Genomic DNA, 72089 nt, shown 5'->3' on the forward strand with positions numbered 1-72089 from the left:
GAGGAAAATGCGATCCAGTTGTAACTTGCAATTCATTCCAAAGCAAAATAGTTGAATCAGTTTGTAACAAGACTATTATCTCTTTAAATTCAGTATTTCTTTTTATTTTCACGAAGAATAACATATTTAGAGTTCATTATATTTACTTTACTTTTTTTAAATTAAGGATGGTGGACCAAAGATGGCCGATATTTGCACTTGTGCGTCATAATGACGTCATTAATTGCTGTTGCTGATAACACATTGCTTTTAAACGTTTTGTGGTGAAAAGGATAATATTGTTGGTCAAGACGGTTTCTGCCAAGAATATCAAATGACGGCACAGTGCGTCATGATGTCACCAAAGGTCTCTGTAATTGATACAGTTGATGACGACGTTATCCTGTAAATATTAATGTTGTTGGCCATAGAGCAAAAATCCCTATTTCCGGATATCTCAGAAAACCGTTTTTGTCTGCCAGACTTTGCAACTAGCACTTATCTGAAATTTATCCTGGAGCAATATGACATAACAAGTCCTGTATTCGAAACGTGATATACGCATAGCAGCAGTATTATATTGATTTTGGTTACATAACAAAAAACTAAGCTATATAACAATTTGAATCTCTTCACTCAGATTAATCTCAACATTTGATGTCACCCCATTGCCAGTGGTGACATTTAAACATTTAAACTTTTCTCGTAGGAAGAATCAGACACAAGCTAATGTCATCACATTTTAGGCTATCATCGTTTTCTCACGTCATCGTTATGTTTTGTGCTAACTATTATTATCATCATTTTTTTTTTCTCACAGTAGGGGATCACACTGCTCCATCCAAAAAGTCTAATCCTCCTAGCTTAGAACTAAGTAAACACTAGCACAGTATTTCCCTCGTGAATTTCCCATCTACTGACTCTATTCAGCTACCTGCTTAACAACAAACATGGTTGCTTAAAATATCCAAACATAGGGGCGTGAGTTCCAGTGGTTGAAATATTGACTTTAATAATGGAAAAAGTCAAAGCAACATGATTCTTACTATTTAGAACTTTTGAATCTTGGTAACAATCGTTATCAAGGCCGGGAGCTAGGACTTGAAGAAATGAGCTTACGACTTCATACTTGATCCGATGATATTCTGCTTTCTTTATTAATAGTATTAACTCGCTGAACATGGCCCTCTATACCTCAAGAATTGATATTTAATATTAACAGTTTCGCTTTTGTTTGTCTTTTTTTCCTTTAGATTTCCGCCCAGCAAAGCAAATGAATACATTTTTTTAAATTACTATTTACAGATCTTAATACAGGATTACTATCCATAACAAATATTAATCATTTAATTACAAGTTAGCAGAGCTAAAAACGAGTTCTAAAAGACTGTGGTTTGACTCTGGTAATATAACTTCGTCATTTTGTTGTTGTTGTTTATCACTATATGCGATCAAATGTCTCGACCCAAGATTATGATCTTCCAGCTTTCCTCTACAAGCAGCTTACAACTATCTTATTCCTGTCAACTTTCCAAAAATATTAAGAAGTAAAAAAGTATATATTTATCCACATCCTGGGGCGTCAACCCCTGAAATACTTGTCTCTTGAATGTAAGTACAGAAATAACGGAACAAATTATTTGACCTACTGATTTAGAATTTCTTCATATCAGCAGTACAAAAACGGCTAATTATATGATCTGCGATAAATGAGTTGATATACTAACGCTAACAGTTCTTGAGGTAAAAGTATCTATCATTGTTCCATAGTAAATCCGTTTATTGCCCTCCTGATAATGACACAGGTAGCTGAGTTTTATAGGTATGGTTTTACAGCGCAAGAACGATATCAATGAAGCAAGTGTTCCTTCTCTCTCTTTTTTTTTCTCCAATGCAGCCCTGGCTTGCAGATTAAGTCCATGCCTGTAAAAAAGCTCCAACTTTACAGTATTTTTAACTTGTCGTCAATAAAGTAAATGAATATGCACCGCAGGATCATGGTGACATTATGAAGTGGCACTTCACCATTTTTGAGATGAGTGATACCAGAATGAAAAATCCCAAAGTTACAATCACCAAGCAATATTCCAACATAAATTCTTGTATTGAATAGGTCCTGATGTGGAGGCATCTGCGTAAATCTCGAGAAGGAGGAGAATTCCCCGTGTGCGATGATAGGGATGGCAATGACCCGTCCATTTTACAAAACTTGGGAAGACTTGCGGCCTGCTTGGCGCTTCTGCACGATTAGTAGTGCTTGCTTCTACTGATTATGGAGATAAGTTAACATGGTCAAATCAACTTATAGCAAGAAAGAGAAGAAAAACAAAAACAGGAAATACAGGAACCACAGACTTTAGATAACCAAATTAAGGGAAAACAGGCATGTTCGAGGCCGCAAGTAGGCTGGGGTCACGGAACGGATTAATACCAGTTTACAATTTTTGGATAGAAACAAGACTGGTTGTTGAACCTGTATTACTGGTCCAAGAACGGATGAGAAAATAGCCTAGACAAGAGAATAATAAACACTTGAACTATATTCAGGTTTTATAACGACCTTCCTTTGGACTCAGTTTTGAAGTTATCTTCTTGCACAAATATCCCCCTCCTTTTTAAATCGCCACTCTTAATTATTTGAATGAGTACCTCAAAAATGTCCTGAAGTAGTAGCCAAATTAAATTGTATCCTGTAAAAAAAGCAACAACTAAAAAAACACAGACAATAAAAACAAAAACAAAAACAAGGAGAGAAAGTGTAGAAGTGTTTACTTTTATGAATCTATGATAGAAGTGCAAACTCACAGCAAGGTCATGGGCCAAATCACTTCTAATTGTTCTATCTGTAGAAGAGCCTTCCGAAACACGTCATGTTACTTGCGCTATAAGCGCACATTATCATGAGCATAAATAATACATGAGAATGTTTGCATCACACAACGTACTTGGCTGCTATATGCACTATCTATGAATGTTTTGAAAATGTCGCGTGAATGATCCATACTTTCTCGAATGCTCAATGATAACCTTTGACTTTAATGAATATCCCATAACGTATTTATCTCGTATATTCAATAGCTGTTTCCGGGTGAGGCATAAATGTTATGTCAGCAAAACATACGCGGTATTAAATGCTGTAAAAACGAGAAACATCTGTAGATGCAGTACTTTAGTATATTTATAATTAACTTACCACTAGAAAATAGCCTGGAAGTTCCGTACTGCACGCTCCTTGGTTTGGCACGCAAGTACGACAGAAAGGACTACATGAGATGAAGCCATTAACAGTGCTAAGGCTCGTTGAAGCTCCTGAAAAGGATTGTGTGATTATTTTAGACTTGCTCAAAGAAGAACAGTGTCCTTACTGGGTTATTATCCAAAGTTTCCCATGTGATACTGTCAAACGCTGCCAAATCAGTAAACTGGATAAAAAGATTAGAGCATGTATTTGGTGGAGAATTGCACCAAATGAATAGGAGAAGATTACACAGTTTATCACGTCTAATTTTGTGATCCGGCTGTCAAGAAATAAAGTTGCCAATGTATGCAAGAAGGTGCTGTGCATTTTGTCCGATGATTTGTCTCCATTCAACAGGGAGTGCATCAACGATGTTCATTAAACTAAAATGCTCTATTGGAGGTAGATTTGTATTTTGCAAGTGAATTTATGAAATATCATATATTTGAACTGCGGAGAAAGATATGAAGACATGACATCGCAGTGATATACAACTTAAGCAGTCGTGAAATTAAAGCCTGAAAAAAAAAAAATTCAGGCCTGAACGAATCGAATCCTGTTCAGGCCTGAATTTTTGTTTCCGGCTTTATCACAACTGCTTAAGTTGTGTGTAACTGCGATGATCAATCATGTCTTCATATCTTTCTCCGCATTTCAAATGTATGCTATTTCATATATTCACTTGCATTGTTCACCATCTATGAGTATATTACAAACTCTCAACGTGACCAGCTCGTAGAGCGCTGCACCGGTATCGCAGAGGTCATGGGTTCGAATCCCGTTCAGGCCTGAATTTTTTCAGGCTTTAATTTCACAACTGCTTGAGTTGTATGAAACTGCTGCGATTATCAATCATGTCTTCATAGATTTGTATTTAACGCATTAACAGCCGCCTTTAGGAGGATTCCAGCATCAGAAAGGAGGTCTCCAATCGATATAATTGCTTTCAAAAACAAACCTTTTTTTTAAGCGAGAGCTTTTTCACAGAGATATTTTTATTCAGCTTCAAATAATCTGATGGACAACATCAGCTCATACGATAATATTGAAGATTGGTTTAGCATGGACCAAGAGTCCAGACAGAGAGCTGGCTAGGAGATTGGCCAATCACGCCTGCACGTGGCATGGACCATTCCAGTAGGGTGCCATGTCAACACAGAAGCCTCAAACAATGTCAAACAACTGAGTAAAATACCCAGAAACACAGTCAACATCAAGCTTATTTAACACTGAAAACTCAAATTCTAGCTAGTTGGGGGTGTCAGTAAAAGACACCCTCCCCTCCCCCCTGCTTTTGACAGCTGGCCCGCAGCAAGCCACCAGCAGATAGGCCAGTCATTGGGCCATGTGCCCAGCCTAGCCTGGGCTTCGCCCGAATCCAGGCGAAACCCTAGCGGGCATGTTTTTGCGAATTCGCTTAGATATATTTCACCAGATTGAGACTGCTGATAGAGGTTATTGAATATGCAAGCTAATTGATAATATTTTTGGAATAATAATATAATTTGAAGTACTAGTTTCATTAGATGTGGGAATTGTGAACGCTTTTGTTTTTCAAGCAATTTGAGTGTGATTTCAACACTCACACATTCGGACACTGCGGTTTTTTTTTTTCCGAGCAAGAAGGTCACCGGTCCCCAAGTCCGAAGGTGCCTGTACGCCTGTGACTTGATATTTGTATTACACACATAGAAGATGAGGGTTCTGGCGCAGCAGTATACAACAAGGAAGCAAACAGGCAAAAAACGCTCCCACCCTCAACTTCCCGGTGCTTGCGAGGGAAGCATCTTCTATGTGTGTGTCACGCAAACAGTATGACAATAAAATCGCGCGAGCGGCGCAGCGAAGCTGTAACGCCTGTAATCAATCGCCACACAAATTCTTTTTCTTGAAGAAATGCCCGCACTGATTATATTCAAAAGTGCGCCAGAAATATTTTCGTATTCAACAAGTATATGCACAGTACATACGCCGACATGGCTGCCGCAAGATATTCGTCCGATGTTCTGCAAATGTTCTACGGCCCAATACCGAGGGAGGAAAAAATAAACCTCCCCGAACTGTTAAAACCAGATTTTACCGCAGTATATGACGGGTTTCAAATATCCCAAGACAATTTCCAAGAATGGCTTCGTGTGTGGAGAATGGATGTATCCTAAAGGAATCCAAACAATAAAGATATTTTAAAGTTTGCAAGAGAAAACAAAGAAAAGATCACTGATCTGGTTGGACAAGAAACCCAAAGGTTAAATAGCGTTAAAGTAAGTTTCGGGTTACAAGTAAAGTTCTCAATAGAAAGAAACGGTGAAACGCAATTCATGGAGCATTATTTCAAAGACGATGAACCGCACGTTTTCAAAAGGAATGATGAGGAACAGATAAAACAAAAATTCGATGAATTCATTGAAAACGCAAAAGGAGAAATAGAACACTGGTCCGAGAAGGGATCAGGATGGGTGGTTGAAAGGATACAAATCGCGTATGTGAATGTTGCACGCTATCAGCCACTTCGTGGAGGGACCTATTTGCCTCTTCCAGCCAAACTGGCGAAAAAGAAGGCAATAATAAACGCGAAAAACAGGGATAACGAATGTTTGAAGTGGGCACTCAGAGCCGCTTTATTCCCTCCAAAAGACGGGAAAGACCCGCAAAGACCAAACAAATATCCGGTTAACGACGGTATTAACTACGGAGGCATCGATTTCCCTACACCGGTAAAACAGATAGAAAAGCTCGAGGCACAAAACCCAAAACTCGCAATAAACGTATTTGGCTGGGAAAACGATTGTGTGATTGTGCACCAGATAAGCCAAAAACAAGCGAATGGACCGCGGATAAACCTGATGTTAATCGAGTCAGGGGAAATTCAGCACTATTGTTACGTGAAAAGAGAAAGCGCTTTGCTTTTCGATCAGAGTAAGAACAGAAACGCAAAGCACTTTTGTATGATGTGCTTGACCGGTTTCTCAAGAACAGACTTGCTCGTGAATCACAAAAAATATTGCAACGGTGTGAATGGCAAGCCGACAAGGATCGAGATGCCAGAAGAGGGGAAAAACATCCTTTCCTTCCAAAACTACAAAAAGTAGATGAAGGTGCACTACGTTATTTACTCGGACTTTGAGGCTATTGTCAGAAAGATTCTGGGCTGTGAGCGTGAGAGAACGCACACAAGCTATACAGGGAAGACCGAATGGCACGAGGCATGCGGTTACTCTTACGTTGTTGTGAGAAGCGACGGTAAAGTGGTAGGTTCAAATACTTAAAGAGGCGAAAACGCGGTGGGGAAGTTTTTAAGTGACGTTCTGCGGGAAGAGGAGAAAATAAGAGAGAGTTTGGACGCCCCGAAACCGATTGTTATGACGTGGAAGGACTGGGAAAATTTCAAAAAAGCAACTGATTGCCACATTTGCAACAAAGCTCTGATAAAAGACGAATTCATGGATTCTTTGCCCGTCTGGAACGTTGAAGAAGCTGGTGAAGGTGAAAAATGGTGTTATTGGGGGCAAGGCCACAAAAAATGTTTTTACGATGCACAGAAAGAGAAGGAGAATGGGGCGTTCAAAGGCTGAAAAGACTGGAAGACGAAAAAGACCAGTTGGAAGCAAAATCACAGAAAAACTGTAAGTACTGTGAAAAACCTTTACTTCAGAAAAACTTCAGAGACGCGGTAAAGGACCATTGCCACATAACTGGCAGGTTTCGCGGAGCCGCGCACAGCGAATGTAACAAGAAGTTGCGAATTAACCCCAGGACGGACCCAATACCAGTTGTATTCCACAACCTGAGGGGCTACGACGCACACCACTTGATGCAAGCGATGTCGAAGCTGGAGAAAGAGGTGAAATGCGTCGCCAACAACATGGAGAAATACATCGCATTTTCGGTCGGAGGCCTGCGTTTCATCGACAGCTTGAACTTTTTGCAAGGAAGCCTCGATTCACTTGTAAGTGCAAAACCGAAGGAGTCATTGAAAATAACATCAACGATTTCGAAAGGCAGCGACCTGCTTTACAAAAAAGGGATCTACCCTTACGAGTACATGGACTCATGGGAGAGATTCGGCGAGACGAGGCTTCCTGACAAAGAGAAGTTTTACAGCAAGCTGAACGACGAGCACATAACAGACGAAGAGTACGCGCACGCGCAGGCTGTCTGGGAGGCTTTTGAATGCAAAACTCTGGGAGATTACCACGATCTTAACGTGAAAACGGACGTCGCGCTGCTGGAGGATGTTTTTGAGAACTTCCGAAACCTATGCCTTGAGCAGTATGGGTTGGATCCGGCCCATTATTTCACGTCGCCAGGCCTCTCCTGGGACGCGCTCCTGAAAAAGATGGGGGTCGAGCTTGAGCTCTTCACAGACTACGAAATGCATCTCTTCGTGGAAAGGGGGATGCGGGGCGGAATCTCCATGGTAAGCAATAGGTACGCCAAAGCGAACAACCCGCAAGTACTGAGCTACGATCCCAGCAAGCCCAAAAAATACCTCATGTATCTCGACGAAAACAACCTTTACGGATGGGCAATGTGCAACGCCCTTCCGATAAGAGGTTTTAAGTGGGCACGCGTCATGCCCACAGAGGAGGAGATTCTTAGGATAAAAGAAAACGCAAAGATGGGGTGCATTCTCGAGGTCGATCTCGAATACCCGCCAGAACTTCACGAGGAGCACAACAGCTATCCCCTGGCGCCGGAGAAAAAGGCTGTAAAAACGGAGTGGATGTCGGACTACCAAAAGGGGTTGATGAAAGACCTGGATCTGAAACCTCCGGACAGCAAGAAGCTACTGCTAACGCTTCACGACAAAAACAACTACGTCGTGCATTACAGAAACTTGCAGTTTTATCTGAAGCAGGGCATGAAACTGAAGCGTGTGCACAGGGTGCTGGAGTTCGAACAAGAACGTTGGATGGAGCCTTACATCCGGATGAACACAGAGTTCAGGAAGAAAGCGAGCAGCGACTTCGAAAAGAACTTTTACAAGCTCGTGAACAACTCCGTTTTCGGCAAAACCATGGAAAACCTGCGTAACCGCGTTGACATAAAAATAGTGCGCAGCAATGAGACGGACAAAATAAGGAAATTGATCGCCAGCCCTTTGTACTCAAGGCATGTTTCATTTTCAAACGACATGGCGGGAATCGACATGCGAAAAAGCAAGCTGCTTCTCAACAAGCCGGTCTACACGGGGATTACGATCCTCGACAACAGCAAGATCCTGATGTACGACTTCTTTTACAACGAGCTTAAAAATCAGTACGGCTCGAAGTGTGAGCTTTTGTACACAGACACCGACAGCCTTCTGATTCTGATCGAAACAGAAGACGTCTACTAAGACATGAAAAACAACAAGGACCTTTACGACACGAGCGACTACCCGAAGGATCATCCACTTCACTCAAACGTCAACAAAAAGGTCTTAGGCAAAATGAAAGACGAATGTGCAGGAACCCCTATCGCAGAGTATGTTGGTCTGAGACCGAAAATGTACTCCATCTTGAAAGCGGACGAAAAAAATATCAAAAAAGCGAAGGGCGTGAAAAAGAGCGTTGTCAAGAAACAAATAACGCATGAACAGTACAAGGAAACGCTTTTCGGTGCGAAGCAGCAATGGCATGGAATGAACATTCTTCGAAGCGAGGGACACGAGATCTACGGCATGCATCTTAACAAAATTTCGCTTTCGCCATTTGATTCAAAGCGATGGATAGGTGACGATGGTATCCATACAAAAGCTTACGGGTACACCAACATGGATATATTGTCAACATTAACAGATGATGAACTTCGAGGGTTGGAAGCTGAAGTTTCAAAGTTGCTCTGAGGGTAATTGTGTGTTTGGAGGGACAACCAGCAGCTCTTCACGAACAAAGCCGCGCTTGGGGCCGTCGCGCAGATAGTAGAGAACGGGTTGATCCGGTTTGGAAAAAGATCTTTCAATGCCGAAAACTTTCAAAGACCAGATTGGATCCGTGGCTCTTTTCACGCCCCCTTCAAGCTCGCCGGGCTGGTAGAGATAACGAACTTGGACAAGAGAGGGGAGTATTTTTTCGTTTTTTTCCATCAGGCCTCGAATAAGGTGTCGACGGCCTCGCATAAACAGATTTTTCTTTGATGGCGACGGCGGGTTTCTTGCCGATAAGGCTTGTGACCTCGTTGTTCAGAGCCGAAACAACTTCTGGAAGTCTTTTCACCCAGGCAGTGGACCGCTTGCCCTCAGGGAGTCGCATTTCAACGGCGTACTGGTGGCCGAACAAGCGCTCCGCCAGGGTGCGGTTGAAACGTTCGACAATGGCCTGGTCACGGTGAATGTCAACGCGCCCGCGCCGGATGAAGGTTTTGTGGTTGTCCATCTCTTTTGTGACAGTGCCCATGAACTCGCGCCCAGGATCAACCTGCAGCATTTCAGGCTAGTTGAGAGGCCCGCGCTTGTAAATCTTCTGAAAGGCCTGGGAGACCTTATCAGAATTTTTCGAAGTCAGGGGTTCGGCCTCTTTGTAGCGGCTGGCCACGTCGACAACGGTCAGCACGTATTTGAAAACTTTGCGGCCACGAGGGAGCTTGTCGTGCGGCAGAAAAAGAAGGTCCGCCTGATGGACCTTGTTGGGTGTGGGAACGTCGAATTTCGGGCGAGGAATTCGCCTCGGCGCGGGGAAGAATATCTGCCAGAGCGCTTGCCTGTTCAGCCACTTTTTTGTGGTGTCTTCAGGTACCTTTGCTGCCTCGGCTAATTTTTTGATCGCGGCGATACCTTTCCAGTAGCCCCCGGGGCCGCAGTATATCTTTGCGAGTTTGGCGTCCATATAAGTAAGGCGTAAAAAAGTTTAAAGGAACCGGAAGGCTGCGTAGCCCAGAGCGAGAACGCCGGCGCCTACGAACATGAGTTCACCGTTTTTTTGCTGCTCGCTTGGCTGATAGAAATCTGAGAACTTGGGCTCCTTGGGGGGTACAATTCGTTCGTCAGGATGCGCCTGGTTGTAGAGTTTGAAGGCATAGTCCGTGTTGGTGAAGTTCTGCTTGGCCTGCTCCTTTTCTTGGGCGTTGGTCGCGATCCAGTCGAGAAGTTGTGTTCGGTCGCGCGTGTATTTAGCGTAAGCCGCTTGATAATCTTCGAGAGCTTTGTCGTGGCGCTTTTTTTCTTCAAGCGCAGCTTTGTCGCCCCCGCCGAGCGCCCTTGCCAGATAATTGCCTCCGATAAAAGCCGTGGCGTTCAACACAGCCCCGCCAATCATGATAGCGATGCTCGCCATGGTTATATATTATCGGAAGCTTTTCTCAAATCATAACTCATTCCTGTTTTCCTTGAATAGTACCAAGTTGTTCGCAATCCAGTTGAGAAGGCCTTCGGGTTCGTTCTTGAATTTTTCTTCGACGTTTTGATACGCCTCGGCGGCTCGCACTTGACAATCTTTCAAAAACTCCGCATCTTCTTTTTTATTCACGTTTGCCTCGATCCAGGCGTGGTTGAGAACTGTATTCTCGAAAAGCTCAAGAAACTTCTTGAGTGCTTCGTCGTAGCTCTTTTCGTTTTCTCTCGCGGATCTCGAAACAGCCTCGTGAACGTCGATACTTGCAATACTTGCCATGGCGCAATATAATAGACTTGTATTTCTTCAAACGCTGTCGGGGAGGATTTTCTGGTCCCCGAGGTACTTTTTGAGCGTAATGCTGCCCGCCATGACGGCAGTGAACTTAGCGTAATTCATCGGGCTGCTGCTGGGATCAGAAGTGAAATTCTCATTCAAAACCTTTTTTGCGGTCCAGCCGATGCCCGCGGCTAATTCCGTGAGAGTTGCGGCCTCAATGACGGTCTTGACAAGCTTGTTGTCGGACATGATAGTGGCTAATATAAGTAAAACAAAAGTTCAAAACAAATTTATCTGTCTTTGCCGCTTGCTCTTATTTGGCTGCCTTTCTGGGAATTCCAGGCAAAAACTTTGTTTTGGTGATTCCGCACACAGCACACTTCACTTTTAGCAGTCGCCGGTTGCTTTTTGTAGCAACAGTTTTTGCTGTTCCTCGGACGTTCGGCGTCACTCGCCCGTCTTTCACCCAGTAGACTTCCATCTGAGTATATTTTCAAAAAGCTTTTCTCCAGACTGTGTTAATTTAATCTGTCTTTCCCTCTCCTAATACTCTTCTTCTTATTCTTCTTATTTCTTCTTCTCCTACGCCCATTCTTATTAATTCTTGTTCCATTCCTTCTAGCATTCTTTTTGCAATTTCTCTTTTTCTTGTTCCATCTTCTTCTCCCCCATTATTGACAAAGACTTCCTCTTCTTCTCCGGCATTATTGTCAAAAAAGGCTTCATCTAAAGCTCTGAATGTTCCGCGAAAAGCCTTTATGCCAAGGTCGAGCAGCAAATACGTGACACCAAAAGTGGTGGTGAAAGTGATAATCTTCTGTGAAGTGTTAATTTCTGGCATCGTGGTACTTATTACACGCAAAAGTTCAAATCATTTTTTTTAATCCTTTCGTCCGTGTCGCACGAGAAGGTTCTGGCTCAACACGCGCGGGCTCAGGCGTGGGCTCAGGCGCGGACTCCGGCGTTTTTTTGTCGAATGCGGCATTGGCCATAGCCTTGAGCTCTTCCCGTTTGTAATAAATCCCGAGCAGTGAAACGCCTATGCCACCAATAGCAATCCATTGGTTGGCGCTGAGGCCGCTGTTCTTTGGACTTTCGCCTTCTGTAGTCGGGGCGGGCTCAGGGGGCTCTGTGGCGGCTCTCGCCTTATTTTCCCCGAGAGCCCTATAAGCCTCGGCATCTTTCTTCTGTTGTTCCCGCGCCTGCCGCGTTCTTTCAGAAACCATTTTGCAAGCAGCCACACGCTTAGGATTTTTCACGCGCTGCGTGGCTGGATTTGGGGTTGTCGCTTGCTGTGTGATATCGCCGGCAGGTGCTGCCTGGGTCTCGACCTGAGGTGCGCTCTCGGATTGTTCGGTTGACATTCTGAAGAGAACCGTATTCTAAGCAAATGAAAAAAGTTTAATTGTTTACAATTTGTCAGCAAGCCCTATTCTCATAAATTTTGAGATGGCCCACACTGTTTCTTACAACCTTTGAATGTAGGCTTCAATTTGTTTTTCGTATTCCTCTTTATTGTTTAGTTCATCCAATCTCAAAAGTGTTTCAATAATTTTCTCAATGTTTTTTTCGAGATTTTTCTCAGCTTCTCGTTTTTGATTTTTATTTCTCGAGATTTCGTAAAGAATTTGGTTTAAAAGTATTTTCTGAAAGTATGGCTCTGTTTTTAACAACGTTTTTGAATTGATAAACCCTTCTTTATGTTCATCAATTTTTGCACATATTTCTGCAATTCTTTTCTCTTGCTTTTCATTTTCTTTCAAATTATCTTCCAATATTGATATTTGTTCTGCGAGTAATGTACTCTCTCCCAACACGGCAGCCATGCTCGTAATACACAGCGGCGCCCAATGTCTTACAGTTGTTAACGAATGCTGGCCAGTTATTCTGAAGTTGCTGAGCCGGGTACTTCATCAACGTCCTCAAGCGGATAGCCGTGTTCATCACGAGAAGGGTGGCTCTGCTCCGGCAACTGTGGACTGAAATCAACATGTTTAGTGGTGATGAACACCGCGTTGGCCGCAACAAGAAACCGGCCGCACTTCAAAGCAAGGTTGCCGGCCAGATTGGAGAGCTCTCTATTCAAGATGTAGTCGTTTCTGAGCTCTTTCTGATAAGCGTCGGTGTCTTTGATTTTGACGGTCATTCCGACCACTTTGGTTGCAAGAAAAATAAAGCTGTCGATCAGGCTTTCCGTTGTCTTTGAGCCCACGTACGTCTCGTAGCGTTTGGTGTATTTCTCGACCTCTTTGTCGCTCAGGCGCTTTACCTGCTCGTGGGTTAGCTGCACTCCGATGGCCTCTTGGGCTTTGCCTGTGGACACCAGCACAGCCAGCCCGGGGGCGGTTGGAACAAGGCCACCTGCTGTACCACTCGACGGCTCGGGCTCGGTTTGAAGAAGGTTCATAACTTCTGCTGACGCGACATCTTCTCCAGCCATTGCTGTATACAACTTCATTTTTTTATTCAAATAACTTAACCCCGTATGGGTGGCGAAGCGAGAAAACGAGATAAGAGAACTTTCGCTCTTTCAGCTTTGAAACCGGACCTTTGTACTCATCCGGGGAGAGCTCGCCGGCGTAATTATCGAAGATGGCTTTCGTGGTCCTGGCCGAGGGGGTGTAAAAGAGGACGATCGCCGCCACGTTCTCCCGGAAGGAAGATGTTATGCCGGTCATCTTCTGTGTCAGCGCCCAAACGCTGATGCCCATATGTCGGGCAGAAAAGGCGAGATTCACCAGCTCGCCTGTGCGCCCTTTCACATCTTTGGAGGCCGCGCAGTCGTCGAGGATTATGAGCGTGTTGATGCCCTCGGAAAGCCATCTCATGAGCTTCAACCACTTTTCCACGTCGTGCTGCTCGCAGACTATCACATCCATTCTTGGATCGTTTTCGCTAAGCTGGTGGTAGGTCTTGTTGTGCGCGAACGTCGGGCAGATGAGAACGATGTAGTCCAACTTTCCGCGGAAAGGGCGGTAGAGCTGGTCCACCACGAACCTCGATTTGCCTGAATTAGTCCGCCCCACGATGAGAGCGTTGAAGGGTATCTTGCTCGGGTCCATGTTCATATTCCCTGTACAGATTCCAGCTGTCTGTCCATAATGTTGAACTGTGTGTCGGCGATGACGAATACGTGGCAGTTCGCGTTGCCTGAGCCTTCAGCTTTCCTCTCGATTTCCAGCTGGACACCGTCTGTACTTTTCACAATGCGCTTGCCACTTCCGTGCATTTCTTGGTCCGCCATGGTGCGCATATCAATCAGAAGCCCGAAATTATCTCCGGTGTAAAACTTTGTCGCATTCATGTGCTCGGTTTTATTTTTTCCTTCACAAAGAAGCGTTGGGCCTCTTCCCACATGTCCTTACCTTCGACGCCGTTGTTGTAAATCATGTTGGGCGAGCCGTTGATCGTGACGCTGACTTTCGTCAGATCCGGGAAGACGTATATATTTTTCTGAATCTCTTGCGCCATCGGCATACGGCTCTATGAAAAGTAGCAGGATGGCTTTTAGCGACCTCTTTTGGGCGTCGACTTTGATGTTCTTCCTCGTGTCGGTGTCTTTTTTGAAGATCTCCACTTTGGCACGCATCACGTGGTCACAGGCGAACTCTTTTCCGCTGGAGTAAACGCTATACGCCTCGTCTGCCAGAGTCTTGCTGCGGATCATTTCGTACTCGAGCTGGATGTTGGTTAGCTTGTATTTCAGCTCGGAGCCGCCCTTGACCACAAGTTCAGCTCCAGAAAGGGTTACTTCGAACGTGAGGTCGTTGTAAAAGGCCGGGGGGTAGAAAACGCCGTGATCGGTTAGGATCTGATGGTCTAGCCTGATCCGGTACTTGCTCCCGTACACCTCATTCAGCTTGTTTTCAACGTCGACGCCCGTGGTTTTCTCGTCTCCCGCGCCTGAGCGGATCTTGCATAAGTTCTCGCTCTGAATCCCTTCGAGAAGCCTGTTGTCTCGTTCTTCCTGCGAAAGGAAAAGGTCATCAAAGATTTTGTAAATGCCGTAGCCAACCGTGTCTTGCAGGGTAGTGCCTCCAAACTTTACGTGAAGCCTGTCACCGAGCGCTCGCGTGACGTTCTGGACAAGGAAGTTGTTGGCATGCCCTCCAGAAAGGTCGATGTTAAAGACAAGCGCTAGCGAGCCCGGCACCAGAACCTCGTTCACGTTCAGCTTGGGCACTGAAACATACAGCGTATCGCCGGGTTCGGCTTCAGTGCGGGAAAAGGTGATTCGCTTGACCGCGCGCTCGGCCTGCATGGCGCGTAATGTTTTTTTGCTGTACGTTGCGCGAAGGTTCTCTGGAACTGACATTGTATAATACGCCGGCGATTATTTTCTAATTTGAAAAATAATAGGCTTGCAATATATCGCTATGTCGGCGGAAGGCGGTGGCGAATTTGGCTACAAAGACCCGGACCTTGACAATCGGCTTGACCACGATTATTCTGATGACGGACAAGAGGTTAACAGAACCCAACCTTTTGACCCAGGCGCGGCATCAACTCCCTACCAACCTGGCGCCCCCTACCACGGGGGTGAACAAACGGAAATGCCTATAATGCGGCACGAGCAGTCCGGCCTGCCTGACACTTCTTATGCCGAGACATCATTTGGGGGAGAAGATATCCCTTTGCTTGAACCGGATCCGGAACGGGAATTTATCATAGACCGGTTAAAAAACCAATTTTCCAAATTTAAAGAGAGTAGTTTTGCAATTATGAAAGGCACCAAACCAAAAACCAAGGGTCAAATTATTGCAGTAGGTACGGGTGGAGGTGAGTACCCGATTATGAAAAAAGACGGGACAGACTTCATGAAAATTTTTTTAGAAAGGTTTAAAGACAAACTTGGGCCTAGAACTAAAGTTGTCATTGAAGAAGACCGGGATACTATCAGAGAAATGAAACAGACTGGCAGAAGCTGAAAACCAACTACAACAGGCGGAAACACTATCTTCGCGAAGAGAGGAAGAAAAGAAAGAAGTGGAAGCTCTGAGACGAAAAATCGAGCAAAAAGACGCTCAGATTGATGCCCTTAAGGATGAACAAGGTTCGAATTTTGAAAGTGAAGCAGAGCTGCGCAGGCTGAAACAACTGAAAAAGAACTATCAAACCGATCTTGAGAACAAGAAAAAAGCTTTGGACTCGCTCACAAAACAAGCAAAAAACAGAGAAAAGGAACAAGCCAAGGTTGACAGACTCAGGGCCAGCCTCGCAGCAAAAGAAAGTGAAACGAACGCCATGGAAGAAAGGTACAACCAAACAAAACCGTTGGACGCCCTGAAAGAGCAGGAAAGCGAGCTGCAGCGCCAAAACGAGGAAGACCAGGCGATCATCCAAGACGAGAATGCCTCGCCCTCCGAAAAAGAAGCCGCAGAAGGCAGAGTGGCGGAAAGAAACGAAGAGATCGCGGGTTTGCAAACTCATATCGCGGAAAGGGAAAGGGGGCGGCCTCTCTTGGAAAGGGTCAAAGGGATCTTCAAAAAATATGGCGTGACATTGACCGCTATTCTTATCGCCGCCGCGACCACAATCGGCGCTGTAATCGGGGTCCTCACCAGAGGTATGAAAGCCACCGGCAAAGCTTTGGGAAATGGCCTCAAAGATATTGCCGCGCCGCGAAACTTGGTTCTCTGCTGCCCGGGCTGATTTGCTCGATTGTGAGCTTCCTTTTCAAAGCCGCCGGCCAAGTCGTCGGGTTTCTGGCCGAGCACACCTGGCTGCTCATTCTTGCCGCGGTGGCCTTTTTGTTCGAACAATATTTTAAGAAGCAGCGTTAAGTTACCGCCAAGCCATGAACAGCAACGCCGACAATCCGACTACACCGACAATTACCGCCGTTTTGTTAATTTCGTGTTACGGTGTTTTATCTGGAGCCGTGGGCTCTATTTTTTGCGCCGTTGGCTGCGCTTGCTGAGTTTCGGACGAAGATGGTTTCCTTGATTCGGCTGTTGCGGCTTTGTGTATCGGATTGGACGGGTGGCTGTTGGGTGGGTTAATTTTTGACGGGCCGCCTGCCACGAGTTTGAGCCCAGCTTTTTTTGTCCCCGGGTTTACCTCGTTGTTGACCCCCAGTTTCATCCCGGAGACCGCCTGTTTCAGCTTGTTGTTGTAACCGATCGTGCTTGCGGTGTTTATTATCATTTGCGCGGGCATGAGCCAGGCCATGGGGGCAACAGCGAGATTGAGCCTCACCTTCGCTTGATCCACCGCGAGCTGGTACCTTTGCGCGCTCGCGGCCAAGTTGGGCTGTCTGATCGCGTCTTCCATCAGCACCAGGAACTCGCTTTGGGCTTCTTTCGCCCTGCCACCAGAACCAAGAATGCTGCTGCGGACGTTCACCTGCGCGCCCAGGACGCTGTAAACGAAAGCCTCGATTGACTGGTTGATTCTCGACAAGCCCGCCTGCGTTAAACCGTTCGCGGTGTTGGGTGCAAACCAGTCGAACTGCCGATCTCCAAAAATATCGGACCGTATAAACTCGATAAGGTCCCCTTTAATCAGTTTTCCACCATCGTCGCTAAACTTGTTCCACCCAGGATACTTATAATCTGTTTTTGTTGGCGATTCCCCCTAAGGCTTAACATACAACACCCCCAAACCACTATTTGCACCCGAAGTAAACCTAAAGTCGCTTGAGGGGTCTATGCCGAACTCGCCGCATATCCTTTTGTATGAAGCGACGTCATAATAATTATTCAATTGGTCGACGTCGGGTCTCCGGGCAAAGCGCTTATGCTCTGAACACCTCCTAGCTGGAACAAAATTCGCCTGACCGTGAAATCTGCGGGGGGAGATTCATCCCGCTGTCAAAGATTTCACGAGAAACTCCGCACCCCTGTGTCGCGCAGAAAACCGCGAAGTTGAACTGTTGCGGCCAATATTTCATGTCAGGCCCTCCTAACCAGTGTTTGATTCGGTTCCAGACGTGTGTTTGAGTTTGGTGTCTTGAAATATTTCTCTGAATTTCGTTGTGAAATATTGGTCAGGCGTGACGTATATTTGGATTTCGGCGTCGAATATTTTCTTCAAGCTTGACGCTTTGCCGTCGAAAGGTACCGCAGGGATTTGCAGGGAAACTTTTGAATCAAGTGGCGACAGTTGATACGGAAAACCCCCGCTGTCTCCCAAACCTAGCGCTTCTTTCATTTCGGCGCTTCAATATTTTCTGTCTGAGCCGAAGACGCTTTGAAACGAGTCTTCGCTTTCTTTGAAAAACACCTCCGCGGTCACGTTATTTTTCTCGTCGTTATTTTTTTCCTTGCGAAACGAACCGGCTTTTGTCCGCTTTGGGGTAGCGGTTTAAAAAGTTTGTCCACGCCTTTTTCTTCGCCGCCTCCGCTTTTTTTAACGCAGGACCATTCCACAAATTCGCCATATTATTTGAACACAATTTTATTTGTTGAATATAAAATGGTTGTTCTCACTATTGTCACGCAACATAACGGAGAGACTATCAATTTTGAAAAGCCGATACCGAAAGTGCATTTCATGAAACTCATTTCTTGCAGTTTGTACAACAGCTGGTACAACTTGACAAGAGAAGGTTCGGCCACCTTGGGGGATAAAGTCAAATCAGAAGGAAAAATAAAGATGGGGCATCATAGTTTAGAAAGATTGGCAAAAGAAATAGACGGTCTGTTCGAAAAATATCAATATAAAGAGCTGAAAACAGCAATAAACCAACCTCCTGGCCAACTTGTAATCAGAAATTATGGGTCTGGGGCGAAACCCATTGAATTTGATCGCGATTTGGCAAATACTATTGGTATTGGGCGAAAGTTTCCGGCTAATAGCTTCGCTTTCGTACAAAAGATTGGCTCTCCTGCAACATATTTCATTCATTGCGACTTGATCGACAAACCAAAGAATCTGTTCAATGGCAAAAGGTCAGATGTCTTGGCCTCGTTTGATGTGAAAGGCAACCCTTTTGAAAAGGTAAGCTACCAGGGTTCTCCGCAACAGGTTTTGCGAGACTGCTTTACAGGCCAGTTCATAAATAGCATCACCACTAGCGTCAAAGATGAAAATGGTGAACTCTTTGATTTCAAGGGCCTGCCGCTTCTTTTTGAATTAGAGTTAAATTAAATTTCTATATATACGCAATGTCTTCGGCGAATCTGTTGCCTCCAAGCGCTCCGCCTGACGAGCGTCTATATCCAGTGGTGGTGGAGCCTTCTCAAAATTTCCGCTTGCAGAAGGTCAACGAGATTTCCAACACTTTGGCCGGTGAGGTTCACCAATATCGCCTCGTTGCTAAAAAATACAAACGCGCGAGGAAGTTCGTTAATTGGGGTGCTGCCGGCTCTAGTGTTCTCTCGGCAGCGTTTTCCAGCGCGAGTTTTGGCTCCGCTCTGTCTGTGGTTGGCCTGCCGGCAGCCATTCCTCTTGGCGGCGCTGGTGGATGCTTCGCTCTTGTTTCGTCGGGGCTGATAATCGCCAGCAAAAAACTCGATTCGAAAATAAAGAAACATCAAGAGATTACCACGCTCGCCGTTGCCAAGCGGGATACCGTCAACAGACTGCTCTCCAACGCTTTGAACAACAACGAGGTGTCTTCGCATGAGTTTGACACCATCCTTTCAGAGTTTCAGCAGGACAACTTTCGGAAAGATCAGGTCCGAGCAAGGATGCTTCGCCAACCGTCGAAGAGAGGGCTTACCGAGGTTGATGTCAATAAAATGGAGAAAGACATCCGCGGCAGAGTTGAAGCGGAAATGATAAAAAAAATCACGAAGCCCCCCGCTTCGAACTAAGTTTTAGAAACAGACGGTTTTGTTTGCATGTTATAAAAACATGATTGCCTGCTTCCACTTGGTTGCGTTTCTTGTGAGTGAATATTTCGCCCCTGAGTGGCAAAAAGAGTCTCGTGATATTACTCGCGAGGCGGATGCTGAAGTTTTTCGCTAAAGCAATCTGCCGTCGGAAAGGAACGACTCGTGATAATCATAACCATACCAGGAACATGGTTTTAAAAAACCCTTGTACTCAGGGGTGGCTTCAATGAGAGGTATTACCTCGCAGCTCAGCTCCATTTCATGAACAGTTCCCTCATCTAAACAGTGGAAACATTTCCCCTCGAAAGGACAGTCGGGATATTCGAAGCATATTATCATTGGGGAAATCTGCTGCTTGAGTTCACAGAATGGCAGTTTTAAAATGTTCCCGTGTACCTCGCCCCACCCCATTTCCTTTTTTTCCTTGAATTTTTTCGCAATGAACTCCTTGAGAATCATCTCACGAAGCTCTGGAGGGAGGTTTTGAATGGCCTCTGAAAGTGGAACATCGGACGAATATCTTGCGGCAGCCATGTCGGCGTATACACTATTCATACACTTGTTCAATACGAAAATATTTCTGGCGCACTTTTGAATATAATCAGTGCGGGCATTTCTTCAAGAAAAAAAATTTGTGTGGCGATTGATTACAGGCGTTACAGCTTCGCTGCGCCGCTCGCGCGATTTTATTGTCATACTGTTTGCGTGACACACACATAGAAGATGAGGGTTCTGGTCGCAGCACAACAAGGAAGCAAACAGGCAAAAAACGCTCCCACCCTCAACTTCCCTCGCAAGCACCGGGAAGTTGAGGGTGGGAGCGTTTTTTGCCTGTTTGCTTCCTTGTTGTATACTGCTGCGCCAGAACCCTCATCTTCTATGTGTGTGTATTGGCTGTTGAAAAACTCTATATTGAAGTGGACGAATAGAATATTTGTTGATCTTCTTCACATGAAGAAGGCCTATAAAGATCTAGACAGAAGAGTATTTGAAATATTAAAACAGGTCGCCTCAAACACGCTGGCGCTATTTTTTTTTTTTTTTTTTTTTAATCCGTCAAATCTACGTACCTTATCAATTCGCTTGAAGCAACCGTATCCACGCAAAGAAGCCCAAACCTTTGGCTCGTAAAGTTTTACAAACTTATCACACCTCATAAACGATGTTGTCAACGTCATGTCACCGACCAATCAAACACAAGCTTGGAACTACCAAGGGAAGTTCCAATTACTTGAAGGTAACCTATTGAATTGAAATTTGAGGGAAATTAATTACTGATTTGCATCGTGATCCGAATCCAAAATCCCATCCTTTGTGTTGAGTCGTGGAGAAGTGTAAGATCTCTGAGAAACGTAATGAATAATATAAGTTGTATATGTTATTGCAGAGTATTTCAGAAGTTATTGAATGATCCTGAACTCTCCTACAATTTCAAAAACAAAACGCTGACCGTTTTTTGCAATGTTTGTATGTAAAAACTAAGCACGATTGATAACAAACCTAAGATGTGGTTACTAGTTTGATTTAAATCTACCAAGCCAATTAGAGATTATGATTGATTGATTGACTGATTATGTCCCTGAAACAGGCAGATCTTATATTACGACGATAAGACTTCGCTTATACTACATGAAATTATGTAATTAAAAAAACTCTGTCAACACGAAGCCATTATTGTTTTTGTTTTTTTTATTTTTTTGGTGGAGAGCAAGTGAAGGCGAAGTGCACTGCCAACACGTGCAAACCGAGGAGAGGGACGCCCACATCACTAGAAGTTGCCCCAAAACGAAACCATGTGTTAAGGCCGTGGAGTTTTTGTCAGGCGAGATTAGCCTTATAACCTTTCCTTGTGGGATATTTTTAAGTCATTTGTTGTAATTCGGCACCTCTTAGAAACAGATGTAAAAGCTATCGAGCCTAGAGTAATTTTGTTGATTCCACTATAGACCAACCTATATCCCTCCAGGCGATATTTCGAATAGCTGTAGCTACTTTTAATCAAGGACCAAGAACATTCAACGTTGCTGAAATACTTTTAGTTTCCACTGTCTGCACTGTTAGATCATGAATTTATCTTTTTTTCTCTGGGCTACAGGATAAACTTACTGATTTTTACCAGCCATGTGAAAAGCAGTTTAGTCGTGAAATTATAGTAACCGCATTTCGGGGGCCATGTTGCGAGTTTCTCTTAGAATGATAGTAATAATAATACTAACTTTATTCAGTTGATAAAAAATTCAAAAGCCACAATTGATAAATACGGAAGCCCCAAAGGGACATCCACTTCTTAAAAATGGTATCTTTTTTTTGTAAATGGGAGTTTGGTTTTCGAAAATGAGAGTTTGTTTTTCGAAAATGGGAGTTAGTTTTACGAAAATGGGGGTTTGATTTTCGAAAATGGGAGTTTGGTTTTCGAAAATGGGAGTTTGTTTTTCGAAAATGGGAGTTTGTTTTACGAAAAAGGAAGTTTGTTTTTCGAAAATGGGAGTTCGTTTTTTCGAAAATGGGAGTTTGCTTTACGAAAATGGGAGTTTGTTTTACGGAAATGGGAGTTTGTTTTACGAAAATGGGAGTTTGGTTTACGACAATGTGAGTTTGTTTTTTCGAAAATGGGAGTTTGTTTTACGAAAATGAGAATGATGATAAAAATGATTGACAGGCCAAACACGACTCCTATTGGTCAAGATAGAGCTAGCCAATGGCGTAATGTACTTTTCGATCCTGATTTGTTTGCGCGTGAATAGCTACATTTGAATCATGTGGTGCCAGAACGATCAAAGGAGGATTAGACATAAACATCGAGCTTGAGAAACATAAGCTCGATCAGATAGCTGCAAAAAACATTAAAATGTCTCAAGATAAACGTATAGCTTTCTAGAAGTAAAGCTACAGCGTCTCCGAAGAAAAACGTACGAGGGCAAATATGATATCCGTGACAACAATCTCTACTGACTACTGTACTTGCAAACAGTTTTAATCACAGCCAGGCCAGGCGTCACAATATAGAATGCAAGTAAGCAACATGTTCACGGTAAATTTCGTATTTTGGTCCTTAAAAGCAAATACTTGGAGATTTAACAACATAGCTTGCAATATAAATAAGCCAAAACAATGTATAAACACATGGCAAATTACAGAGGTGTCAAACTCGACGAAGTGACATGCAGATAACAGCGGAAATCATGCCGACCTATGACCTATAAAAATTTGCCATAGCACGATCTAACGGCTCAACTCTACTTAAATAATAATAATAATAATAATAATAATAATAATAATAATAATAATAATAATATTTAGTGAGGGAATCCAACTCGCCAAAGGCGGTTTTCAGTGGAGCCCTCCTAAACAAAAATCACCTAAAAATGACATAAATAAGAATTACTCCTTATAACACAGCATGAAGTGCCCTTCATAAACACGAGGGAAGCGACCAAAACAAAGCCGGGTCGAGTGGCCGAACAGAGAACGGCAAATGTACAAGTATCACGAACCGTAGAAGTCGTGAAGGCCAGTCAACCCTATTTTACACTGAAATGTCGTCAAAGACACACAAAACAACGAGGTCGAGCTTCAAACAAATAAGGATTGAAAACTTTACATTACGCCATTGTCTAGCTCTATCTTGACCAATAGGAGTGGTGTTTGGCCTGTCAATCATTTTCATCATCAAAAAAACCCTCCCATTTTCGAGAAAACAAACTCCCATTTTCGAAAAACAAACTCCCATTTTCGCAAAACAAACTCCCATTTTCGCAAAACAAACCCCCATTTTCGCAAAACAAACTCCCATTTTCGTAAAACAAACTCCCATTTTCGTAGAACAAACTCCCATTTTTAAAAAAAACTAACGCCCATTTTCGTAAAACAAAACTCTCATTTCCGAAAAACAAACTCCCATTTTTAAAAAAACAAACTCCCATTTTCCTAAAACAAACTCCCATTTTCGAAAAAACAAACTCCCATTTTCGAAAAACAAACTCCCATTTTCGAAAAAGCAAATTCTTAATCTCGAAAAACGAACTCCTATTTTTCATAAGTGGATGTCCCTTTGGGGCTTCCGTAGATAAAAGATGAAATAATTAAAAGTTTAGAAAAGGTTACATAATAAGAGATGGAGAGGCGAACTTGTGGCTAGGTTATGTGTAACCCATATATAAGCAAGATGTTTAGCTGGCCGATTGACTTTCTCCTCTTAGACGATAGAGCGGTTTTCAACTGAGTGTCGTGAAATTTGGCATGATCGACTTTGTCAAACGCCTTACTCATATCGAGATAAATAACGTCCGTCTGCCTCCCAGCGTCGAGCTGCGCCCCTATGCAGTCAAGAACGCTGGTTAGTTGAGTAACGCAGGACCAGCCAGCTAAGAAGCCATGTTGGAAGAGGCTTATCTTGTTATTTGCCCAAAGTGCAATACCGCTAAGACCTTAACGCACCCACCGCATTGCTGCTTTTAAGCTCCCTATACTAGATTTAGATTTATATATATTGTATAATTTTGTCTCTTAATTATATCTAAGGGGGCCGCTGTAGTTGGCTAAGCTGTAGCGACTCCCCTGGCCATTTTGTTTTGCTTTGCTGTTTGTTTTGTTGTTGTTGTTTTTTTTTTGCTTCCTCTTCTTTTTCTTTTTCGTTATATGTAATAGAAGGCCGAAGCTTAATAAATAAATAAATAAATAAATAAATAAATAAATAAACCAAAACCAAAACCAGTTACTTACCAATTAGACTACTCAGCTCATCTAAAACCGTAGTCAAACTAAAACCAAAACCAAACCCAAAGTAATTGTCTGATTACATCCGACACTCAATTGAAAACCGCTCTACAACGTAATAAACCGCACACACGATTGCACTTGCCAAAAATAGTTGGTTGACATCCCAAGAGCTGACCATTTTAAAAAGCACTTAGACACGTGTTGCCTTTTCACGGGAATCGAGGCAAAGACATTACAAAAATGCCAGAAGTACTTGGTGTGTTCACTGGTTGTATTCAAGGTTACTCGATAAACTTTCTAGTGTGACTCTTTCTTAATAGAAAGGTTAACGCTGACGAAATGAAGGACATAAATTATATAAGTTATTGTAGAGTATTACATAAGTTATCGAATACAATAATTTATGAGAAAGGATGTATCTCTGCTCCATTTTCAACTCTTCGTGTAACAAGAAAACACTCTTACTAGACTGATTGATAAAAAAGTCAGGATGTGATGCCCAGTTTAACTGAAATCTTTTAAACCAAATTAGATTGGTTGAATGGCTGATCGCGTCGGAGACACAGGCAGATATTATAGATAACCGTGAAAATGACCGCGCTTTTGATGTCATATTGCAACTCCTTATTAACCGAAGCAATGAAGGTTAACCCTAATGCTAACGGAATTGAAAATCAAGATAACAATATCTTTACTTGATGATATGATTAATTCTATAATTCCATACGAAAAAGTCCCTCTTTAAAATAATTCTATCATTACATTTGTTAGTCGATACCCCAAGGTGATTTTCATGCGAACAGCGAAAACATGTGGCTTCGGCTAGACATCAAAGGGTTGCTGTTTGTTACAATGGGTTTTTTGTTACTTTAAGGTTCCTGGCTTATAATTGGTTCAATTTTGGGTGTGGCATTCAGGTTTAAAGCAGCATTCTCAGCGCTAGCGTCCCATTCACCCTGGTGGTTTGGAAGAGAGCAGATCGAGAACAAAACGAGCTGTATTAGGCTAAAGTCTTACTTGCGTCTACCATCATGGTAACTGTTACACGAGAAAAGGTTTCTTTACTGCTTATTCTGAATTAGTGGCTGGTCTCAGGTGTTTCCCAATTTCTTTCCGCAGAGTGTGATAAAACCAGAAATGAAGATCAAGCTGCGTATGGAAGGAGGTGTAAACGGGCACAAGTTCATGATTACAGAGGAAGAAAGAGGCCAGCCTTTCAAATAAGTAAACGTTTACAAATCTTTGATCATTGTAGTCACCTATCTCTTCAGCACACTAGTGTGACGCTTTGAGGTGATCCGGATCCGGATCAGTGAACAAAGATCACTCGGATGATGGTGCATCAAAGGAACCGACGAATCCACTCTGGTCACGGATTTATCGATTCTTTTGATGTACCATGATCCGAGTGATCCTGATCCAGATCATCCCAAAGGGACGCACCCTTCATGTTTGCAAAGGGCTCAAGTTAAAAATAAATTCTGCATTGCATATGAATGAGTACGTTTCCTTACGTCTTTGGTTTCTTGTTTGTGTTTTAGGGGAAAACAGACTATGGACCTGACAGTCATAAACGGCGGACCTCTGCCTTTCGCTTTCGATATATATATATATATATATATATATATATATATATATATATATTAATTTATTTATTTTTATAATTACATTACATTCATTAAGTTACACCTACATTGTATATTACACTACCACACACTTCTACACTACATAATTTACTTAATTACTTTACATACTACTTTTACATCCACATTGTATACTACACTACTTCACACTACTTATACTTAACACCCGAAACGGAAATAAATCAATAAGGTTTACAACGCTTACAACACTACATAAGTTTTCTAACAATACAGAAAAAAGTGTCTATACAATAAATATTCAATAACAAATATACAAATAAGTGTTTCTAATTAATGAGAGGCTTCCACTTTCCTTCGTGGATGTTAATTCGGTTGTTCATTATGGCTATAGATCGTTCAATGGATTCTATGTGATCTAATTTTATTATGAGATGACGCAATGATGGCAAAATATTCTTCAGACGACTGTGGTAAATAACTAGCTTTCCAGCGATGATAATATGATTTAAAAGCAACCAATGAGACCTTTTTAGCGTCAATCCAAAAATTATGTCACAGTCGTTTAGAGAATCGATAGCAATGTGCAAGGATTTAAGCCAAAGAACAGTAAACATCCAGAATGCTACAATGAAATCACACCTACAAAAAAGATGCTCGAGAGATTCATCTGACATTTTGCAAAAAGTGCAGAGGGGTGAATCAATCATTTTCAATTTGTATAAGGATTTGCTGGTATAAATTATTCGATTTAGTAATTTATACTGAAAACCTCTTGTCTTAGTGTCAAGCGTGACAACATGAGGAATTTGATAGATCACTTCCCAATTAAGATCACCATTATTCTGAAACAAGGTTCTAAATTTATGCCGTGCTGAAGGATAGACCTGAATAATTTCTATAAGTTTCCAATACAATTTCGAGTGATTGAATCAAGAGGAAGAGTAATATCTTTTAAGTAAAGAGTATAGCTGAGCATGATATTCCGAGAGTCAGCTGAAGTGTTAGCTGAAGTGTCAGCTGAAGTGTCAGCTGAAGTGTCAGCTGAAGTGTCAGCTGAAGTGTCGTCTTTGGAGTTGATGAGCTTTTTCCATTTGAGTGGAATGGAATTGAAGAGACCAAACAGTAACAAATAATCATTAAAATTTAGCCTTTCTGCCTTGAAAAAGGTCCAAGGTTTAAGGCTACCAGTATTTGTTAAGATATTAGCAAGAGATATGAGACCTGTTGAGAAGAGCGTCTTGTTGAAAATAGGTTTACCACCGATGCGGAGGAATTGGTTATTCCATAATAGTTGATTTAAGGCTTGTTCACGGGACAAAATGGGTTTTACGGATAGATTGCACCTGACTTAGGGAATGTTTCGAAGTCTGGTGCAAGCTTTCGATATCTTGACAACAGTATTCGATTACGGCAACAGGGTATTCGCCAAATACCCAAAAGACATCCCAGACTATTTCAAGCAGTCGTTTCCTGATGGGTATTCCTGGGAACGAACAATGAGTTATGAAAACGGGGGCATTTGCATCGCCACAAATGACATAACGTAAGTAAGATGTAAATCTGATGCCTTTCGCGAAGAAGATTTATAGGTACTTTTTAGTTCCATTCAAGTCAATTAAATATGTGCGCCTTTTTAATCTCTTTATGCCCCTTCTTTTTCTCTCGGTACAGTTTTAACTTTCTTATTCTTTTCTTGCTATATAACGTGTGAACCACAAGATTTCATTGTCAGGTTTAATCGAACGGCGAGTCTGTAGCGAAGAATGAGTAACCATGAAATTAAAATAACAATAGCTTTGGTGTTTTCGGGTTACATAATTTTAGTAGAATTCAATGTAATTTATCTTCTCGGCTCAAAGTATTATCTTTGTTTGAATGTATTAAGTGATTCTGGTGACTGCATCTGATTTGTGTCAGAGTTTTAAATCTTCTCGGTCTGTTTACGCGTACCACGTGAATAATCAACTCGATTCGGGGCACTTCGCGCTTGTGTATATAGTTTACTGATCTGAATGAATAGCCACCACAAAAAAATCAAAACGTGATACTTTCGTCGGAGAATTGCCATGCAAATAGTTATCCCAAGTCAGAGTATTCTAAAATTCTATCTACAAATCTTCGGAGCGATTGCAGTTTATTTAGTTTAGCTTTGCATTCCCTGTGGAATGAGTACGCTACATCAGCTGGTACTTGCAAGCTCGTGTGAACAGTCTTCCAGAGTTTAGAATCTGGAGAAGTTTGGACGATGAACGTGCAATAATACATCTAAACAACTCATATGTTTAAGGTCGCCAAGAAAAGATCATTTCATTGACATACTACGGAAATTCATTACTACTCTTCAATATATAGTCCTTTTCCTCCTCAGTTCAAAACTGACGTCACCAGCCCTAGTCTCCGTTGGCCTCGGTCGTGTGCTAAATAATCCCGACTTAACAATTCATGAAAAATAGCGGTTTTAACCAACAACACAACTGGTTGCGGTATTTTGCTCCACAAAATGCATATAGTTAATACCGATAATAATATATTTTGGGGTTACATGCACTTAAAGGCATTTTGTCAAAATGTTTCTGTCTGTGTATAATAAAAGGGAAAAATCGCCACTGGTTTCATCTGGTGTCATGTATTAAATTATATTACCATCTATGCCTGTAAATGACAAAGTGTTCCTTTTATCTTTGCATGATAACGCTGACTAAGTTTTATTTCGTTTTTATCAGAATGAGGAAAAACGTCGACAACTGTTTTCTCTATGAAATTCGATTTGATGGGGTGAACTTTCCTGCCAATAGTCCAGTTATGCAAAAGAAGACCGTGAAATGGGAGTCATCCACTGAGAAAAAGTATGTGCGTGATGGAGTGCTCTGTTGCTGGAAGGAGGTGGCCATTACCGATGTGACTTTAAAACTACTTACAAGTGAGTTCTTCGTTTTTATTATGCGTTTAGGATATTGATGACTCGCAGTAAGGAGACATGAATAGGTTCATCGAAACATGATTAAGTTTTAGTGGTCACTGTTACAGTGGAATCAGTGACCTTAGCTCCGACTGTCTAGATATTCCCCATGTGGATATTGGTGTTGAACACGACTCGGAAACTATCTGAACCCCAAAGGCACGATCCAGTTATTTACCCAGCGAACAACCTTACCTGGGAGGGAATATATTTCTTTTTTACCAGGATAGTGAATTTAGTTCGGAAGCTGGTAGCGATAAGTGCTAGCAGGTTTCACTTTTAAAACAGTGTTGTATTTGTTACATGCTGATGCACCCGACCCCGTTTCGCTAATTCGAGTTTGTTTGCTCCTTTGCATGCAGAGCTAAGAAGGTTGTCCAGTTACACAGAGTATCATTTTGTGGATCACCGAATTGAGATAACAAGCCATAACAAAAATTACAACAAAGTTAAGCTGTATGAGCATGCAGAGGCTCATTCTGGGTTGCCAAGGCAGGCCAAGTAAAGGCTTGACGAAAAGTCAAGACGACAACAAGCAGAAGAAAAGTTGTTTTATTTTATTTTATTACTTTTTTTTAATTTAAAGCCATTTACTCACTCAATGTTTTGTTTTTGGTGTTTGAAAAGCACTAGCTTTACAGTCAAATTTAGTTACAGATAGTTTCCATATTTCAGGGCATTACAGTTGTAGTCAAATATATACAAGTACGAAAGTAAATTTATAGTGATAATAAGCTTGTTGTCAAACCAGGTTAATTTTGTCGGGTGTTCTTATCATAGAGTACTGGTTTTTGAAAGATTTTAAATTGTTTCCTTTCCCTTCTTCTAACCTTTTCTTTGCTTTAAACGGTAAAATACGACAAGAATGGTTCAAGATTTAAAAAGTGTTTATGAATTTGCATGATTCTCTACGTGATCTGTAATTACTGATAATGGATTTGACGAATTTTGCCCCGTCCATTTTGGGCCATCATGGCTAGGTTCTGAAACCTATACTTACGAGTATGCTTTGGTTGATTTTCCAACTTCCAGTAAATGCATTACTTGCGGAACTCCAGAAAATAAAGTTCTGAGGTGTCCTTTAGATATATCAATCCAGTTTTAGTTCAGGATATTTGTCTCAATTTGGGTGCTACCTCCAGCTTGTTTACAGTATCATAGAACAGTTGAGAATTGAGTCGTGATCTGCTTATTTGATCAAACTTAGGTTTCTCTTCGGTAAATAGTTTTCTATTATATGCTTACCAATGAAAGCTGTATTGAAGGATTTTAAGTATAAGTTTAACATGAGAGAAAAATATAGGTAGTGACAAAAATAACGTGACGAACATATCCTAGTAATCTTTTGAGCCGTTAGTTGTTAAGGAAAAATATTATGTGAATGTGCTTTTAAATTAAGTGGTCGAAAATACGTATAATCAGCAATTGTGAGAAGAGCATTTTGAAAAGAAGAGATAAGGTCAGTGAATAACAGAGAAGAACTTTGTGAGAAGTGTAATCCAGAGAAGAAGGAAAAGGTCTGGAATCGAAATATTAAATATATATCTTGCAATTGAACTTGTTTTGGATGTTTTACGACTAGGGGTACCTCGTTTGCTGGGCTAGTTTCCCCAAAAAGCGCTCTACACGGGCGGCATCCTTTAACATGAGAATAAAACTGTCGTCGTCGTAGCCAAGTTTTGTATATTTTTTAGATCATAGAGTACTGGCTTGTGAGGATTGCGGTAAATGTAATTAATAATTCAACTGTTTTCGTCCCCATGCTTTTCACTTTCGTTTTTCTTTAAAACCGTAAAGTGCATCATGACGGGTGGAAGTTTTAAAACGGTACTAAGTCACTCGATCAATCAGCCAGTCACTCACCCCGGTCTTCTTTTCTTTAAAGTTCACTTAACCTATAGATTCTTATTTGGGCCTAATGAAATCAATTGTTTTATTCGAAGCATTTCGAAGAAAATTACGTTTAATAGAATTTTCCCCTTCGAAAGTCTTATTCAGGTTGTTGAAAGACCGAGTAGTATGACTGCGTTAAACCATCAGAAGAACCATTGACCTGTACCGTCGAAATTATTTTCTTCTCTTTTTTTTTCTTTTTGTCGGGACCATCGGAGCATGAAAGGGGGAGATTTTCAGATATCCCATGACGCTTTACGGCTTTTTATTCACTTCATGCCCCACGCTTTCGAGTTTTCGACGGTTTCGACTGTGAATTTTATTTGGCGTTTCTCTGCGACGGAGCTTACTTCAGGTAAGTTTAAAAGATCGCCTTTGTTTTTTTATACTTCCATGACACAAAGAAATGTTTCACTGCTCAATAGATTTCATATTCTCTCTGTTTAGGACCTCTCTTTGTTTCACTGTTTTGCATTGCAAATGAAGGAATGGTTGACTGCTCTTAAACAATCGGGTGAGTGTGACTTTTTCAGTTGAGTTTGCATTGAAAAGATTATTCATGTAGGCAGAGAAGAGATATGTGATATTAGTTGACCTCTCTGACCTCTTTTGACTTCGCGATTTCGACAGGTTTGTCCGTTACGAAATTCGGTATTTTTCAACCGTTTCTCCGCCAAAAATGCAAAGCGAAGGTGTCAAATTCTGTAATACGAATGCCAATTTCACCGTGTGCTCGCTTATTTATATTTATTGACCCTGTTAAAAGCGCTTTTAATATTTCATATGTGTTCACGTTAATTCCCTTTGTATATTTAAATGTCTGTGAATCATTCTTTTAGATGAATATTGTTTTTATACACCATGGATGGATCGCAGAAGCGATCGCACGTGGCGACTGGCAACACTCCACACAAATCAGCCGACAAAAAATCTCGCGAAGAGATCATTGAAAGTAGTCACTCACCCGCCAGGCGTACACTTGGCTTTGGAGAAAGGGCAAGTCCTTCACGAAAGGTATAAATCATTTTTCTCTGTTATAAGCTTAACGTGGGCTTGTATGTAGTTCCAGCTAAGTTTCCGCTAACTGAAATAAGACTTTTCAAATGTCTTTGTAATTTTTGTTTTTCCTATATCAGGCATCAAGTCGCCTCCTTCAAAGAGCTAGGTTGGTAAGATCGCCAAAAAGTCCGAAACAGTTACCATCAACCTCGAGGATATCTTTCTCATGGCAAAAAAAGGAGCAGGTCGCCTTGGTTCAGTTTGTTGCTCTCCTTGATGAGTCAAAAAAAGATGGCTCTGAATGGCCCACATTCGGCAATCGCCATGAATACTGGAATAAAGCTGCCGCTTTCGTTCAAGAAACTATAAGAACTGAGTTTCGAAGATCTTGTGAGTCAAATATTAATTATTTATTACTTATTTATTTATTTATTTATTTATTATATCTGAGACAACATTATGATTTAGCTGTTTTTTTTTCCAAATTTGTTAGTAATGTTTTGCAACTTTTTTGTAAATTTGTTTTCCTTAATTTCCTTATCAAGGGTTTTCCTTTGCCAAATATTTTAGTTGTGCATACCTGCATCTTTATTAGTTCTTGAATTATTGTGTTATCCATGTGACAAAAAAAAAAACCCAAAAATATTACAATGTTTCATTCTTAATAATATTTTACCTGTGTGAACCTTAATTGCCCAGAATTTTTTTTCTGTATTATTATAGTAGAAGCGACACTCTTTTGCACAGTACTTGTTTTAGTTCCATATCGGACATACCAAGATGCGTTTTAAGCCCATAAAACTACGCCATTTTTGCCGTTTTCATAGGGGCTTGAAAAGGCAATTCTTCGACGGTCGACGGAATCCTTCCAAATGCCTGAAAAATTTAAAACTTCCTATTGTTAGATAGAAGAAAGGTAAAGCTCTTATGCTAAGTTTACCCCGTGTTCTAGTTTTGTAAAGTGTTTCAATGCGAATACCGAGAACTTCGTCAACTTTCCAGATACTTTTTGTATATTTAATGAGGCAAAAAGCTGTATTTTCGTTTTTTGCGAATTTCTCGAATACTTTAAATTCTAAGAAAATCGGAATAACATTTTCGAAAGTAGCTGCTTAAAAGAGTTCTTTACGCAAAGTTTCAGGATTTTCGATTTTTCGAACCTGGCCAGCCATTCTCGATATTTCCGGTCAGCGACTCTTAAAGATGTATGCTTGACCTCATGGGATCAGGGAGGGGGGGTATTGGAATTTAGTGTCACTGACATTTAACATTGTTGAAACGGAAAAATAAATTTGACTATACCTGAGAAAAAACCACGACATGTCCAAATTACTGAATCGCCGTTAAAACTACTCTCTTGGGGTGCCTGCCTGTAACAAAACGTTTATCAATTAAGGGATTGCTTAGGGAAAACATATTTTGTTTAAGGTTCTTAACCAGTCGTAACTTATGTTATGGCATAAGTTTGCGTCCTAAGCAAAAACACGAATTTGTGTTAGTGTCGGTCGGCAAGAAAGTTCCCCAAAGCGCGTTATGTGTATGGGTCTATTCTTTAAGTGACACGATTTACAAGGGACTATTAAAAGGGACGCTATTCGCAAGGCAGGAGAAGCATTTTTGATCTCCAAGGGCAAGCCCCTTAAACTTTCTGGGTTAAACTTGCGTGACGAAATTTAATCAATTAATTTTTTTTATGTATTCGCTTTAGTACACGTTTCCTTTTTCTCTATTTTTGTCAGCCAGTCATGTCACATATTTCCTTAAGTATCATTTAAAATTTCGTAACCGTCTTATCCATATCTACTTATCTTCAATGTAACCCCTGAAGAAGGTTAGTCCTTTCTCACCGAAATATTGGTCATTAAATTTACCCTTTTCAGCTGTCCGGTCAGCCCTTCAATAGGCCTTATGCGCGATTGCGTAACATGCTCAAAATTCACCACCAAGCCTCGTTTGCGTGACATTTTCTCAAACCTCCTTTACCTTCGTGTTGTTTTCACGTGGGCATTCTTTTCATTATCGCTGCTTTGGGAATTAATTCATGATAAAATTTGAAATTTTAACACTCAAACCGAGGCGTGGTGGTGATTTTAGCTCGTCTGATGTCATCACGCATAAGAGCTATTGGTTTTATGCTTTATTTTACACTGCTGATCCTGATCTAAACCAGTTTCCGGCCTCACCCCACTACTGTTTGTACAACTGGTCCTTGCATTACAGTTTATCCACATATATTATCCCTAAGCCCCCTCTAGAATTTCCTCGGCCTTTGACCTTTCCCCACCCCTCTAGAATTTCCCATTCCTTTCGTTGGGGGAGGGGGTGAGGGAGTATGAATATTTTCTGGAACCACAGATGATAAAATCTGTGCTGTATATTTAACATTCCACATCCAGGCAACTGTAATAACTATGATTTCCTCTGTTTTAAACAAATTCATGAATCAGTAAAGAATAACTGATATATTTTCTCAACATAACCAGAACACAATATTCTTTTTCATCATACATAATTACTTTTTCAGCTTTAAACTACAAAACGAATAACCTCACCTAAACCCTTGGACAGACGCCAAGGGACAAGAATCTAAGATCCTTGCTTATTTTGCTTTGTCAGAAGAGATTTTCCTCAATCGAACTGCCGAAAATGAACCTATTAGAAATCTGAGCTCTAGGCTTTTATTAAGGCAAAAGGGCAACGAACATTTTTATTTGTAATTTTTATTCGTGAGCTTTTATATGTTTTTCCCATGAAGTTTTGCCTTTTTAAACTCTTAAACTTTTTTGTATTTTTACCTTTTCAAATTTTTGTAATCTTACAGGACCCCTATGATAACAGTACTTTCAAGTACTGATGGGTTAATCCTGTATAAAGATTCGTTCATTATCATTATCATTATCATTACCATTACCATTACCATTCTCATTCTCATTCTCATTCTCATTCTTATTCTCATTCTCATTCTCATTCTCATTCTCATTCTCATTCTCAATCTCAATCTCATTCTCATTCTCATTATTATTATTATTATAATTATTATTATTACTCTCTCATAGTACGACACCTGGATATTACATACAGTTTTTCCTGACGAAAGGCTCATACATTTTCTATTCCATTAGCTTGCTTAATACGGATACTGGTTAATACGGACAGCGAACACTTTTCTGTGAACCGAGTGACACGCTCTCATACTGGATCCTCCGCTTTGTGTACAGTATATTTTCATTTCCCACGACGTTTATGCTGATTGTATCCGGTGATAAAATGAAAACTTTCTCTGCGATAATACAGCTTCGTTTATAAGTCACGGACTATTTAGTACCATTTCAATAATACTGAATGTAATGGAGGCTTTGGAAAACAGGAAAAACGACTTGAAATCAGAAGAGACTTTAGTGAGGGAGGTTCAGGGTACGATGAATTGTCGACGCGGTCGTGGACCAAATGGAACGATTGCAGTAGCAGCTGCGGTGAGGGAAGCAAGAGATTCCTACAGCGCACGTACATTAACGTCATCAATGTAATACACTCGAAGTGTTCGGAAAACAGTTTACAGATTCAATCTTGTGCAGTTCCACCCCTGGGGCGGATCTCGGAGGGAGGCTCGGGGGATTCGGTTGAGCTCCCTAAATTTTTTAAAAAATACGACATTAAAACACGCTGACTTGGCCTCAGAATACCTGAAGTCCCATTTCGGAGGACCTGAATTTTAAAAATTTTCAGGGGGGGATACCTTGGTACCCCCCACAGTGGACCACCCTTTGCAGTTCCGTTCTCGAATCCCATTCTCTAAAATCCTGTATCTGCCCCAGCACCCTGCTGAAAACGATCAAACTGTCAGCTCAAGAGTATGGAAGGAACCTTCAAATGCTTGTTACAATCCACTGTTTGTGAGGTTATAGTGCTAAACTTGAGAAAAAACCTGGAACTCAATTCAATAAGCGGTAAACACGAATTGAGCTTTGACGAAGTGTTTTCTCGTGTCTTCATTTTGTTTGAAAATTTATCCAAAACCTCTGTCCATTAGCACTGTTTTCTCTTCTCCTGAGTAACATAACAATTTGCTAGGATGCTAAATTGGCTAAATCAAATCGATCTTTCCTATAGTTGACAATTAAGCAGAGTCAAAAGCGCGAGTACCAACAACAACCAACAATCAACACATAGTACCCATAATGTTTCTCAAGTAACGACCTCCCGAAAGAAATGATAAAATTGAACGGTTGTTTTCGAAGGAGCGACCGCCCTCCCAAAGTTACACATGCCCGAACTGAGAAGCAGTTTCAAACGCCATAACTTATCATCTTGGGTACTTTCCATTATACCGGTCGAAAGTCAAATGGAAAGGTCTGTTTCGGTTCGGTCGGACCTGTCGACGGACCAACATTTGCAGCTTCATTTTGAAACATCGGTTCGTTGCCCTACTTCTCGCAAATAGATTTTCACTGGTGTTGGGTATTGAGCTTTGGAATGAAAAATGGTTAGAGCTATTCCTTTCAGTTAGCCAGGTTTGCCAGGTTTGACCGAAAAATAACTTTCTATTTTCTTGGTTAATCAGATCCCACTGGTTTATGACCGGTTGGCCTCGCATAATGGAGCACCCCTTATATCCTCAACAACGTCCGTTTGTCGCGAATTTGCCACCCACCTAACCCACCCGTGTTAGCCTGGAGAGAGTTCAAGAGCACGCGTCCAGACCCTGCTCCTTACCACGACGTCCTTTGCTCATCTTCGGTATGTTGGTCTGCGATTCTTATTGCACGGTTCTAGTTATTAGAACATCTTTATCCTTAGGTAACTGGGCACTTTTATTCTCGTTCTGCTAGTCTAATGACAGACGCGCTTAAAGGCGTCGCGATTTGCTGGGAAAGAACTGACAAAAATGTGGAAGCGTGGGGTTAAAACAGTCATACTTTTCAGACGGTTTAGCGCTGGCTAGGGCCATGAAAGCGCTGCCGCACTAATAATTCTTTTTTTTTTTTTTAACATACGGTGCATATTCGAGGGGAGAACAACTAAGACTCTCTTAGGAAAAAACCAAAACTCCAGCCAAAACTCTATTTAGAAAATTGATCTCAGTACGAGGCCTCCTGGAATAAGCGCCACATTAGAGCAAAGTTTTACCAATAAACGCCACGTTGCTCTTTATGGCTGCAGCTTATTCGAAGGTATTTTTGATGTCATTTGCAGCACTTATATTGTGACGGATAGAACATGTCTGGTTTCTATTGGCTATAACAGTTAACCAATGGCGTAATGTACTTTTCGATCCTTACTTTTTTGAAGCTCGACCTCGTTATTTTGTGTTTCTTTGACGGCATTTTTTTCTAGAATTCTGGGCACTCGATGGCTGATCTGCGATGTAGAACGGGGCACGTCCATAATAATCATATCAATGTAAAATAACTGAATTCTGAGTTTATTTTGCTTCTTTGTGAGGGCAAATAAAAAGAAATTTCTTCCATCTTATTATCGTACATTTCTCAGACTAGTCGATCGGTGCCCACTTTTACGAAAAAAATAAAATAGTCTTTTCAGAAGAAGAAATGGACTCAGTTCGAGAGGTGCACGGTTCCTTAAAGAAGCAATTTCATTAATTTTTGTCATAGTTACAAAAAGTCTGCCTCAAAAAGGTATCAAACATGTTTAATATTTGTCACTTTAAAGTAGGTAAGTAGGGGATCGTAGAGTGATGGGTGATAAATGTGATAAATGCTGTACGAGAAAAGTATAACCATCTAACTCACTAGCGAATTATGGTCGCCTGACCAGATATACAGTCAGTATTAGTCTGAGCTGCTTCGTTGTTAAAAGTCGATCTGTAATTTATTTTCGGGCTCCATTTGCGTAAAAAGTAACGTGCTCCTAAAACGAAACTCCTGCATTTTGCGGTTGAGATTAACGCACTGATATTGGCATTTTATCGTCTGCATTACTCATAACCGGAGACGAGTTTTACGTTTTCAATTTATTTTGGAAAATAGGAAACAACCAAATAAGCATTCCTATTATTTGTTCGTTGGTTGATTTTTCGAAATATCAGCAACTAATGTCCTCGCGCGTGTACTTAGTGTGCTGAGTGTTGATCGCAATATACTGCGTGCAGGAACGACAAAATACAGGAGCGGTTCCGGTTAAATTCTGCATGTAGCTTAAAAGTTGAGAATGCCTTTTTTCCAAATCTTTGAACATTTTCCCGTATTTGTGTTGACAAAAAGCTACATAGTTGTTTTACCAGGACTCATCGCAAAGTTAACCAAACAGTCGAATTGTAATTGGATTATTTCGTTACAATTATACCTCATGGTAGCTTTTTGGTACGCTTCGGCGGCATATCAGGCGAGTTTAGTCGAGCAATGGTCCTGAGACCTAACTAACCTGATATGCCGCCAGCGTACCAAAAAGGTAAGATTAGGTATTTGCCGTACCCACATTCGGTCACAAATACGGCCACATCAGGTCAGTGACTTGATATCACAGGATATTAGAACAGTGGACACGGCATTATAGCTATAGCAGAGCCGCGCAACCAAATGCAGTACACGTAAGCGCGCACCATTTAACACTAGTCAATTCCCTCTATGGCACAAGCCCAAAACAACTTCAAGACTTTTAGTAGCGATGAATACAACTACCAGGATTACCTGAAGGCTTTTCTCATAGAGGGAAGTGGCTACAGATTACGAGCGCGAGTTCTGTTTGAGCGAATAGTAAACGAGGTGTAGCCGAGTTGACAATAAGTATAATTGTTTTAGTACACACTCTACAGGACTGCAGCCCAAAACCTAAAATTTTGTGTACTTTTTATCCTAAAATCAAGAATAAATTTCAATTTTACGAGCAACACGACAACGACGAGAGCACTTGACAAATTCGCGGATTCCTATAGTGTAACGAGGGCTTTGGGGGGAATTTAGGGCACTGGCTGAGCGGGAAGTGCCATGCTACCTTCCAGGATCTTTTTAGATCAAGTGGACAAAAGCATCATCAAGGAACATGGTGTGTAATGATTATCTTGACTCACTCGCTTACAAGCAGAACTCCAAGTTATTACTTTAAGGACAACTGTCATAAATGATTTGTAGCCATTAGCATTTCGACATCTCTGTTTGATTTATGGAAGCTAAGCAAATAGAGCAGTTTTCAAGGATATTACTTTTCACACCCTTAAAACCTAGAGCTCATTTCTTATTCGAAGGCTCTGTTCTAAGAGCAGGTGCAAAACGCCTATACAACTACTTCTATAATTATTAAAGATTGTGTTGTTGCAAGATTAACTAAAATCTGTTGTTTATCGACAAATGTTCCGTGAAAATAGGACGAAAGTGAGAGGCTACTAAAACTTGATAGTACAAGCCAAACCATAAACTATTTGTTAAATAGTAACTTGCGGACTATAGGCTTGGTACACTCGGTAGACCCAGTGCACTCTGTGAGGAGAGAATTTGGAGATACTTCGTAAACATGGAAAATTAGCCAACAGTAAAGAAGTAGTGAGAGTCAACTAACCATTCCAAACACCTGTCTATCCGTATTATATTGCCACGCCTTATTGTGAAAACTACCTGAAGTTGAACGTAGTTAATACTTACGAGAACAACTTACCTATGATGAAATTGCTGGTTTTCAGTGTCACGCAATTCAAAATAGATCAAAATAAAAATCAAAACCGGTCAATAGATAAAGTCCAGAATCTGGGAAATGAAAGAAGGTAAATATGCAAAGACTCTCGCTAAAATTCTGGCCACAGCAATTTTTCTTATGCGAGATATGCAGAGAAATTTTTTACCCAAATTTATAGAGATTTGACTGGAGACGCCATGCTGGTGCCTATCCGTATGGGCACCAACATGGCGGCCGGAAACCAACAGAAACATCTGTCACTGAGTTTTGCTACAAAAACGTAAATTTGTCCCTCGAGGAACTCTAAAACATTAAAATAATACTTTTTCTAAGACATGAACTGTTCAGATAGCCAAGTTCCCCGAAATAAGACACGTTTTTAACCATCATGACAGCTCTCTAGGCCGTCACGAAAATGCCGCGTCACGCAAAAGCTTAGAAATTCAAGCGTAGTGTATCACAAAACCAAAAACCCATTCGGAGCGAGATATTGTATGAATATTAGTTTTCAGCTGCTCTTATACATCATTTAAGTGAAATCTCAGGAAGATCAATAGTTTTGTAGTTTGAATTGTAGTGACGTCATGTGAAAACCAGCTACAGCCTAGAACCACCACGAGCTCATGGGCAGCCAACAGCAGTTTAGGATCGACAAACGAAAGATTATATCATTTGCGTAGAGAGTAGCTCAAATACTCGGAACGCTCAGCACGCTCGGCACGCTCGGCACGCTCGACACGCTCGGCACGCTCGGCACGCTTAGCGCACACTCAGTGCACTCCGCACACTCAGTACAGTCGGTACATTCTGTACCCTCTCACAAAAATACCAAAAAGGTATACACATGTGAAAAGTTGGAAAGTTTTGTTTTCTAACTTGATCCCCAAAGATACAGTTAGTACCTTCATGGATATGGTTGTATAATAATGCAATTGATTGTGACTGCTCATGCAAATTGTGTTATTGAAAGTCTTTTGTTGAAAAAGAAATGTCCAAAAGTGTAAATGATCGTCGTTTCGTGACAATGAATTTTATTTCGACAAAAATAAAAGTACAATTACAGCCAATGAATGTCAAAGGAAGATATTGTTTATCTTTTGATGATTTTGAATGTTAATACACGTGCAAGTGTTATTCTTGAACGTTCCTTACGCACCAATGAAGGTCAAGTTGGTGTTAAAGAGCGTATATTGACCATAATGAAACAAATTTGGACTCAAATGAATGGATATTTTCTGTAACTGAACAGCAAAAGGTGTAATAAACTAAAATAGCAAATCAAAATCAAAAGAAAGCTTTATTTGCCGACAGGGTTTACATGCATAATCGTCTACTCGACACTTGGACTATAAGCATTTCACCGGCTAAACCGAACTAATTGGACAACAACAAAATAAAACGAGGAAATCTACATTATAGTTACAATATGCATACCACTACATATGAGTATCAACAGCAAATCCCTTCTCAGTGAAGGATGACCGAATGAAAGAAGGGATAAAGAAAATTCGTTAAAGCATGCAGTGTTAAAGTTTAATAATCATTTACGCTTAAATTTGAATATCACAGTGTGTATTTTTTCCGACGGCTCAATATTTACTTTTACAGTCATTTGATCGGCAGTACCAACCAAATTAACCTAGAAATTCTCTCAAGCATTTCGCCAAACCGAATAAATTGAACTAACAAAACCAGGAAATCTCCATACTTTGTAACCACTATATGCAAGTATTCACATAGGAGCGTCAAAAGTGAATTTAGCAAATCCTGTTCGCATCGGATTAAAGTGGTTTGTTGACCTTTCTTCGTTTTCAACAACAGAAGAAAAAATTTTAGCAGTCTACGAAGCGGCTGCGCCAACAGAACTAACACAAAGAAAACTCCAAAACTCGCCCGGCAGTGTTTACAAATACGGTTTTGGTTACGCTTATTTTTAGACGTGAAGTTATAAGTTGACGACGAAAATCGACAGAAAACTCGGCAGTTATATTCTGCAGGTTGCAGGTTGCAGGTTGCAGGTTGCAGGTTGCAGGTTGCAGGTTGCAGGTTTTAATTTAATTATAACAGGAAAACCGCTGGCACTTAAAAGAAACGTACTGGTGGTAGACTTACCGTGACTGTTACATGACGCTGTTTACAATCGCTCGGAAAGGTGGCTTCCACCTGAGTGCCAAACCGGCCGAAGCGATGGGAGGAGAGTATATTCCTATGATTTTAAGCCTGTAATGAATTATTGTTTTAGAAGAAACATCGGAAATATCATCTGAAATATCTGCTGAATTTGGTTTCTTCTCTGTGAGTACCAAAATGAAAGCACACTGAGCTTGTGCTAGTACATTCCGTTGGTTAAAATCTTCTGTTATTTCATTTCTTTATTTATTTGCTTCATTTGTGATGGCAATCTTCTGTTGTTGAGGCAAGACCCGAGCCAAATGTGGAATCGATGGAAACATCTGTGGAGCGGCCATCCAGATGACTTTGATGAGATTTCACTGGTCTCAGCGTGCCGATCGATAAGTCCTCATAGCGGATCGATCATGTTTTCACTATGTGAAAGACCCAAACTACTTTATTATTTAAGAACCCCTGACGAGGGTATAGGTTGTTAATTATTTTTAGTGCCAGCGGTTTTCCAGTTATAATTAAATTTCAACCTGCAACCTGCAACCTGCAAAATATACCTGCCGCAGAAAACTTAATTTGTTTACAATAGGCAACTTACAACAACCTCCACAAAGCGACTCACGTGTTATTGTTTAGAGACGAGCGAAATTAAAACTATGTTATTTATAAGATGTCTCACAGCATAGCTTCAAACAAGGAAGACTTTAAAAAGGATTCCTATTGACAATAAGCTTATCTCGCCGAGGGAACTTGATAATTTTCATAGCAAACGCCACAACAAAAGTCACTTACCGCCAGTTGGCAATTCACTTCGGCCAGTGTAAATCTTCCAGGCAGCAAAAGTTGTGAAGGACTGAATTGAACTAATCTTTTCTTTTCTTTTTCCGCTGTGTTTACCGTTTTGTAATTTCTCCGTTCACACAGACACGTTTGACTTCTCTTGTTCATCACCTCACCAAGTCGTGTGAGTTTTCTTGCACGGCTGCACAGCATCGCGTCGCGCGAATTTTAAACTTGGGAGGTTCATTTGTCGGGTACTTTCGTCTTTCTATATACAGCCCTCGTTAGCTTTGCTTCACGTCGTTGTGCGGTATTATTTCATCTCCTTTCTCTAGCCATTGACTAGCTATAATTCACGGCATTGTTCAGTACTGTTTCGCTTCCTTCCCCAGCGCTGGCCCGCTCTCTTTCGCGATCTTCTTCGCTACCTCTTTGCCTGTTAATTCTTGCTTTCTGTTGTTATCTTAATTTTTTTGCTTCAGTGCAACCCTATCTTAAAAACGTTGGATCAACCTCCGCAATCGTCTGTCGACATAACAAATTGAATTGAGTCTTCTTTTCTTAAAAAATCCCGCCAAGAAAAGATGGCATTTGTGAAGGTGAATTAATCAACATGACACGAGCGTGGGACAAAGAAAAATTCTGAGTTCCCGACAGGAATCGAACCCATGACCTTCCGAACAGCGGGCGGGCGCTCTATCCACTGAGCTACGAGAACTCATGGAGAGCAAGGCCATTTAACTGAGTTCACCATCTTTATTAACTTATTACTACTCACGATGACTTCGATAGTGTTGATCCTAGCAGTATGCGGGACACCTGTCATATATGAACTCAGTTAAATGGCCTTGCTCTCCATGAGTTCTCGTAGCTCAGTGGATAGAGCGCCCGCCCGCTGTTCGGGAGGTCATGGGTTCGATTCCTGTCGGGAACTCAGAATTTTTCTTTGTCCCACGCTCGTGTCATGTTGATTAATTCACCTTCACATTTCATTACCGAGCTTAAAATTCACCATCTTTATCTTAACTTATCACTACAAAAGATGGCATTCTTCCGCTATGGAGTATGGCCGCCATCTTGCGCGACTTCGTCGCCGCCGTCGTCGTGCGTACGCGCCCACGAGCAGTACCGCTAGCCATGATAACCATGAGAAAATCCGTTCATGGGTAACCTTTACTTTCCTGTATGAGTATGGGACTCCGCTTGGGGGCCCTTCGGGCCGCCGGAACTCCGCTAAAAAGTGCGTTCAGCGTAGAGTCATTATACCACAAGGACAGCACAACGTCTCGTCCGCTCAACAAAGTTAAGCCCTGTTCGGCACGGTTAGTACTTGGATGGATGACCAAATACGAATACCCCGTACTGTAATAACTTCCTCTTTTTTTCCTTCCCTTTTCGAGGCGATATTAAAGACCGCAGAACTCCCAGCCTTGTGTAATGTCGTTTCTGCTATATGTATTTAAGCTTATCAACTATTTGTTCCTCATTTCGCCATGTCCGTATTTACTTGACTGTATTTGTTCATTTACAATATCGTATAAATAAACAGCGGAACAGGTCTTTCGGATTCTCTCCAATTCTCTTGACAGTTGATCGTCTAAAATATTTAATCACGGCTTGAATCGTTGGAAAATTCATACAGCTCATCAATTTTGTGACTTTCTATGTCTTCCTTTTCGGCGATCGAGTATGGTTAAACCTGTATGAGCAATTTATGTAATTACAGGTAGCTTCTAGTTATAAAAACGTTCGTACGAAAATTTATTGAATGTAGAGCATTTCTGCGGTCAGATATTGAGTACTTGCGTCAGAAATTCAAAGAATACCTAACTTGACACAGTGCGAGCGACCGTAAAACGGCATAAACGGCGGATGTTCGAAACCCGGAGAGGGGGGACTCCTATATGAAAAGGTCGGGGATGCTCGTCTCAGGCACAAATCAAGGATTCTGGTCTCACTTAGGGTGTTGATGACGAAACGTCACCATCTTTAGAGTTCAAAGTAATCTTTAGGGTACATTCGAAGAAGTAATAATTAAAAGAAACGCTCTCATTTAATTTCTGGTTTTAGGCTTGATTTCCGCTGATCTCTCGAGTACGCGAGTCGGGTCTACAAGTGCGCGAGAGATACTTTCTTGACCGTAACAGTGGCTAGTAATCGAATCTATTCCGTTTTAAGTGCTATCTTTTAGTGGTCTAATAAGCTCGAGCAGCTCCCATATTAGTCTCCTTTAGGAGTAAAACTCAAATATTTCGACGAGCATCCCTGACGTTTTCATATTCGAGTTCCCCCCCCCCCCCGCCCCGCTGGGGTTTCAAATGTCTAACAGGAAGTGACCCAGTGAAGAAGGAGTGATGGAGTGAAATCGCTTCACCACTACAACTTGGAAAATAATATTTCCAAGTCTAAAAAGGAAAGAAAGAAAGGAAAGAGTGTGTGATTCCTGTTTTAAATCTTGCACCATTCCTGTTGTACTTTACCGTTTTAAAACAAAAAATTAAGATGCGACGAAAGGGAAGGAAAAATTCAAAATCTTTCCAAAACCACTACTCTACGACAAGAAAACTCGACAAAACCTGGCTTCGACTACGAGTTTATTCTCACCTCAGTTTTCTTACTTGTACTTGACCACTACTGGGTTTAAGACTTCTATGCCTATGTTGCATTACCGAAAAAATGCTAAACCGTCTTTAACTTAATTTAACAATAAAGTTAGTGCCTAGCAAATCCCAAAATAAATCCTTGAATTGAAAGTATCAAATACTAATTCCGAGTGAAATGCCTTTCAATTGAAAAATATATATATACTTTCTTGAACTCTTTGTCTTCGCGGCTTTTCGTCAAACCTTTACTTGGCCTGCCTTGGCAGCCCAGAATGAGCTTCTGCATGATCAGACAGCTTAACACTGTCGTAATCCTTGTCATGCCATGTTATGTCTGGATTTATGAAAACGGTGTTACTGAGACTGAATCAAGTGTTTTTTGATTTAGTTGATTTTTTCATTTTTTTTTTTCTGCTTTCGCTATGACAGCAACTTGTAAATCTTACCTAGCATGGAATGTAGAAACTCCCTGCCGCATGTTTCATTTATTTAGGTATTTTTTTTCATCATTTATCAACCACCCCCCTCCCCCCACCCCCTTTTCAATTTGCGTGAATTTTAGCCCAGGCTACACTCGTCTGAATTCAGTTCGCGCGGTGACTCTGACAAGGAGCGACCGATTAGCGTTCTGTATTTGCTGTCTAAAGGAAGTCTGCCCGAGGACATCATTAAGTCCAATGAAGGCCCAAGTCTAACGATTTGCTAGTAAGCGTCGTCCATTATCGTACGTGAGGCGGGCCTGAGGAGATGTGTAAACTGTACGGGTCACATTTAGTCCCGTAACAGAAGGCCGTTTGCCCTCCGGCGATAATGTTGTGCTTGCTTTAGACAGCAAAACTCTTTAGCCACATCAATTTAGGGCTTAGACGTGCAATGGACTAGACATTTCTAGCTGCTGTTGGCGTCATTTGCTTTGAACTTTGATGTAGCTAAAGACTGTTGAAATCTGGATGTGCCATTCCGCGCTCGATAAAATTGGAGTACATCCGGGACATTGCTATTTGCCAGCAAAACATGGCCACGAGGAGAGAGAAGAACACGAGTTCAAGCGCTGATCGTGAGTAGAATTTCCTTGTTTTATCAATTTTAGGCGTTCTCGGCTTAACTAAGTATCAGAACTGTCTGTGATTCGCTAGCGCGGAAGAAATTTATTTGCGTGGCTTCCGGGCGATAATTGACGTAACGACAACATGTTGAGTGTTCGCTTACTGCTAACTATGGCCTAGTTTGTCTGAATTTCAATCGATTCTCGATGTAGGAAGCTCTTGTTCAGTCCATTTAGGACGATGCAGGCCTTTAGAAAGCGATAGATTGGCTCTCCGCCGCGGTTTTGATATCTGTACGTTCGTGTTGATTTAGACTCCAATTTCATGTTAAAAGCACTCTTAATTAAATTGTACAATTCATGATTCAACGAAAAGACGGTGAATTTAGTCTTCCTGGCCTCAAAAGGCATACAGGAGAGTTATTTGCTGCTATTTGAGCTACGATAAGCCTCGTGGAAAGCTAGCTCTGGGACAGAATTGTAGCAAGATTATCAGTGACAAGTCAAATTCTATGGCTACGTTTTTGCGAATCCGGTCAGATATTGAGATGAAATGTCACGTAACGGCTACTTTTTGGCTGAAATATAGAGGTAAATAACCGATTCCACTGCTTACCATGCTCTTGTTAGCGTGACTGGCTAATTTAACCCACAGTAAAGACATAGTGAGGTCATTTAGGTGAAATCCCAGAGGTTAAGCCTGTCTAAATTAGTGCGGCGGCGAAGCAAATGATCAATGTAAGCTCTAATTTAGCTTTGTTTGGCTCGTTCGACTCATTTGCAGCGACTTCAAAGACTTGTATAGGCATGGTATGGACTCTGTTAAGAGTACACGTGGTAGATAGCACTCTCGGTACGACATGGCCATATTTATGTGCATTTTCTAACCGAATTCGCAAAAACATGCCCGCATTGACTCAAAGACAGTCCCAGCGGCCAGAAGTCCTCTGACCACCCCCCTAGCTAGGAGATTGGCCAATCACGCATGCACATGGCATGGACCACTCCAGCAGGGTGCCATGTCAGCACAGAAGCCTCAAACAAGATCAAACAACTGAGTAAAATACCCAGAAACACAGTCAACATCAAGCTTATTTAACACTGAAAACTCAAATTCTAGCTAGCTGGGGGTGTCAGTAAAAGACACCCTCCCCTCCCCCCTGCTTTTGACAGCTGGCCCCCAGCAAGCCACCAACAGATAGGCCAGTCATTGGGCCATGTGCCCAGCCTAGCCTGGGCTTCGCCCGAATCCAGGCGAAAACCTAGTGGACATGTTTTTGCGAATTCGCTTAGATATATGTATATATAAAATAAATCTAATTAAACTCTTACAGTGTCGATCACTACTCACTACGAAAGCATGCAGCCATAGTTCTTTTAGTTTATTCATGTGTACAAGGATTTACCTGGAGACAGATTTAGCTACACATATTTGACTAATCATTTTTTTTTTCCCCTGTGCACTGAATAGCCCAACAGTTTCGTTAAAATTGGCGAAACTGATGATACATCTACACTGAATGCACGTACATTTTTCTGCATCGACAAATTCAATATTTCTACCGTTTTGGTGTTCATTTTCGACTCATTGAGTTTAGAGATTTCGAGATGTGTATCGAATATGTCTCCAAATGTTCTAACGTCAATTTGTGAGTTATCCCATCATTTTCGGTTTACCAGAAAAAAATCAAGTACATTGAAGCGATCGATTAAGATAAAAAAGTGACCATTTCCAAACACTCACAAATTAAAAGGCCTACTAGTTAGGAAATTCTGATCGGCAAAGCTTTATCGATCAGTCCAGCTATATTTTAGCCATCTTTTACAAGTCTTAGTGGTATTATTCAGCTATGGTGTCAGCACCTTTTTATTCTAAAACAAGACAAAACAAAACAAAACAAAACAAAAGCAAAAAACAAAGGAAAAAACAACAACAACAAAACAAAAATAAACGTACCAACCGGTACTCTTTCAGGTACCTACTCACTGCATAGTTCTAAACCCTTGGAATGAAGTTATGAGCAACAATACCGGAGAATATAAAGCATAAACAGAAGAGTTGTTAACGAGATAAATTATTTCTTTTTAAATTAAGTTCATGTTCACGAAGGACTTACATTTCAGGTTTACCTACCCGTTCATGTACCTAAACTAATGAAATCCCTACCCCTCTATACATCTGAAGCCCCAAAAGAGGTTCCCCTTTCGGGCGGAGCCTCCCCGTATAGGACATTATAGGGCGTCCCCCCAGGGTAGGGTGGGGGTAAGGCCAGGGGACTCAAACTATGACACTGAACTGGTATACTGTAATATCATATGTTAAATGTATCTAATCCTGAGGTGCAAGGGAAATAAGAAAGTTGCTGCCTGCATTTTCCCCTCCTCTTCTGGGGCTGGGAAAGTTTCAGCGTGAAACAGCTAGTGGTACATGGCATGAGGCTTTTCAGGATTTTTAGGAGCTCTGCCCTGTTCTGGACATTAGCTAAATTTCTAATATAAAAGTTAAAATACACACGAACCGTTTTCCCACTGAATGAAATACTATGCACCGCCATATGTCTATACGCTATCGTCAGACGATGAATGATAAGCTAAGATGTGTAGTACTAATTAGTCTCTAACTGTGCTGTCCGAAAAGTGTTTGACAAGTGCAGAGATTCCAACACGTCCTATCATTGTAACGGAATGTCAATAATTTAAACATGGACGAGGTTGATTTTAAGGAAAAAAAAATATATGTTCTGAAAGACATAGCCTTCTTTTGGAGGGCAATTAAGGTTTTGCTGCACCTACATTTCATTGTGTGGGCTTTTCACGTAGCCAGATTGATATCTATTTAAATTTTATGACAAGCACAAGGATCTACAAGAGGAAGAGATTAGGAGATCTCATATACAGTTACAAAGAACAAGATTAGTTAAACAGCTGGAGACGTGTATTCAACAATCGGAAAGGTCATCAAAACCGTCTCTCGCTATACGATTGCGAAATAAGTGTTCATATAGTCAACTGTTTCAACTAAATTCCTACGGTCTGTAGAAAAAGGCTCTAGTCTTATCCAAGCTTGTAAAGTTAAATCAAAATGAATAAATTAAGTACCTTTTGGTTAATGGTCTTAAATTGATGTGTTATTTTACTTTACTCTGCTTTCCTCGCTATACGCTATAATTTGAAGTGACCCTTTTGGCCTGGGTCTTGTGGTCTCTCTTCACGCAGCTGGTGGCAATGGTTAGATTCCCTGAACTGACTGTGAGGACGTGCTGACACCTTTTGATAGCGGTGTAGTTTCCATCCCATGTATGTATACAGTTTCAGTGCCAAGTTTTAAAAGCACGTTTTTTCTTCCCATCACGTTTATTGAGTGAAAGTCTTTCTAATTGCCTTCCGGACTATATGCTGCATAGACGTCTGACGGGCTCATCAAAGTCAGAAGGAACTATGAGTCTACGCCAAAACACTACTTCAGTTGCAGCTGTTCAGTCCAGAATTCATAGACTCTTCACAATTCAAGAATTGTTTTTAGAGTACAGTCTGGCCCTAACTGTACTGGGATGTTTTATCCTGGTCTCAATGTCTTCAAAAATAGTTGGAAAGTTTGGAGCACCTGAAGTTGGAGTATCCTGGATATGGACAAAGCAATGAACGTGAATTACGCCGGCTGGGTCCTAGCTTGCGGAAGATATTGTAACCGTGTTCAGAATGGTTGGAGTGAATGAATCTCGGAGACCAGGCTGTGTGTGGCGTTTGCAAAGCATGGTAATTGCAAGTAGATCAAGTGGATAGAGAACGCTTCCAACTGTGGTTTTGAATTCATTGGCCTTGTCACGGTGACAAAACGAAAAAGTAAACCTGCGCAAAAAAAACAAAACAAAAAAACATAAGTTCCATTCGGCTCAATGGAAATTTATTGCTAGATGAAGTGCAACTTCTGCAGAGTTTTTTCTCCTGAAGTGTGTGAAAACAATAGAGTGACATGCATGCACTGCGTGCATGTATTGATTGTAGCTTTTTTTTTTAAAATGGTGTGTGTTGTACATACTTGATTTAAAGAAAAGTATATACTAAATGTCAAGTACTGTACTTGTCTTATCTCCTCGCCTGTTTTGTGTGGTCCCGTTAGGACAGGAAAAAAAAAATCTACTGGGAACTACTAAACAATGTGAACCGACAGTTGTTTTGTTGATCTTCTATTGATAACAAAAAAAAGAAACGAGAAAAAGAAGAAAAGCATAACGTTTTCTGTTGTTGCTCTACGTAATGACGCTTGGCGTTGTATATTCTAAACTCAGATGCTGCAATGTGTTGTAGGATGATCAATTGATAACAATTCTTAGAATTCACCCAGCATCACTGTGAATGATAAGTCAGGATACTAGTAGGTGACATTTGGAATGTATTACATTTGGGATCAGTGTGAAGTTTACGTTTCACGCTTACTGTTTAGTTATGTCAGAGTCCACAGATTTGCTGATGTGTGAGTTCGTGTGCCTTTCAACTACCTGTGTAACATGTATCTAATCAAGCGATGGCAGCTGCTATTGTCACAGCCGCAGACCTTTACTGTCTGAGAAAGGTTGACAACGAAGCTAATAACTGAAAAACCTACAACTGACAGTGTAACAACTGAACATAATGTTTTAGAGGCGACGGACAATCCATCTAGACATGCACTGCAGTTAGCATAGAACTCGGTTTTACCAAAATCTGTCTTACTTTCTCTAGCATACTAATAATCAAGCTTTGCTGTTTGTAGGGGAATGTGTATACTACATTTTCACCATAATCAACAATTTTTTTTAAGGTTTCTAGAGAAAGCTGTCGAGATCTCTCAAAGATCAATGAAGCGATTAGCCACACCTAAGTTTTAATCAAGTGATTTAGTCTCGAAGACTAATCTGTATCATTCCTTTATTTCCCGGCTTTTAAAGCCAGTTGATTTTTGTGTTACATAATATGTTTTTCGAAAGTGTCTCACTGAAAACACGGTTGGAAGACGATTTTCCCTGACAAGATGTACAAGCACCAGCGGCCAGTCACAATACATCCAAAAAATGCTGCGAAGTAAAAACGGCTAAGTATTACTGAGAAGCCAGCAAGACAAACCGTTAGATTATTTTGTAAACTGACAGTCATTACTGTAATCGCATGTAACTCAGAGTGTATCTAAAGAATGGCATGTCAGCGTGACCTTGACTTTATAAATCTAACAGTGTTTTAAGTATAAGGCAGCAGGAGATCGATTGTGTTCAACACCGAACATTAAAGCGTTGCTGTAGTCGGAATAGAATGAACAATTTACTAGTACTACTAGCCAACGAACCGCCACCGAGACTAGTTGGATCGAGATATTCTCGGGTGATTAGGTATTATTCATTCCAGGAAATCCTCTTTGAATACTGCATCTGCCTTCTTCTCTTGGTTTCCGTAGCTTTGGTTATTTTCGGCGTACGTTTTCTTAGGAGTGAAACCCGTGGAGGAATATGCAGCAGTGATTACAATGATGGTATTCTAGTGTCATTGCGGAGGCTATGATCGTCCAAATCACTGGAAAAATATACAGCTGTTGATGAATCGGCGTATCAGATGAGTGAAGATGAAGTTCTTCGGCTATAATTTGGCTGGAAGAAAAAGAAAAGCTCTACATTCTAGATATTCTTGGAAATGGAACAACACAGCACAGTGCAGTCGAGAGTCGACCTCTATTTTAGAAAAATAAACAACAACATGTACAACAACAATAACAGCAACAACAGCAACTAATAATATTAGTGGAAACTTTTTGCTCAAGTTAGTTCTGAGTTGACAGTGGCCATGAGCTTTACCTTCCGAAATGACTTATTACCAATTTCTCTCTGCTGTCAACCACTGGTCAGCACTTTTATCTGTTCATCCCTTGCTTCACCGCAGGACGCTGTGAACACTAACTGAGTTTGTAGGATCTGGTCAACGTTCAAAAAATTGCAACATTAACCTCTGGAAGTACGAGGTCCATGCGTTTAGTCTGAATTCACTCTAAGGAAGTCTACGACTGATGCGGGTAGTTTACGACTAACAACTATTGATTTTAATGAAATCAACAATTATCTATGCACTGAGGATCATTGAATTCAGTTAATTGACACGGCAATCTTCTCTACGACCTATTTTACCAGCCACGAGAGCTACAGAAAGTGGGACCTTTCGTGGATCAAGAGTGATATGCACAAATATCCTTCTCAATCAGTATTCACTCATGAACGTTTTAAGAACATTTCATATTTAGAAATACACCTTGTCAGTACGATTTACTTATGCTGTCCTGTATGTCCTTAATTACGCCTGAAAATAAAACATAACAGTAGACAGACTGGAACGTCAAAGAGGAAAATAGATAATTTTTACTCCTGGGTGATGAATATCGCCGAACAACCCCGAAAATGTCAATTTTGTCATTTTGAGATAACATATGAACAAAAATAGCTTAGTCGATTGGATTCACACCAAGGATGCTTAGTCGTTAATGTTTAAGGATATGCAATTACCAATAAAGCGAAATTAAGAGCAGTTAATATTCTTTTATGTATAGTGTAAATACTCCTTGATCTCAACAAGCGGCCTGTCGTCATCGTATTCTTTGCTGCATGCTAACTGTTTTGGAGGTTGTTTAAGACTGGAAAACCAAGGTTAACACAGACAGGTTGATGCGATGTCCGGCGACGGATGATAGTTGTCTAATTGACACGGGCGGGGGAAATGTTCATATTCTAAGAATTTCTCTTTTAACGTGAGGATGGTCATGAATTCTACAGTGAGAGAGGTCAAAGCTTAAAACTCGGAAGGAATATAAAAATGTACGCAAGGATTCCAGGAATTAAAGGCCGGAAGAGTGCAGTGTCTCTTACGTTTCCCAAACAAATGAAATCAATCGTGTTCATTATTTTCATTCTGAAAAAACAAGATGTCAGAACGTTTCGTAAAACGGCTGCATGCCTCAGTGCTAAACTGAAGCGTGTGTAGAATCAACTGTATAAGATCAACACAAAATGCAAGTTTTTTTTTTTTTCGCTACTACATGTAAAGAGCTAGTTGTTACTGACGAGTAAAACACCTAGCCAGATATAGCAACTTATCAATTTTATTTTCATATAATTCCCTACTAAGCAAGACATAACAGTGACGGACTGAATTATCGATAGCAAAACACTGAGGAGGTTATACGGTGGGGTAGAGCCATTTGACACCCTGCCCTACTCATTCCCCTGATTACTTTATAAGTCTTTGAAAAGAACAGGCGTTAATCAATCGAGATACCGAACGAACTGAAATCCGATCGAACTTCAATTGCTGAGCAGTTTTGCGATTGGCTCGGCAATCGAACACAATTAATCGAGCTCCAACTTTTTGGTGAGTTCGACTATCACCGTTAACGACGTCCCGGGGAGGGGGGGGGATGACACTCCCTTGTATGGGGTGTAAAGGTATGTGTGGCCCCAAAGGGTATGGTTTTTCAGCCGTTTTGGCAATAAATAGGAATCAATTTCGGCCATTTTCGTCACACATAGGCATACTATTTGCTCTCCAGTCTTGAATTGGATATTTTACTTTTTAGGGACGGACCATTAGCAAAATGATGGCCGGGGGGGGGGGGGGGGGGGGGGAACAAAAAAAATTCATGCAAGGGAAAACGCTAAGAAAAAAAATATTATTATTAATATTATTATTAATGAATAAAGACGTCTAACAGTGTTTTCCTCACACTGCATGAAATGACAAATATAAGGATAGATAAATTAATTCATACTACAATAGCCAGAAATGTCACTCATAAATCAACAATATTACCAGGCACAATATGAAAGGAGACAATTAGAACCTTGTTTTTGTTTTAAATTGCAGCTAGTGTGCCTACAACATACACTGATCGTGAGCGGTAAAGGGAATGGTACTCGACCAAAACACTTCAAAATCGGTAAAACGGTAAACTCTAAACGGCACAAAAGTCTCAAAAAGAAATAACAACTGCTCACAGGAAACTGTCCCGCCGGGTGCCAGTCATTTCCTTGGTACCTGCTTTGTGCAAGACGCAGTTAGTGGCCAGCTTCTGTGAGTATCAAGAGTTGTGCTTGAAACATAGTGCTGTGTAAATATATAGTATGAAGTAGTTTTGTGTCAAGATCTTTTCACTGGATTGGATCTCTTTTAATTTCATGTACATGAACCTGTCATAACCAACAATAGTAGGGAAGAGTTTTCTTGGCTCAAGAGCACAACTTGTATTAATAGACCAAAGTAAACGTTGAACATATATAAAGGCAGTTATGCCCCCAGTCCTTCTTCAATAGGACATTAAATGACTTAGTTCTATTAATCAGTTACAAGTATATTTAATTTTTAATTATGTTATGCCAATTTCTGGCATGTTTTTGAAAATGCATTTTGATTATGCATATGTCCTTTTTTATTCATTAAAGGCAAACCATTCAATCCTACTGTGCTGGGATGCACACAAACACCAGAAGGACATTTCAGGGAGGTGCAAAATGTATCCCACCATTACTTTTAATGTCAGTGGACATCTTCGCCCGTCGGGGCATTTTGACAGAATGCAGCCAGCTACCAGACTATGTAGAACTCTCACACGAAAGGTGTCTTACATTTATTTTCTTTTTTTAGTAAAATGAAGCCTAAGTTCATTTAAGTTTTTACAGAGCACCATGAAAATTAAATAACTTTTGAGAATCATTTCAATATTTCAATTTTACTAAACAGGTACCTTCTTTTTGGATTGACATTTTGGAGTGGAGGGCACTACAGAAGGGCTGTTTTGGTGAATGGAGTATGGCATCATTTAATATGATGGGCTGTGGGAGAGAAATTCCAGAGGGCAGGGACTGAAAAAATGCACAGGGAAGCCGTCCACTCCAAGTGGCTTCCTCCTCTCTCACTATGTTTACATTTCGAAAAGATTTTGCATGGAAAGGTGGCCTGTATCCTTTGATCTGTTGTGAGTGTAGCATAATTTATAAAGCCCAAAATCATAGATAATGAATCAAGATTTCACTGTTCCAAAAAAAGCACTATTTGTCTGAAAAAAAAAAAAAAAATTCGTGCAAAGGGTTTCACCTGAAAAAAAATTCCTGCGCAAGCAGCGAGCGAAAAACAAACAAACAAAAAAATCGTGCAAGCTGAAAATTCCCCACCCCACCCCCACCCCCCCCCCGCATCACTTTTCTAATGGTCCGTCCCTTAGGGGAAGCTCCTTTTTACCATTATCGATAAGTCCATCAACAAAAAGCCCTTTATAAATTATGTTTACGCAACTGTGGCAGCCGCAACGGTTATAACCGTCAGCTCATCAACAAGGCAAGAAAAATCGCTGAATTCGGTCGTAAATAGGATACGGGATTTGAGAAATGGGCCGCACACGCCCATCCAAAGTTTTTCTGGGAGTAACCCCCCACCCCCCGGAACAGAAGTCCATATAGTCAAAACAATCATAACCCTCAGACATACAAGCGAAGTACCTGCTTGAGCTTACGTTGTACCACATATCAAAATTATTCTGCACCTAATAAATAGCGTGAAGTCAGTCTGCTCTTAATTAAACTGAAGAGATGGTCACGATTTCATATGAAATCACATGACGACAGAAAGTCCGCCGTGTTGGATCCACCATCTTGGATTTCGGAAAATAAGTCAGAAAATGGAATGTTAAAGGTAGTAATTCTACGGTGCTGCTCAAAACCAAGAATTCTGTCAAATCGACGAAATCTGGTTTGACATAAATGCTTAGGAGAACAATCAGGACTCAATCGTTCGCCCCAGTTAATGAGTGACACTTAAAACTGATATTTTAGATTGAAAGGAAATAGAAAACTGTAAGGTAGAAAATTGTAAAAAAAAAAGTGATTTCCTGTGCAAAAAAAAAAAAAAAAAAAAAAAAAAGGCATGTTAACATGCGGCTGCTATGGCAATATCAATTAATTTAGTTCAACATGCAGTTAACACATCATTTTGTCTCGCCCGGAAACTACCGGAAGTGGTTTCAGCACCAGGGAGTAAATCCTCTTTTTAATATTTTGTGTTCGTGTTTTAAATGACCTGGTAAGGAAACAAATTCCACAAACTATAAGAAACCAGTAAACGTAATCTTGTTGAGGAGCAAAGAACCTTAGACCTCATTTCATTTGTGATACTGAACAACCAACACTGATAAGAACAAAAATGTCCCAGAACAGACACTACTAGCGTGAACAACATTTCAGTGTTCTCCGGCTTTTAAAAAAGGAAATTTACCTTCTCTGGTAACGGACACAGCTTCCATAATGTTAAATCGGATCAGCGACCTTGTGTAAATAACATATGTAGTACTTGGTTAGCCGACCTCTGGACGACAACGATTCCCAAGGCATATGGTATAGAAGATCTCTTTTTGACAGTATGATAAAAGAACTGATTTCGATCAATAAGTAGTCGACGAATAAACCATTTCGTGTTCTATGTATTGAACTTTAACTGGCTTGCAACTGAGGCTTTTGCGGAGAGTCTGTCCATTGTGACTAGACTTTATGTAACGTTTGAAGACCTCGAACTATCCAATGACGAACTGAAATTTATGTAGAGACTCGTAAACACTCAGTAATCTATTGCATTTATGTATTTATCAAAACTGGTTCGATTTGTAAGAAATACAAGTAGATACAATTTATAAACTGCTTAGTCGGTTCAATTTTGTTTATTTTATTCCCATTGAGTTAAGAGTCGAGGATTTTGGCTCAATATAGGTAAAGTCTGCATACGAGCCAAGTGGCCCACCAGGCCGGAGCTTATCCCGGTTTCTGTAGCATGAAGCGACTAGGAGTATTTCTACTCCCCCCTGGATGGGATGCTAGTCCATCGCAGGGTTACCCCCAGCATTAAACTCGCCAGTACCCATTTATACACCTGGGTGGAGAGAGGCACTGTGAGAGTAAAGTGTCTTGCCCAAGAACACAGCACAATGACCCCGGCCAGGGCTCGAACCCGGATCGCTCGATCCGGAGACGAGCGCACTAACCATGAGGCCACCGCGCCTCCCACTGGGCTCAATATAGTAGATTTTAATCTGATAACCATTAACACAACACAGGCGTTCTGCATGCAATATTTCTATAAGAGAGATAATATAGAGCACCTCTGAACACATAAACTAATGCAAACATCATGAGGGAGTTTGGGAGAACTTGAAGACTTATAACAGGCGTTGGCGATTCACTTAGTAGTTCAGCCTAAAACGAAGGGAGGATCAGTTTCTAAGGAAAGATGGGGTTAGGACCAATTTAATGGTGTGCTTACGTCAACGAGTTAATTTACTTAGGCTTTTCATGCATCCTGAAAGAAAAAAAAAAAAAAAGAAATAAGGAAACATAAGAAAGTACAGTAAGAAAAAATCGGAGCCCAAGTTACCCTGTCACGTGTCACGTCCTCCAGTGGAAATTGGTTATTCTCTAGTAGCGTTTAAGTCATTCTATAAAGTTATTTTGTGGTAGTATTCTAAAGTGTCGCATTTCTCTCTCTCTCTCTCTCTTTGATTAGTTTCCCTGGATTTGTGATGTAAATTGGTGAGGTATTTTACGTGCTTTTAGTTTCATAACATAAGGGTTAATCATGGAATGATGAGCTATATATATTTTTTGCAGGCGCAAGGAAACTTCAAAGATTCCGTCGACTAGCTTTGGAGGCTGTAAAAATTTTGTCAGGCGAGAAAATCCTTTGTTCCTTGACATCCATCCATCATTGGGTCATCAAATTTCGCAACATATGGATTAGGAAACAAACGTGACCGTATGACTTCCCGCCATTTTAATTGAGCTAGATGGATCCGCACAGAAGCAACATCGATCCATGGTATTTCAATTATTATGGCTCGCAATGCTACCAAGATCAAGATCAGGGTAATCAAAGTTATTACGATTCCCAAATCGCTAGTAACAGCAGTACTTCTTACAGTTTCCATCGCAGCAAACTCGAGCGGATTCACAATGCATATGCATCCACATCCGCTGAACACAGCATCCATATCCGTAACATCCACTGATCATGAAGATCACACGACTGCTGCAGCTACTGGAAGCACAGAAAACATCAAAAAGGGAACAAAGAGAAAAAACGCCAAGTATGAAACCTTCCCCTTTAAGACATGTCACGACATCTTGATGGTAAATTGATGAAATTACTAACTGACATCCGTCACTAAAAAAATTTCGCATCTTCATGTGCGAACAGGATTACGAAAACAAAAAAAATTGGTGATTACAAAATTTTCATTTTTTTTTCGCAAACGCTTAACTCAAATTTCCGTCTTAGTGCGAACAGGGCCATATACTTATTGTGAAATTGACAGAAAGTTGCTTCACATTACGTTCTTAATACCTGTGCAGTTACGAAATACCACGCTATTGGTTCTTTTCATTTTTAATTACGAAGATAATAATCTAAGAATGAGATCAGTGGACGGCACTCAGCAAATAAGTGGATAGAAAAAGCAGATGTCGTCTTTTGAACCTGCTGGTCATCATCGATCAACAGGTTAGCAGCTAACTTAGTGTTGTCAAGCATAATATCGGTCGCAAATAGTCAAGACCACGAACCCTACACGTGTTCATCAGCAGAGTCCGTTGTGATTAGGGAGCACCTAGCACGTGATGACATGCACCCGATCCTTAACCACCCCAACCATTCTAGAGTACAGAGGCTACTGAGAGTTCAGGAATTGTTGCTGGAGTACAGTTTGGTTATCGTTGTGTTGGGGTGCTTTTTTCCTGGTGTCGCTGCCTTTGAAGAAGCTTCGAATCGTAACCTCCTCTGACGAAAGGTGAGACCTCCTGTGCCTTGTGAACATCTTACTGAACATTGGTTCAATCTTTGAAAACAAATACACCTGGTCTTAGCTTTAATTGCAATTTGAAGCTTTTTAAAATCAGCATCTACATGTGAAACTCTGTGCTGGCATGTTCGTGAACATCTGAAGAGACTATTTATCTACATTACCATTGACAAGAGATGCCAAGCATTCTTGCCTTATTGAATAATTGGACCCCGACGACTGAACTGAGATGTGGACATGTCAGGAATATTCAACACAACAAAGGAAACTTTAAAATGAATTTCATGTTTCATCGGTGGAATTGTCTCAGGGTTTAGATGATGGAAACCAATCACTCTACATATAAAATGCACAGTACCTTTAGGTTATAGTATAAATGGGTTACGTACTGTTTGTTTGTTTAATCCTAATCTGTTTTAATACTTCTTAATGCAGGTTGACTTGAATGGCCTTGAATTTTCGGTACCTTCAAAAGAATAAGCTTTCGATATAGCAGCAAAATATTGAAAGTAAAACTTTATAAGGCAATTCTCAGTCTAGTCAATATCAGGATTTTAAAAGGCAATGGGGGATTTCTGACTGAATTCAGTATTCCATAAAACTTTGGCATTGCTTGTGCTCAGTGTGAAATGTTTACACAGTGACTGAAGAGAGTGAACATGATTTCCAAGTCTAAAATATTTTAAATGAAAAGGCCCAGGAGTTTCTTTAATTCTTCTCATTTTAATTCTTGAGAAACATGTAAGATTTTTATATAGTGTTAGAAGAGAGCCTGCGCTTTGCTTTTACGGCTTAAAAATAGAAGAAGAAGAAGAAGAAGAAGAAGAATAAGAAGAAGAAGAAGAAGAAGAAGAAGAAGAAGAAGAAGGAGTTTTGAACTTTATTATGCATGCATTTTTGCGAACAACTGACGGTGCAAAATGCAGTTATGAATACACGATTTGTTTGGCATTGAAAAATTTTTATCTGATCACGTTAAAAACTGCCGTATAGCCAGTTTAAGCGAGTCCAAAATATTTCTTTGTCCCCTTATTGATTGACGCAGATATTTTTTATTACACTGATATTTTATGTCGGTTGGAATCATGCGTTCTAGCGAATATTATTATTAACAATCACCTGATTTATAATTTACGCTAGTGCAAAATGGAGGAGACAATGAGAATTTTATAATTGATACTAAATTATCATATAACTTTAACAAAAAGCCGCTTTATACAAAGTGCCTAATCTCGTTAAAACTATTAATTCACCTAAGTTTTGGCCTCCAAATCTCGCTGTTAAACAAGTGGAAATGGCAATAACAGAAGAAATTACAGATAACTCGTCTTTACAGAATCGGTTTAGTGGAGTTTTCATAGTAGACCCGGAGCAGGATATGTGGGCAATTTATACATTTGTAGTGCAATTGCCTTTCATTGGTCACACAGTATTCACAGAACGAATTAGACTTTTTTGTATTCGCAATGACTTTTTTTTCCTTATAAATACTTTACTTACTTAGACAGAGACCTTGTGCAATTTTGTCCAAGCGAAGTGATCTTTGTCTTTTCTGCTTTGGAATTTTTTCTTGCTCAAACGCTTCCCTGCTCGTGCTGTTTTAATGCATATTTGACATTTAATTTTTAAAATTAATTATTTATCGATGCAAAAAGGCAAATTTACCTGTTGGCTAATGGAACAATTGGATTCGACCCCATTCTTGTCGGAATCTTGGCCCTGTTGTTATATAAAAAATAAATTCTTTAAACTTGTTGTTTTCATGTATAGATGTGAACATGTATACATGCAGTTACATAACTCCTTCAAAGAGTGTAAGCGCCTTCCCTCAAAGAGTATAAGCGGCCGGTTTAACGAGCATGAATTTATGTCGACGGGAAAACGCACATAGTAAACCAACTAGGCTCAGGAGCGCATGCGCATCATGATGATCTCCTGCTTGGTTCCCTTTAGAGAGACGAACATCTGTGAAAGCAAGTTCTTCGATTCCCAAGAGAGTTTGCCTTGTATTACAACTGTTCTTTATGTTAAAAACAGTTTCAAAGGATAGCTTCGCAGTTGTTTTAAGGTTACTTTAGACTTACAAATGCTAAATTTTGTGGAAAACAAACAAACAAACAAACAAACAAACAAAAAAACAATTAAATAAAATTGCTAGCTTGCTCATTGTAGAGCTTGAAAGCTTGGTGGAAAAATAATTTACAATCATTAAATGTTCACGAGGTATGGTGGAAAAAAAAAAAAAGAAGCTGTTTGGGAGAAAAAGTTTATGAATAGCCTAAAGTGTTATAATCCTAAATATACATGGTACTCCCCGTAAATTTTCGCGGAAAACTTCTTGTGGGGACTTGAATTGAAGTACAAAGATTTGCGTAATGCGTTCACATCAAAAGAGTGAGAACTCCTTTTTTTTGCGCTGGTTAAAGAAATATGTATCTGTGAATTTTGGAGTTATAGTCTGTCAAAAAGTTGTTATTAGTTTGTTGTGAAGAGAGAAGACTGCTTGGATAAAATATGGAAGGAAACAAGGGACGAACAAAAAACGAAGAATGGAAGACGGATCCTTAAATCTAATAAAGGAAAAGGAACTCACCGCTAGCGACAACCTGCAATAACAGTTCAAAGTATAACACTACACCAGAGAACAAGCGGATTCCCTTCCGAATTAACGTAACAGGATACGTAGAATTGACGGCTTTTTACGAAACTTGGCCAAAATTTTTCTAGATTATGAATGCGCGAAACGCTTTTTTGGATAACCCAAATACTACCTCTCTTAAGACTTCTCGTGTGATGAAGATCAGAAAATATTATATTCGTCTAGTTCAATGTAAAGTTTCTCATCAGTAACCAATAGAAATATCGAAACAGCCTCACACGTTTTGTAGTCCATCACCTACCGATTGATATCGTGCACTTTGTTTGGTCGTACGTGCGAACATGAAGGCAGGTAATTCAGCTCAGCAGTTACTGTCAGTTCTGCGTTTGAAGGCTTGCGATCGCCAGCCAACAATGTTTTGTTTACCAGGGAAAAGCTAAATTGAAAATAGCGCATGTCACCCTTACGCCTTCCTGCATGTGCTGCAAACAAACCACAGATTATCTCTTTGCAGCACGTCCTTATATTTTGGAGTGAATGAAAGATCTCACGCCATAAACAACGACGCAATAATGGTGAAAGTGGCCCGGATGAATGGCTGAACTCCCTGCCTCAGGTTTTCGTTCTAATACGGCAAGTCAAATATTTTGTGTCGGTAAGAGATAGCTCTCATCTCCCTCTGCAACAGATAAGATGTTTTCTGCGGATGTGGTCACACTTCCTAACACGTTATAACATCTTTCCTGGACATCACCCTTTTCGCTGAAAGGCAGAAAATAATGCAGACTGTTGGGGAGTTAATCCAAAAGTACAATAAGATGTAAAAAAAGGTATAAATGATTCTGTCAAAATATGAATAGGAAAATGCGGTTGATATGGCAATGTCAAATGACTAGAGAGACATTGGAATAATATGTAGATATAGCTCAGCTTAAAAACGGAGCTCCTGATTACAATAAGTTAACTTTGCTTGAGCCTGCTATACAATGGAAAGCCAGTACCTGAGCAGTGGTTAACTAAAAAACACACCTGACCTCTATTAGCTCTAGCTCTCTTGAGCCTGTAATATGGTGCGACCTTAACATGGATGTCCAATATCAAAGATGTACGCTGTTAACCAGGGCTGCATGTGTCTTTAAACATATTAGTCGGGATACGGACGCCATGTTGCACGACTTTGTCGTGCATACGCGAGCGCAAGCAATTATGTACATGTATTTTGCCTTCGCTATAAGTATACAGCTGAACACAATCGAAAGTTATGAGGCATGGATGCATTTGGGTTAGACTAGTCGAGATATGTTTTAATTGACACGTCAATAAGATTTTTCACAATAACTGCAAGGATTCTCACACGCTCAATGGCTAATTTTCATTAACAATAAACGGACAGACACATTAATTTACAATTTATGCAATGTTGACGCAACGAGCAAGAGCAGTCAATTTGACAATTTGTAATTGTAAAAGACCAATTAACGTCAGTTTCTCATGGGTCTGTCTTGTTATTGACAATGAATTTCGTCATAACACTGTCAAAATAGTCTGTGGACCCACTCGGCTATCGGTTCGTGAATCTACTATGACAATCTTATGACGAAATTCATGATCAATAACTGGACAGACGCATGAAAAACTGACGTCAAACCTACATGCACCAAAGCTGGACACGTACAGTGTCTGCAAACCCAAAAACCTTTTATTAGGAAAACAGGGATAGGGTACACCTGACCAAATGCAGTCTGCACTAATGAAATCAAATAGCGAATCAAAATCAATGTAAAACTTTATTTACATGCAGGGTATCTGATAGATGCATAAAAAAAAAAAAAAAAATCCTTTATGTGGCAAAAAGGCATGCTACTACGGAAATGCTGTTAACTAAGTCCAGGCATGCCCAATCAATGAAAACCGATAATCAATATAATCAGTTCCATTCAATATAATCGCTAATAATTAATAGATGAAAAGCGATAATCAAGAGAGTTGTGAGTATCGATTTTCAACAAAACTGCCAGCTACACAGGCTATACAACAATTCTCATCATAACTTACTGAATTGAGACAATTTTTTTATTTTATCTTATCACTTAAATATTTATTTACACTGCATTCTAGTTTTTCAATATTTGTTAACCGTACCTTGTAACATAAGCTACTCTTCATTTTTTTTTTTTTTTTAATTGGGTAGCTTGTTCATATTCCATCCAGAATGCCTCTCCAAAGCTACCGATTTTCTTTTCTCCCGCTGTCGTGAATCCAAATTAATAGTAACCTTTGACTACAGCTTTCCCTCGGCAGTATGCCAACCATTATGTAGAGATCAATCTCTTTGAGATATCCCGCGAGTTGTGCATGTAGCCAGCCTGATACGCACACTGTCTGATCAAGACAAAATTGAAAGTATCCTCTTTCAAGACTTGCCAATTAAGATCGACAGATCGATAAAAATCGATATAATCGATTGCAATTACAGTGGAACCTCGATATAATGAAGGGCCAAGGGACTGGCGAAATATGTTCGGTATAACGAGATTTCGTTGTATCGAGGTACTTTTCAATGCATTTTGCTATTGCTAGAGCGAAGAAGATCGTTCGTTATAGCGAGGACTTCATAATATATATAGAGGTTCGTTAAATCGAGGTTCCACTGTATAAGGATTTGAATTATATTGTGTGCATCGATTTTCATCGATTAATCGAGACAATCGATAATAATCATTTAATTATAGAATGTGTTCAAGTGACGACATCAAATTCTCAAATCCAAAACTAAAGAGCCACTAAAGGTTTTATCCTCATCAGGTATAAGAGGCACTAAATTTATATCTGTTTATAACTTTAATTTCCACCGTCCTTCGTTTGGAAACCAGCACATTTTGAATGTAGGAGTTATGGCGGTGCGTGACATAAAGCTAAGATCGCGTTTGTCGAAAAATATACCGTTACCTCGTGATTTTTAGCCATTTTAGGGGTTAAAGTATTAGGAGAAGTGCTTGTGTAAATGTTTTTTGGTTCGGGTCAGATAATCAGTCGACTAGATAACCAAAATAAGTTCCAGATGTTTACACTATTTTCCGGCCGCCATATTAGAAGAATAAGTAGGTCCTCCAACATGGCGGCTCCATACTCCTGGCTATATAATTTTGCGCGGAATATTTCGACAAATATCTCAACTTTGGGACAACGCACACACCTTAAACTTGGAAAGCTGTCTTCCATATTCATCGTCTATAATACAGTCAAACCTGTACTAAGCGGACCCCATATTAAGCTGACACTCGCTATTAAGCGGACAGCAGTGCAAGTCCCATTTTTCTTTTCCCATGTTCACTGTAAAACATATGTGTCTTCAAAGGACTATTAAGCGGACGCGGACAGATTAAACTTGACTTTTATGGTCATTTCTATTGTTAGAAACCTGTATCAAACGGGCACTGTAAAAAGAATGCATGATTTTTTTGGTCCACGTTTTAGTACTGATCGGTCATTTAAGTTTGCCAATAAACTGAGCTGTCACAGAAATGCAATAGTTTGTTATTCGGTTTTTTTTATAGAACTTTTGTTCTTGTTTGATTTTGTGAGCCTTCACGTGATTCGATCAATATAGATACTGTTACTGTATACTTATATCGCTTTACCTCATGTACTTGTCATTGTTTATGAAAATACGGTATTTCAGAGTTATCGCTCGTTCACGTGAATGCTATTTGTCCTTTTGAAGGTCTTTTAATTCTGACTAATATTGATACGACCCTCTTAAGACGAATTCTGAGGGAACCTGTTTTCAGCGGACACCCTGTATTAAACGGACGCAAGCAAGGGTCCCGAGGGTGTCCGCGTACTACAGGTTTGACTGTATCACAATTTCTTGACTTTATCCACTGAATGGTTTTTGATTTTACTTTTTATTGCGTGAAAATTAACACACTATAATCGATTGACTTCCAATGGTCGATTTAACTTTCATCGATTGCCTGAACTCAGTTTACGTAGGTTTCGGAAGAGTATTATAGAAGTAAATTTAGTATTTTGGTGAATTATATTTGATACTTGCAGTTCAATCCAATCATCCTGACTCTACATTTCAACTAAACATTTCACCGAACCAAATGAATTGAACAACAACGAGGAAACAGGATAAACGCAATGCACTCTTTCTTTTTTTACAACAATATGTTACATAAGAATATCGAGGCTGAAATTTGCGAAATTTTAAGGATTACGAATATTTTAAGAATAAACCCGAGGCTGAGATTTTTAAAAGATAATTTTGTGTGTTAAAAATTTGTAAATACAGTAAAACTATATGTTTTTAACTAAACCTCGAATTCTCCCTCTCTCTAAATGGCAGAACTGGCCAAAACGCAACAAAAACAGCACTAGCCGTATGTTCGATGGTAATAACATCAGTGGCGGATCCAGACCCTGAGGGAAGAGGGGACCCGGTTTTGTTTTGCTCGCCCTGCTGACTTTTCTTCCCTCTGTGATTTCTTCGTTTTTTACCCAAAATAAGGGGGGGCGGATCCCCCCCGGGTCCCTCCCTAAGATCCGCCACTGAAAATTATGATCCGCGTTGTATCAGACAATGCCTGCAGGCTCGCTCCAAAATTACTTTAACACGATCCAGACAACCAAAATACATTCGGAAACAGATATACAGTGTATGCCATACGCTATATATTCACAACTGACAATATTTACAGCCTAGGATAGAATAGAACTCCGCCGTGCCCGGTCCCAAGCCCGGGTGAGAAAGGAGGAGGGTTGGGCGTGAGGCTAGCAACCTCACCCCGTAAAACATTTGCTTGCTACAGAAACACAAACAAGAATGACCCAAGTTACCTCAGCTCTTGGGAGAGGAGGACCATCACAAAGAAAAAGGATGACACTTTGCGGTGAAAGCCGGATGAATCTGGAAGCTGCAAGGCCGAACACCCCTCTCGGAAAAAGAGCTATCAGTATGGGAACTTGGAACGTAAGAACGATGTATGAATTAAGAAAGACTTTCCAAGTTGCAGCAGAGATGAGGGCCTACAACCTAGCACTGCTTGGAATCAGTGAGACACGATGGACTCAATCTGGCCCAAAGAAGTTGAATTCAGGGGAGCTGCTGCTGTATTCAGGACACGAGGATGTAGACAGCCCGCATACCCAAGGGGTGGCGCTGCTGCTATCAAAAGCAGCACAAAAGGCGCTCATTGGATGGGAAGCCCATAGGCCAAGAATAATTGCAGCCTCCTTCCATACCAAGGTGAGGAGAATTAGCATGAATGTGATACAGTGCTATGCTCCGACTAACGACAGCGGATACGAAGTTAAGGATCAGTTCTACAATGGACTGCAGTCAGTGATTGATAACTTTCCAGAAAGAGATGTCACCATATTGATGGGTGATTTTAACGCCAAGATCGGAAGCGACGACATTGGATATGAGGAAGTCATGTTCCAGCACGGGCTTGGCATTATGAATGATAATGGAGAGAGACTGGCAGACCTGTGTGCTCTTAACAAGCTGGTCTTAGGTGGTTCAGTGTTTCCTCACAGAAGGATTCATAATGCAACGTGGCTGTTACCAGATCAGTCGACAGAAAACCAAATTGACCATTTTTGCATTAGTAAGAAATTTAGAAGATCACTCCAGGATGTGAGAGTGAAAGGGGGTGCTGACGTTGCCTCAGACCACCATCTAGTCATTGCAAATCTCAAGCTGAAGCTAAAGCGAAACTGGACAGGGGCAGCACCTCAACGAAATAGGTACGACATTGGTTGTTTGAAGGATGTACGGAAGCTAGACGAGTTCAGGGTCACAATTAGAAACAGGTACCAAATACTTCAGGATTTGATGGATGACGATGGGACTGTAGATAGTTCTTGGAAGGTGGTAAAGGAGTCCTATGTGACAGCTTGTAAGGAGTTACTTAGCCCCAAGAAATACCATCACAAGGATTGGATTTCTGCAGAAACACTGAGCAAGATCAGGGTGAGGAGGGAGAAAAAGGCAGCTGTTAACTCCAGCAGAACAACAGCCGAGAGGTCCAAGGCACAGAAAGAATACTCAAAGGCTCACAAGAACACCAAAAAGGGCACCAGAGCGGATAAAAGACAAATACATAGATGGACTAGCTGAAACAGCTGAGCAAGCAGCAAGAGCAGGGATTATGAAAGATCTATATGACACCACCAAGAAGCTGGCGGAAAAGTTTGGGAATCCAGAAAGACCAGTGAAGGATAAGACAGGCAGGCAAATTGTGGGGGAGGAACAGCAAAGGAAGAGATGGGAAGAGCACTTCGAGGAGTTGCTAAACAGGCCTGCTCCACAAAACCCATCTGACATCTTGCCAGCAGCCAAAGACCTGGATATAGAGAGTGGCACACTGACCAGAGATGAAATAAGGATGGCAATCAGACAACTGAAGAGTGGCAAGGCAGCTGGACCCGATGGTATTCCCTGTGAGGCACTTGAGGCAGATATAGAGACCACTGTAGATATGTTGTACCCCCTCTTTGAGAAGATCTGGGAGGTGGAAGAAGTGCCACTTGACTGGAAGGAGGGATATCTTATCAAGGTGCCAAAGAAAGGAGATCTTAGTAATTGCGCAAATTACAGGGGGATCACGCTTCTTGATGTTTCAGGGAAAGTGTTCAATAGGGCACTTCTAAACAGAATGAAAGATGAGGTTGATACAAAGTTTAGGGGTCAGCAAGCTGGCTTTCGCAGGAATCGATCATGCGTGGATCAAATCGCCACATTACGGATCATTATAAAACAGTCTGTGAGTGGAACTCTCCCCTGTACATCAATTTCGTCGATTTCGAAAAAGCATTTGACAGCGTGGACAGAGATACACTATGGAAGCTTCTCCGACACTATGGGATGCCAGTAAAGATTGTAAACATCATCCGATCTTCATGAGGGATTATCGTGCAGAGTCATTCATAGAGGGCAGCCCACTGAAGCATTCAACGTGAGAACAGGGGTCAGACAAGGGTGCTTACTTTCGTCATTCTTGTTTTTGCTTGCAGTTGATTGGATTATGAGAACAGCCACAGCACAGGCGAGAAATGGAATCCAGTGGACACCTTGGCTGCAGCTTAGCGATCTAGACTTTGCAGACAACCTGGCACTACTATCCCATACACATTGGCAAATGCAGGAGAAGACCTACAGTGTTAAAGACTCGTCTGCCCAAATTCGTCTTCACAGCAACAGGGGAAAAACCAAGGTCCTCAAGATTAACACAACGATTACTTAACCAGTTCGGCTAGATGACGACTTGTTGGAAGAGGTGAATTCCTTCACCTATCTGGGCAGTGTAGTTGACATCCAGGGGGGGCACAGAGGCTGACGTTAAAGCCAGAATTGGCAAAGCAAGAGCAGTTTTTCTGCAGTTAAAGAACGTCTGGAGCTCCAAAGATCTGACACTCCAGACTGAGATCAGGATCTTTAACAACAACGTCAAACCTGTTCTATTATATGGCTCAGAGACCTGAAGAACAACAGTGGCAACTACAAAGAAGGTGCAGACTTTTATCAACTCATGTCTACGAAGAATCTCGCGGAAACGTTGGCCAATCACCATCAACAACGAAGACCTTTGGCAAAGAACCAACCAGAGGCCTGCAGATGCTGAGATCATGATGAGGCGTTGGAGATGGATAGGCCACACTCTTCGAAAGCCTTCTACCAACATCACAAGACAAGCCCTGTTTTGGAATCCCTAGGGAAAGAGGAAAAGGGGACGGCCTAGGAACTCGTGGAGACGAGACTTAGAAGCAGACATCAAGAGATTGGGGCTGACCTGGAGTCAGCTAGAAAGGAAAGCCCAGGACAGAGATAGCTGGAGAACTCTTGTTGGTGGCCTATGCCCCAGGAGGGGCACTAGGCATAAGTAGGTAATAAGTAGGATGGAATAGGTTGAAAAATAAGAATATTCAGCCTCGGCTAAATAAACAAAATTCTTACAGAAAAAAAAAAGCATATCACTACATCTGAGTATAAGACAGCAAATACCCTCTCAACGAAGGATGGCCGAATGAAAAATATGTTAGATAAAATTCGTTTAACTTGATTATCATTCAAGGTTAAGCCACGAAATGAAGACTTGATTGCGGTGTTAAAGTTTAATAATTATTCACGCTAAAGCGTAGTTTGGGTTTTATTTTTGCTGATGACGTCTTTGCAGTCATTATCGGCCGTAGCTTTACCAGTCTTTTACCAATACCCTTTAAAAAGATTCATCCAAGCATTTCACCAAACCGACTAAATTGAACAAACAAAACGACGTAATCTCCATACTTTGTGCACAGATTATGAAATTTAACCCACGAGCGTCAAATATAAGCTTGTTAGCAAATCCTGTTCGCTTTTAATTAAAGCATAAATCTGTTTCTTGACCATTTTTGTTTTTCCACTTCCAATGTAACCATGACAGAATTAAGAAGAAACTTTAGCAGTCTCCGAAGCGGTTGTCCCTATTAACATAAAGAAGATCAGTTTCGCATTGCTGATTCAACATTTGACTAAAACTGCTCATCGGCGTGCTTTCGATCCTGATGTTGATATTTAACTTATGTTCCCGTTATTGTACAAAATTAAATGTGGGCAAATTTTGTTGTTAAATTAAATCAACAGGCCTAATGAACAGAAGTTCTCACATCATGTACATAATCGTTATCATGAATGAGACCCTCCAAAAGTCCCGGTAGGCAATTATTGGCCTGCAGGTCAAACTAGCGCTTTTCTGTTGAATGACTGAAAAAGAATTGGACTTTTTTCCTCACCTTGTTGAACTGTTTAAAGCAGGATTCACGCGGACAGAGCTGGTACCAAAGGAATAATTGGTCACTTGTTGACTTAATGTACCTGAATTATTCAACTCCGGTCTAAAGATGATGATGTACATTTTTGGCAAGAATATACAACAGAGAAAACCATAAGAAGTTAATAGAGTTGTCACGCAGTCTACAACTGTCACATACCATCCATCCATTGAAAATTCTACCGGATGATACGTTAGCAATGAAAACATAAATATGTACATCGAAAACGCTATTCGCTTCGCTTCACCTATGTTTTCTGGAATGTTCCTTATCTTAAAGGAACTAAATGCGCACAGCAACATTTGAACTAAAACATAAGAGAACGTTAACAAAAACAAGATTTTTCCAGTCAAGTAGTTGTATGCTTTGCATTCAATAAAAATGTAATGGTCAGTCAGGATATGCTTGGTACTGACAGGTGGATCCAGAAGCAACCAAGGCAGTAAAACAAGAAGCAGAATAACTTGTAGAGCTATTATTACCACTACTTCCATTCTATTGGTAAACGAGCGTATGGTGCAGCATAGCGTCACTGGAATTTGGAAAGCGCTGGAAATTCGCAAGACTTTTACCAGAAGAATCGAAAGACAGAGGTTGTAAGTTATGTATCGCCATGGATAAATAATCTTGCAAATCGTATCTGTAGGCTCAAGGAGATTCATTAATGTAAGAGACAGCATCATCAAAATGATTAGAAGAAGAGTAAGGCTTAGTGTTCTGTTGGATGCCTTGACGATTGGACTGTTCCAAAAGCGACACCAAACGGCAAATGAAAAAATGGTGCCCAGCATGCCCAAAGCTAAAAATGCAAGGATTACTATCCCTCCAAAACTAGAATACTTAATATTGATCAAAGGCAAGTCTACACATTTTGTTCTAGCCCCATTGGAAACCTTTCCTTGGGGACATTCGATGCAGTTTTCGGAACCAGAAAAGGTGTTGATAGTGCCACGAGGACATCGGACACACTGCCAACAGCAAGGTGAAGTAATGGATTTTCTTGTTCCTTTCGGGCATTGGTCCAGACATTCAGATTTCGGAGCGCTATCGTTGGCGGAATTCCAGTGCATTTTGTTATAAAGACGCAACCCGATGCTTTGCCCATTCGCTTCCCATTTTCCGACGATTGTCTGTTTTAGTTGAAGCTTACCGTCAGTGTCTTGCACTTGTTGGAACTTAACAATATCGTAGGCCGCAGATCCCCTGTCGCCAACTTCGTCAATCGTCACATTTCCAGATAGCCCAACAAAGTTAATTCTGGAAAGGAGCCGCCTCATATCAAAAAGATCAATGGTAACTTTTTGCTGACAATAGTCAGCAGTCATACTGGTACAGGCTTGAGCTAAGCCTATTTGTATGGCATGTGCAACGGAATATACAGCATCAATGACATATGGAATATAGGACCCTAATATGTCTTGAACCGCACCATGCATACATGCTTCAATTTGGTGAGAATTTGTCTGTTTATGAGTTGGGCAAGACCTTGCGAGAGCTTTAGCTTCGCTCCACCATTCTGGAATATTTTGCCCATATTTTTCATTAGTTAACAATTCTGTTATATACTCCGTCAATCCTGCGTCAGAAAAACGGTGTGGTTGAAAACCTATGGAATTGTTTATGGTGAAAGTGTCTGAATAGACAAAAGTCTTTGAAGTGACTGATACGTCACTAAGAATCCAAACTCGTCCGGTCAGGTTTTGTCTGTTTACCTCACTGAAAAATTTCCTTTGATGACTACCGTATATCCACAATATGATGACCCCGAAGTTTTCCTGGCGTCGTAGGTTTGAAACGATATTTCGAATGGTCGGTAACTCGGCTTCAAGAGGTATGAATTCTCTCATGGCAACACAGAAGGAACCATTCCTTCCTGTGGCTTCTT

At 40.8% G+C, this 72089-nt stretch overlaps 3 protein-coding genes, 1 long non-coding RNA gene, 1 other non-coding gene and 1 pseudogene across 5 annotated transcripts in view; 5 read left to right on the forward strand and 1 right to left on the reverse strand.

The window, feature by feature from the left end:
• Positions 1 to 6704: 6704 nt before the first annotated feature.
• Positions 6705 to 8555, forward strand: LOC145494737 (uncharacterized). Its single transcript, XM_081474311.1, has 2 exons — positions 6705 to 7421; positions 7461 to 8555. The coding sequence occupies exons 1-2, from the start codon at positions 6708 to 6710 to the stop codon at positions 8553 to 8555; spliced, it is 1809 nt and encodes a 602-aa protein (XP_081330437.1). The 5' UTR covers positions 6705 to 6707.
• Positions 8556 to 18402: 9847 nt separating this feature from the next.
• On the forward strand, positions 18403 to 29373 carry LOC145495702 (GFP-like fluorescent chromoprotein cFP484; annotated as a pseudogene).
• Positions 29374 to 30452: 1079 nt separating this feature from the next.
• Positions 30453 to 32147, forward strand: LOC145494845 (uncharacterized). The gene is made up of 4 exons (XR_014050307.1): positions 30453 to 31116; positions 31209 to 31275; positions 31601 to 31775; positions 31898 to 32147. It is a non-coding gene; the product is annotated as an uncharacterized LOC145494845 (long non-coding RNA).
• An 11004-nt stretch (positions 32148 to 43151) lies between these two features.
• On the forward strand, positions 43152 to 43224 carry Trnas-gcu (transfer RNA serine (anticodon GCU)). Its single transcript has one exon. It is a non-coding gene; the product is annotated as a tRNA-Ser (tRNA).
• A 19986-nt stretch (positions 43225 to 63210) lies between these two features.
• On the forward strand, positions 63211 to 67523 carry LOC145494765 (protein CFDP2-like). Its single transcript, XM_081474333.1, has one exon. The coding sequence runs from the start codon at positions 66213 to 66215 to the stop codon at positions 67509 to 67511; it is 1299 nt and encodes a 432-aa protein (XP_081330459.1). The 5' UTR covers positions 63211 to 66212; the 3' UTR covers positions 67512 to 67523.
• Positions 67524 to 69801: 2278 nt separating this feature from the next.
• Positions 69802 to 72089, reverse strand: part of LOC145494712 (extracellular calcium-sensing receptor-like) — a 6102-nt gene continuing 3814 nt past the window's right edge. Inside the window, exon 1 of the mRNA XM_081474274.1 lies at positions 69802 to 72089. This exon is cut by the window's right edge and continues 3814 nt beyond it. Within this exon, the coding sequence (XP_081330400.1) occupies positions 70162 to 72089 (1928 nt within the window). The 3' untranslated portion in view covers positions 69802 to 70161.

The sequence above is a fragment of the Orbicella franksi genome, chromosome 8 (genome assembly GCF_964199315.1).
Source record: "Orbicella franksi chromosome 8, jaOrbFran1.1, whole genome shotgun sequence".
Lineage (NCBI taxonomy): Eukaryota > Metazoa > Cnidaria > Anthozoa > Scleractinia > Merulinidae > Orbicella > Orbicella franksi.

Excerpts from the sequence above, each read along its gene's own strand:
- LOC145494737 (XM_081474311.1), top strand. The coding sequence starts at position 6,708 with ATGGTGTTATTGGGGGCAAGGCCACAAAAAATGTTTTTACGATGCACA. Across the intron at positions 7,422-7,460 it reads GAGATTACCACGATCTTAAC|AACTTCCGAAACCTATGCCT; the intron begins GTGAAAACGGAC and ends GATGTTTTTGAG.
- LOC145494765 (XM_081474333.1), top strand. The coding sequence starts at position 66,213 with ATGACCCAAGTTACCTCAGCTCTTGGGAGAGGAGGACCATCACAAAGA.